Source organism: Loxodonta africana, chromosome 2, assembly GCF_030014295.1.
Source record: "Loxodonta africana isolate mLoxAfr1 chromosome 2, mLoxAfr1.hap2, whole genome shotgun sequence".
In the NCBI taxonomy this organism is placed as follows: Eukaryota; Metazoa; Chordata; class Mammalia; order Proboscidea; family Elephantidae; genus Loxodonta; species Loxodonta africana.
Window position 1 is genome coordinate 176573637 of NC_087343.1, and position 59894 is coordinate 176633530.

The following is a 59894-nucleotide window of genomic DNA, read 5'->3' on the forward strand; positions in this document are numbered from 1 at the left end:
AAAGAAGATATTGAAAAGGTAATCAAAAAACTACCCCCCCCCCACCCCCCAAAAAAAGCCCTGGTCCAGACAACTTCACTGCAGAGTTCTACCAAACTTTCAGAGAAGAGTTAACACCACTACTTCTAAAATTACTTCAGAGCATGGAAAAGGATGGAACACTTCTAAACTCATTCTATGAAACCAGCATATCCCTGATACCAAAACCAGGTAAAGACACCACAAAAAAAGAAAATTACAGACCTATATCCCTTATGAACTTAGATGCAAAAATTCCACAACAAAATTCTAGCCAATAGAATTCAGCAACATATCAAAAAAACAATTCACCATGACCAAGTGGGATTTATACCAGGTATACAGGGATGGTTCAACATTAGAAAAACAATTAATGTAATTCATCATATAAATGGAAACCCTGGTGGCCTAGTGGTTAAGAGCTACGGCTGCTAACCAAAAGGTCGGCAGTTTGAATCCACCAGGTGCTCCTTGGAAACTCTATGGGACAGTTCTACTCTGCTCTATAGGGTTTCTATGAGTCAGAATTGACTCAACAGCAACAGGTTTGGTTTTGGTTTTGGTATCATATAAATAAAGCAAAAGACAAGAGCCCCATGATCTTATCAATTGATGCAGAAAAGACATTTGACAAAGTCCAACACCCATTCATGATAAAAACTCTCAGCAAAATAGGAATAGAAGGAAAATTCCTCAACATAATAATGGACATTTACACAAAGCCAACAGCCAACATCATCCTAAATGGAGAGAATCTGAAAGCATTCCCCTTGAGATCAGGGACCAGACAAGGATGCCCTTTATCACCACTCTTATTCAACATTGTGCTGGAGGTCCTCGCCAGAGCAATTAGGCTAGATAAAGAAATAAAGGCATCCAGATTGGCAAAGAAGAAGTAAGAGTATCTCTATTTGCAGATGACATGATCTCATACACAGAAAACCTAAAAGAAAACTACTGAAACTATTTTGTATTTTATTTTGTATCAGGATACAAATAAATATACAAAACTCAGTTGGATTCCTCTACAAAGAGAACATTGAAGAGGAAATCGCCAAATCAATATCATTTACAGTAGCCCCCAAGAAGATAAAATACTTAGGAATAAATCTTACCAGAGATGTAAAAGACCTATAGAAAGAAAACTTCAAGACACTATTGCAAGAAACCAAAAGAGACCTACACAAGTGGAAAAACATACCTTGCTCAAGGATAGGAAGACTCAACATTGTAAAATGTCCAATCTACGAAAAGCGACCTATAGATACGATGCAATTCTGATCCAAATTCCAATGACATTTTTAATGAGATAGGGAAACAAATCACCAACTTCATATGGAAGAGAAAGAAGCCCCAGGAAAGTAAAGCATTACTACAAAATAAGAATAAAGTGGGAGGCCTCACACTACCTGATTTTAGAACCTATTATACCATCACAGTAGTCAAAACAGCCTGGTACTGGTACAACAACAGATACACAGACCAATGGAATAGAACTGGGAATCCAGATATAAATCCATCCACATATGAGCAGCTGATATTTGACAAAGGCCAAAAGTCAGTTAAATGGAGAAAAGACAGTCTGTTTAACAAGTGGTGCTGGCATAACTGGGTATCTGTCTGCAAAAAAAATGAAACATCATGTAGAAAAACTAACTCAAAATGGATCGAAGACCTAAATATAAAATCTAAAATGATAAAGATCATGGAAGAGAAAATGGGGACAAAGCTAGGAGCCCTAATACATGGCATGAACAGTATACAAAACATCACTAATAAAGTACAAACCTCAGAAGAGAAACTAGGTAACTGAGAGCTCCTAAAAATCAAACACCTATGCTTACTCAAAGACTTCACCAAAAGAGTAAAAAGATTACCTACAGACTGGGAAAAAATTTTTAGCTTTGACATTTCCAATCAGTGTCTGATCTCTAAAATCTACATGATACTGCAAAAACTCAACAACAATGAGACGAATAACCCAATTAAAAAATGGGCAAAGGATATGAACAGGAAGCTCACTAAAGAAGACATTCAGGTAGCTAACAGATACATGAGGAAATGCTCACGATCATTAGCTGTTAACCAAAACCAAACCCAGTGCCGTTGAGTCGATTCTGACTCATAGTGACCCCTATAGGACAGAGTAGAACTGCCCCATAGAGTTTCCAAGGAGCACCTGGCAGATTCGAACTGCCGACGCTTTGGTTAGCAGCCGTAGCACTTAACCACTACACCACCAGGATTTCCCATTAGCTGTTAGAGAAATGCAAATCAAAACTACAATGAGATTCCATCTCACTCCAACAAGTCTGGCATTAATCCAAAAAACACAAAATAATCAATGTTGGAGAGGTTGTGGAGAGACTGGAACACTTATACACTGCTGGTGGGAATGTAATATGGTACAACCACTTTGGAAATTGACTTGGCGCTTCCTTAAAAAGCTAGAAATAGAACTACCATATGGTCCAGCAATCCACTCCTTGGAATATATCCTAGAGAAATAAGAGCCTTTACACGAACAGATATATGGGTTTATGTTCATTGCAACACTGTTTACAATAGCAAAAAGATGGAAGCAACCAAGGTGCCCATCAACGGATGAATGGATAAGTAAAGTATGGTATATGCACACAATGGAGTACCACGCATCGATAAAGAACAATGTTGAATCCATGAAACATTTCATAACATGGAGGAATCTGGAAGGCATTACGCTGAGTGAAATTAGTCAGCTGCAAAAGGACAAATATTGTATGAGACCACTATTATAAGTACTCAAGAAATAGTTTAAATAGAGAAGAAAATATTCTTTGATGGTTACAAGAGTGGGGAGGGAGGGAGAGAGAGTGGTATTCACTAATTAGATAGTAGATAAGAACTATTTTAGGTGAAGGGTAAGACAACACACAATACAAGAGAGGCCAACACAACTGGACTAAACCAAAAGCAAAGAAGTTTCCTGAATAAACTGAATGCTTTGAAGGCCAGAGTAGTAGGGGCAGGGGTTTGGGGACCATGGTTTCAGGTGACATCTAGGTCAACTGGCATAATAAAACCTATTAAGAAAACGTTCTACATCCCACTTTGGAGAGTGGCATTTGGGGTCTTAAACACTAGCAAGCAGCCATCTAAGATGTATTGATTGGTCTCAACCCACCTGGCGCACAGGAGAATGAAGAACACCAAAAACACAAAGTATTTATGAGACCAAGAGACAGAAAGAGCCACATAAATCACAGACTACATCATTCTGAGACCAGAAGAACTAGATGGCACCTGGCTACAACCAATGACTGCCCTGACAGGCAACACAACAGAGAATCCCTGACGGAGAAGATCAGTGGTATGCAGACCTCAAATTCTCGTAAAAAGACCAGACTTAGTGGTCTGACTGAAACCAGAAGGACCCTGGAGTTCATGGTCCCCAGACCTTCTGTTAGCTGAAGACAGGAACCATTCCCAAAGACAGGGATTGGACTGGGCTATAAGATAGAAAATGATACTTGTGAGAAGTAAGCTTCTTCGATCAAGTAGACACATGAGACTACGTGGGCAGCTCCTGTCTGGAGGGGAGATGAGAAGGCAGAGGGGGACAGAAGCTGGTTGAATGGACATGGAAATACAGGGTGGAGAGAAGGAGTGTGCTGTCTACAGCAAGGTGTATATAAATTTTTGTATGAGAGACTGATTTGATTTGTAAACTTCCACTTAAAGCACATAAAATTAAAAAAAAAAAAAAGATTGATTCAAGACACAAGCTTATCCTGTAGATTGTCCTGCCTCATTAATATAACATAGAGGTTAGGATTTACAACACAAAGGAAAATTACATTAGATCACAAAATGGAGGACAACCATACAATACTGGGAATCATGGCCTAACTAAGTGGACGCACATTTTTGGGGGACATAATTCAATCCATAACAGCTGAGAAGGCATGTCTTCAGTCCACATGTGTTGTAAATCCTAACCCCTATACCTGTGGTTATAATCCCGTTTGGGAATGGGTTTTCTTTGTTATGTTAATGAGGCAATATTAGTGTAGGGTGTATAGTAAATCAATCTTTTTTAAGATACAAAAGCAGATGAAGCAAACAGAGGAAGAAGCAGAGGCTGGGAAAGATAGATGCCAAGCCACATGGAGATCATCAAGGAACCTTGAAACAGACAGGGACTTTCCCCAGAGCCCACAGAGAAAGAAAGCCTTACCCTAGAGCCGGCACCTTGAATTCAGACTTCTAGCCTCCTACAAATGGTCACAGCAGTACATTGACAAGGAACTGTCATAAATTCAAGCCGGAGTCAGAAGAGGACTTGAAGATAGGATATTACTGCTTATGTCAGATGGGCCTTGGGGGAAAGCAGAGATCCCAGAAAGATGTTTACCTGTGTTTCATTGACTATGCAAAGGCATTCAACTGTGTGGATCATAACAAATTACGGATAACATTGCAAAGAATGGGAATTCCAGAACACTTAGTTGTGCTCCTGAGGAACCTGTACACAGACCAACCAAGAGGCAGTCATTGGAACAGAACAAGAGTATACCATGTGGTTTTCAATCAGTAAAGGTGTGGGTCAGGGTTGTATCCTTTCTCCACACTTATTCAATCTGTATGGTGTGCAAATAATCCTAGAAGCTGGATTATATGAAGAAGAATGCATCAGGATTGGAGGAAGACTCATTAACAACCTGCCTTACAACAAATGACATAACTTTGCTTGCTGAAAGTGAAGAGGCCTTGAAGCACTTACTGATGAAAATCAAAAACCACACCCTTCAGTATGGATTACACCTGAACATAAAAAAAAAAAAAAAAAAAACCTCACAACTGGACCAATAAGCAACATCATGATAAATGGAGAAAATACTGAAGTTGTCAAGGATCTTCTTTTACTTGGATCCACTATCAACCCCCATGAAAGCAGCACTCAAGAAATCAAATGATGCATTACATTGGGCAAACTGCTGCAAAAGACCTCTTTAAAGTGTTAAAAAGCAGAGAAGTCACTTTGAGGACTAAGGTGAACCGGACCTAAGCCATGGTATTTTCAATTGCCTCATATGCACATGAAAGCTGGACAATGAATAAGGAAGACCAAAGAAGAATTGATGCATTTGAATCATGTTGGCAAAGAATATTGACTATAGCATGGACTGCCAGAAGAACTAACAAATCTGTCTTGGGAGAAGCACAGCCAGAATGCTTCTTAGAAGCGAGGATGTTGAGATTGCCTCATTCACTTTGGACATGTTATCAGGAGGGATCAGTCCCTGGAGAAGGACATCATGCTTGGAAAAGTAAAGGGCCAGAGAAAAAGAGGAAGACCCTCAGCAAGATGGATTGATACAGTAGCTGCAACATTTGGTTCAAACAAAGCAACAATTGTGAGGATAGGCAGCACAGGGCAGTGTTTTGTTCTGTTGTACACAGGGTTGCTATGAGTCGGAACCGACTTGACAGCACCTAACAACAACGAACAGCTTCCTAAACTATGAGAAAATAAATTTCTGTTTGTTAAAGCCACTCGCTTATATTTCTGTTATAGCAGCACTAGATAAGTAGTACAAGGTATATGATTTGTTGTGCGTATTTTCACCAAAAACTAAAAAAAAAAAACCTTATAGAGCATAGTTCTACTCTGACACACATGGGGTCATCAAGAGTTGGAACTGATTCCACAGCAACTTTTTTTTTTCCTGTGTGCGGGGGCGGGGGGGGTGTATGGAAATTGCGTGCTTTCTGCACAATTTTTTTGTGAACATAAAACTGCTCTAAAAAATAGTCATTTAAAAATGTTAAAAAAAAAAAAAAAAGGTTGGCCTTGGATTGAGCATGTCTGGCAAGCTCTAGTTCTGAGGATTTGAGACTCATAGTCCTGAAAGCAACTTTATCATTCAGAATTCATGTCACCTAATATATCCTATTTTTTTTAATATACCCTAGAGAAATAAGAGCCCTCACACAAATAGATATATGCACACCCATGTTCATTGCAGCACTGTTTACGATAGCAAAAAGCTGGAAGCAACCTATGTGCCCATCAATGGATATACGATAAACAAATTACCGTATATTTGCACAATGGAATACAATGATAAAGAACAACGATGAATCCGTGAAACATCTCATAACATGGAGGAATCTGGAAGGCATTATGCTGAGTGAAATTAGTCAGTTGCAAAAGGACAAACATTGTATGAGACCACTGTCAATAAGAACACAAGAAAAGGTATAAACACAGAACAAAACATTCTTTGATGGTTACAAGGGTGGGGAGGGAGTGAGAGGGGTAATCACTAATTAGATAGTGGAAAAGAATTATTTTAGGTGAAGGGAAGGACAACACACAACACAGGGGAAGTCATCACAACTGGACTAAACTAAAAGTTAGTAAGTTTCCTGAATATAACAAAACACTTTAAGGGATAGTGTAGCAGGGGTGGGGGTGTAGGGATCATGGTATCAGGGGACATCTAGGTCAATTGGCATAACAAAGTGTATTAAGAAAACATTCTGCATCTCACTTTGGTGAGTGGCATCTGGGGTCTTAAAAGCTAGCAAGTGATCAGGTGGACACTTGAGACTGTGTTGGCATCTCCTGTCTGGAGGGGAGATGGGAGGGTAGAGACGGTTAGAAACTGGCAAAACGGTCACGAAAGGAGAGACTGGAAGGAGGGAGCGGGCTGACTCATTAGGGGGAGAGTAAATGGAAGTATGGAGTAAGGTGTATATAAGTTTGTATTTGTAAACTTTCATTTAAAGCACAATAAAAATTGTTTAAAAAAAAAAGCTAGCAAGTGGCCATCTAAGATCCATCAGCTGGTCTCAATCCACCTGAGCAAAGGAGATTGAAGAACACCAAAGGCAAAGGAAAATATGTGCCCAAAAGACAGAAAGGGCTACATAAACCAGAGACTCCATCACCTGGAGACCAGGAGAACTAGATGGTGCTCAGCTACCACCAGTGACTCCCCTGACAGGAATACAACAGAAAATCCTTGATGGAGCAGGAGAAAAGAGGGATACAGAAAAAACTGTAGTAGAAAGACCAGACTTAATGGTCTGACTGAGACTGGAGGGCCCCAGAGGTCATGGCCCCTGGACTCTCTGTTAGCCCAAAACTTAAACCATTCCTGAAGCCAACTCTTTAGACAAAGATTAGACTGGACTATAAGACATAAAATGATACTGGCGAGGAGTGTGCTTCTTAGCTCAAGTAGATACATGGGACTATGTGGGCAGCTCCTTTCCGGAGGTGAGATGAGAATGCAGAGGGGAACGGGAGGTGGTAGAATGGACACAGGAAATACAGGGTGGAGAGAAGGAGTGTGCTGTCACATTGTAGGGAGAGCAACTACAGTCACATAACAAAGTGTGCAAAAGTTTTTGTGTGAGAAACTGACTTGAATTGTAAACTTTTACTTAAAGCACAATTAAAAAAAAAAAGGAATTCATGTCACCCAGAGCAGTGTGCTGTGGAGCAATGGTAGGGAGGGTCAAGGGTGCAGGCTTTTGGTCTCTCTTCGCCACTGAGGTTCGGTGTGACCTTGGGCAGAGTGATTCATCTTGCACCTGTTTCCTCATCTGTAAAACGGGCTGACTATACTGCCCTACAGTCTTGAAGAGTTACCCTGAGAATCGAGGGTATACCAACATTGCCTGGGATTGTGGTTCAGGTCTTATCACTCACAAGCTGCATGACTTTGCATGACCCATGAAGTCCCTGACCACGCCAAGTTTCTCATTTATATTGCAAGGTGGCCAGATGTGGTCACCACCAGGCTGTTGGAGTCCATGAGTCTATAATTGGAACAACAGCAACAAAGGGCCTTGGGAAAAGCAAAAGCATCCCATAGGTGTGAGGTAGGACTTTTCACTCTCTGCTACCCATCTCTTTTCAGCTTCCTAAGGTTATATAGGAGCTGGGTCAGAGAGGGCCAGGTAAACCTTTGTGACTTGGGTCTGGCCTGCAGTAGCGATGGCAGCTCAGGTGGGGCTGGTCACCCTGGGGCAGACAAAACCTTACTCCAGAAGCCAGGGAGGAGGCATCTGGGAGAAGCAGGGGGTTCGGTACAGCCTTGCCCTCCCGGCCTCTCCACCCAGTGTTTGCTCGGAGCTACGCCTGAGCACCACGTGCCAAATGGCCCAGCCTGGGTTCCAGGCCCCAGGTTGCCCGTCAGCCATCAGTTTCCTCCTCTATGAAACAGATGTAGAAACACTCCATTCACAAGGATTGTGTGTGAAGCTCACATGAAGAATAGATCCCAACACAAATTCAGTGCCTATTAATTTTAACCACTGTGATTAGTGATGGCAGAGCTGGGAGTAAGACATTTATTGACGTTCAAAGCAATGCCTCTTCATGGTAATAGTAAAGTTTTCTGTTGTTGCTGTTGCCATCATGTCAGCCCCGACCCACGTCAACCCATGCACAACAGATTGAGGTGCTGCCTGGTCTTGAGACATCTTCATGATCCTTCTAACCTAGGGGGTCATCTTGCAGCACTATATCAGACAGTATTTTGTTGCAATCCAAAGGGTTTTCACTGGTTAATTTTCTGAAATATATCACCAGGTTTTTCTTCCTAGTCTGTCTCAGTCTGGAACTTTTGCTAACATGCGTGCACCATGAGTGACCCTGTTGGTATTTGACATATCAGTGGCATAGCTTCCAGCATCATAGCAACACATAAGCCACCATGGTACAGCAAACTGATGGACAGGTGGTAGAATAGTAAGTTTTACCGAGATCATTTATCATGCGCTACATACTGTGCTGCAAAGAACCTCTTCAAAGTGTTGAAAAGCAAAGATGTCACCCTGAAGACTAAGGTGCGCCTGACCCAAGCCATGGTATTTTCAATCCCATTATATGCATGTGAAAGCTGGACAACGAATAAGGAAGACCGAAGAAGAATTGATGCCTTTGAATTGTGGTGCTGGCGAAGAATATTGAATATACCATGGACTGCCAAAAGAACAAACAAATCTGTCTTGGAAGAAGTACAAGCAGAATGCTCCTTAGAGGCAAGGATGATGAGACTTCATCTCACATCCTTTGAACATGTCGTCAGGAGGGATCAGTCCCTGGAGAAGGACATCATGCTTGGCGAAATACAGGGTCAGTGGAAAAGAGGAAGACCCTCAACTTGGTGGATTGACACAGTGGCTGCAACAGTGAGCTCAAGCATGATTGTAAGGATGGCACAGGACCGGGCAGTGTTCTTTCTGTTGTGTATAGGGTCACTATGAGTTGGAACCGACTCGATAGCACCTAACTACAACAACATACTTTGCATATGTTATCTCATTTAACTCACACAGCAACCTTAACTGATGGCATTTTACTTCCATTTTACAGATTGGAAAACTAAAATTGAGAGATTGGGTCATTCGTCTAATGTCACACAGTTGATATGTGGTGGAGCCTGGATTCAAACCCAGCCCAGCTGACTCCAAAATTCTAGTTCATTCATAACCAAGAGCTTGCCTGTTTTTCCATGGCACCCAAGCTACCCAAGGGGTCAGCAAGTTGGTCAACAAATATTTGGTGTGCCCCTATTCTGTGAAAGGCTTCCTTCGGACTGTGGTAACCATGTCCCTGCCTCAAGGAGCTTACCTTCTAAAAGGAGGAGATAAAATATGCCCTTAAACAAATACACACTTAAGATCTGCAAAGAGCTATGGAGATAAGATTGGTGATGTGCTAAAGAGTAAAGGCAGGTGAGGGAAGGCAGTGGGTCTTCAGAGTGGAGAGAAACAGCTGCCTGAGGAGGTGGCCTCTGGGCTGAGACCTGCAGGAGGAGAAAAGGGCAGCCATGTGAATAGCTGGGGGAGGGTATTCCAAGCCAGGTGACCAGCATGTGCAAAGGAAAGGGAATGTCTGGTAGGTTCCAGGGACAGAGAGCCAGCAGGAATGATACACCCCACGCAGCTGAATCCCAGGAAGCCAAGGAGTCACAAGAAGAGAATTGACGATGTTCATTTTTCTTCTTTTACTACCAAGCCCTAAGGTATGGTCATCCCTGGTCTCCAGGGGGCACTTGGCCTTGAGAGGGTTACCCCCCACCTTCTGAGGCTCCAGATGCTCTCAAGGGAGTGAGTCACTCCCTGATAGCTGGGCCGACAGCCAGTAGCACCAGGCTCTGGGAGTGCCCATATGGGCTCTGCTTACTTCCTTTCTTCTCTTCCCCCATCTTGTCTGCAGGCTGGGTCTGGGCCATCTGCAGGCTCGACGTGGCTATGAGGACTTGTTCTCTCCCTACCCAGCCATCAGAGCCGACACCGTGTTACCAAGGTCCCTCCATCTGTCTGTTCCAGAAAGCCAGTCACCTTGGGGGAAAGGCTTCTGGCAGCAGCACTGGAGAATCCTAAGATCACAGCATATTCAAGCTGGAGGGGAACACCAGTCACCGAGTCCCACCACAGAGGCAGATTTCTCTCCTGCCACAGCCCCCCAAGTGTTTTTATATGCTTGAGGCCAGTGGGTCTTAGCTGCACAAAAGACTTACCTGGAGAGTGAAAAAATTCCCAAACCACAGGCCTCACTCCAGACTAATTGCATCAGGACCTCTGGAGGGAGGGGCCCAGACATAAGAAGTCTTAAAAACTCCCCAGGTGATTCCAATGTGCAACAAAGTTGGAGGACCAGGGCTATGATCACTGCAGCCTTCTGCCGTCAGGATGCTGCAGTCATTACGAGTGAGACCCTAGGGTCAGACAGACTTGGATTGAACTCCAGCTCTGCAACTTCTCCCACTAGGTGACCTTACACCATTTTCTGAGCCTCTCTGAGTCTCTATTTTCCTCATCTGTAAAAAGTACACCATTATAATACATCTATGGAGCCTCTGGGTGGAGCAAATGGTTAAGTGCTCCACTGCTAGCTGAAAGGTTGGCAGTTCAAATCTACCCAGAGGTGCCTCAGAAGAAAGGCCTGGCAATCTACTTCCAAAACGTCATAGCCATTGAAAACCCTATGGCACACAGTTCCACTGTGAAACACATGGGGTTGCCATGAGTTGAAATTGACTCGATGGCAACTGGTTTGATTTTGGTTTATAATACATCTACCTCACAGGGTTGTTCTCAAAGCCAAATGTAATTAATCCATGAAAAGCATGCAGCACAGTGCCTCATTCCTAGTAAATGCCCTATAATGTTAGCTTTTATTGTCATTACTTCCCCAAGGTTAAGCACTCCATTAGAAAGGGCATTTCTATGAGAAATCTCTTCTGTAGGTTAAATTGAATGCCCTCCTAAGTGATTTTAAAACCTAAGTCTGCTCACTTAAAATCAGTCTGTGGTTTTCCATTGTTCTCAGGGTCAAGACAGAAGCTAGTTTGACTTACTGAGTCTTTGAGGACTAGAATCCACCCCCTCATCTTATCTTGCACCCTTTCCCCCCCACCCATGATTTGGAGGAGGGGAACTTCTTTGAATACCTCCTCTTGTGCTTTGTCCCACCACAGGACCTTTGCATTTGCTCCCTCCTCTGGGATGGCTTCCTCACCCAGCTTCCCCTGGCTAACTCCCACTTACCCTTCAGCTCTCAGCTCCATCTTTACTCCATGAGGAAAGTTCTCTTTGACACTTCTGAGGAGGGCAAATCCTCACCTTGGGGACTCCCATGGCACCATGTCACAGCTAACATTTTGTATTTATTTGTGTGGCCATAGGACCAATGTCTGTCACTTGCATTAGACTCTAAATGCCATAAGGACAGAGGCCCTATCTGCGTTTTGCTCATCCTAGTATCCCCAATGCCTAACTCAGAGCTTGGTACAAACTTAGGGTTCAGTAAATATTAGTTAAATGAAGCAAAATTGGCCTCTTGATAAAATCCACTAGTTGTTCAAGTTCTGCCCTCTGGATCTCCCCAAAGCATTTTGCTCCCTCAACCCCAGGATAACACTCAGGGGCTTGCAGGGGTCATCAGAACCTCTACTCTTCCCTCAAGGCTGAGCAGCCACTGTTCCTTATAGAAGGTGGCCCTTTTAGGCCTTCTACATCCTTCTTTGGACATGTCCTGCTTGTACGAGGCCTGAAAAGGGACTAAACACTGGAGGACGGACGGTTTTTCAAAAGCGATTTGTTTAGAGCCATCTTTGGGCCCTTTTTTGGAAATTGTTCCTGGCCTCTGTCTCTGGAAGAGAGAGAGAAGTAGGGAATTTCACAGAAGTCATTGGGAGTGAGCAGGCAGCCACTCTCCTTTCTCCTGCCCTCAGACACTGAGGGCTTCCGGGGTCTGTGAAGTTACCTCCAAACTTCGCCACAGAGCTCCATTTTCCCATCCACCCAGGCCTGAGGACAGCTGTGGCAGTAACAGCTGGAAAGGGGAAGATGAAGAAAAAGGAACACACATTCCCCACCTCCATTAAAGAGCATAATCAGGATGTGACCATTTTAGTTTTCCCCTCAGCCTATCCTAAACCAAACCAAACCCATTGCTGATGGGTCAATTCTGACTCATAGCAATCCTATAGGACAGAGTAAACCTTCCCCGTAGGGTTTCCAAGGAGTGCCTGGTGGATTCGAACTGCCCACCTTTTGGTTAGCAGCCATAGCTCTTAACCACTACGCCACCAGTGTTTCCAGCCTGGCCCAGGGAGTGGCAAAGCTGGCTGTGCCTTAGGATTGCCTGAGGGATTTGTTACAGAGCCAGACTCCCAGGCCCCACCATGGAAAGCTAGGGGCCAGAGGAGGTGCAGTTATCCACCCGGGAGATTCTGATTCAGAATGTCTGGGTAGGGTTGTGGCACAGGACTGAATTCTGACTGCCAGTCTGGCTTGGAGACCACGGATCCATTCTGATCTTGTCACAGTGAGTACACAGGAGATGTCTGCTGAATTGAAATGAAACCTTCAGCCAACTGGGCAGGATCCTGCTTTGTGTAAGGCAACTATGAAATAATTTGGACCCAACCCCCTACCATTCAGAAGTGCTCAAAATCAGGGCACCTCTTGTTTCTCTGGCTTCCCTCCCCCAGGGGATACACAAGTGGCAGGCAGGGCCTACTGCCCACAGATGGGTCTACTCGTGGCCACCGGAGTTAAAAGCATGATCCCTCAGAAAGGGCCACACAAACCAGGCACTACATCAGCCTGAGACCAGAAGAACTAGGTGGTGCCCAGCTACAACCAATGACTGCTCTGACGGGGAACACAACAGAGAATCCCTGATGGAGCAGGAGAGCAGTGGGATGCAGACCTCAAATTCTCCTAAAAAGACCAGATTTAATGGTCTGACTGAGACTAGAAGCACCCCAGTGGTCATGGTCCCCAGACCTTCTGTTAGCCCAAGACAGGAACCATTCCTGAAGCCAACTCTTCAGACAGGGATAGGACTGGACAATAGGATAGAAAATGATACTAGTAAAGAGTGAGCTTCTTGGATCAAGTAGACACATGAGACTATGTTGGCATCTCCTGTCTGGAGGGGAGATGGGAGGGTGGAAGGGGTCAGAAGCTGGCTGAATGGACTAGAAAAGAGAGAATGGAGGGAAGGAGTGACTGTATCATTAAGGGGAGAGCAATTAGGAGTACATAGTAAAAAAAATTTTGTATGAGAGACTGACTTGATTTGTAAACTTTCACTTAAAGCACAATAAAAAAAAAGTATGGTCTCTGATTCAGACAGGCCAGGTTGATATTCCGTTTATCAACAGGGTGACCATGGCAGTGTCCTAATCTTTCTAGGACTCAGATTTCTCCATCGGTAAAGTGGGGATGATAATCATGGAACCTGCTTACAGGTATGCTGAGAAGCGTCAAGGGAGAACACATGTAAGTCCAGCATATGGTTAGTGTTCAATAAAAGTTTTTGTTGTGTGCCATTGAGTCAATTCTGACTCATAGCAACACCATGTGGCAGTGTAGAACTCCCCTATAGGGTTTCCTAGGCTGTAATCCTTACTGGAGTAGATTGTCTTTTCTCCTGTAGAGCGGCTGGTGGGTTCGAACTGCCAGCCTTTTGGTTAGCAGCCGAGTGTTAAGCCATTGCGCCACCAGTGCTCCTTCAATAAAAGTCACCATTATTTATTCTCTGGTCCAGGAAACCTAGTAACAGCAATTTGTTAAAAGTCTTCAGTGGAAGTAAGGAAAACCAACCCACTGCCATCATGTTGATTCCAACTCAGGGACCCTGTAGGACAGAGTAGAGAGCTTCCTCATAGGGTTTCCAAGGCTGTAATCTTTGCAGAAGCAGACTGCTACATCTTTCTCCCCGAGTGGCTGGTGAGTTCCAACTGCTGACCTTTCGGTTAGCAGCCAAGCGCTTAACCACTGCTCCGCCAAGGCTCCTCTTCACTTTACACATGAGGATGTGGAGGGGCTGAGAGGTGCAGCAACTTGCTTAGGGTTCACTGTCAGCTGTGGGCTCTTTCCACTTCCATGACAGTGTCCGAATGCCCTTGCAAGTCTCTCACACATAAAAGTCCAATATTTCAGAAGGCGCTGGCCTGATTCATCCAGCTGTTTTATGTTTCAGGAATTTCAGGCTCTTTTCCTAACCCTGATGGCATAGTGGTTAAGAGCTATGGTTGCTAGCCAAAAGGCTGGCAGTTCGAATCCACCAGGCACTCCTTGGAAACTCTATGGGGGCAGTTCTACTCTGTCCTATAGGGTTGCTATGAGTTGGAATCAATTGGACGGTGGTGGTTTTTTTGGGTTTTTCCTAACTCTGCTTTGGGAGCACAGACACAAATGTTTAGTGCCAAAATGGACTCTGAGATCCTCTGGTCCAACACCTCATTTTACAGATGGGCAAGAAACTGGGGCCACCAGAAGTTAAATGACTTGGTCAAAGCCACACAAGGAATCTGAAGACAGAGCAGGGACTAGAACCCAGATTCCTTGTATCTGGGACAACCACTGTCTCATACACTACACCAGGCTGCCTCTCCAATCTAGGGTGTACTTGCAACCCCTTTAACTGAAAACATTAGGAAGAGGTAAGGCTCTTGTGTTCCTATTCCTTTTCTTTTCCCCAGTCGGGGTCATGGCTGCATAATTCTAAGGGCCATAAATCTCTCTCTCTTCTCTTTTTTGTCTTTGGCTCTAAATCTAGAAAAACAGCCTGGAGGAAAGACCAGCCACTAAGCCTTAGGACAGATTTGTGTGGTAGACGTTCTCCCCCTAGTGGAAGGAGTGAAGATGACAGGGAGAAAGTGAAAAACGGGTTTCTACCTATTAGGCCTGACTGTCCACTGAAGCTGTTGATGGCCGCCCAAGATCCCACCTGCCCTTGCATCACACAGCTCTCCTTGCCTCACCCTAACCCCCGCCCTGTTAGATCCTGTCGTTATTTAAAATTCTGGTATTTTGTTTATTATCATTTCTTTGTATTAATTTTGATTTCTTTTAAATATTGCATTAAAATATTATTTACATGGATTAGTGAGTTTTTTGGCATCCCCTTAAATTTTGTGCCCAAGGAGAGTGCTCCGTATACCTCCTATAGTCCCAGTCTTGATCCAGAAGTCAGCACTGGAAGATGTCTCAGATATATTGAGTTCACCCCCTCATTTCTCAGGTGAGCCCTGGCAAGGGGCCGGGCTGGCCTATTACGCCTATGGGTCTGGTGCTCTCTGTGCTGTAATTATCAGAAACTATCAGAGCAAAAAAAAAAAAATTTTTTTTTTTTTTATCAGAGTGGCAAGTGCTGCAGGCCCTCCCCAGGAGGAGACGGCTGTCTTTCAAAGCGTGTCTTATGTGAGAAAAGACCCTGAGGCTGAGGATGATTTTATTGCACAAAGATATACTAGGTTCTTTGTCTTCGTGAAGGCCCGTAACTGTGAAGACCTAAAGATGGCCCTGGTCGCTGAGGCCCACAGTAAGCAGTCTGAGCTAGGAAGAGGGGCTGGTGCCCAAATGCATCTGTGAAGGCCTGCTTGGGACACCTTCCTGCCTGAGCCTCATTCCAGGCATCATCTGTCCAGGATCTTCACGTGGCTCACCAAGGAGGCTGCCACTTCAGATGTGATGGGGGAGAAAGTAACTCTTATCCTTGTCAACAGCTACTTACCAGAGAGCCCCTTAACCATGTCACCCACTTCTGTCCCACCTGTCACAGTCCCAGCTCTCCCATCTCACCATGTCCAGCAACTCTGGACCATATCCAAAGAAGACAAGACTGCAGCCCTGGCTCCTCTGCAAGGTCTCAGCCTCCGTCTGGCCCACCCCCTCAAAGAGTGCTGAATATGCCAGGATTCCCTGGCAGGGGACCAAAGGAGTATGGGCTTAGGTCAAGCCCAGAAGTGAAAACCAGAGAGCTTTGGGGTCCTGGCCCATCTTGATCAGGCTGGATTTATTACCAAGTCAATGAAGGGTTAAGTCAACTGCCTTCACATGCCTATATCCCGGGGAAGGAAGTAGCTTAAGGTGCTCCTACAGATAATAATAACAAAGGAAAATAAAAGAAAAAAGGAACCATTCACAGACAAAGACGCCCCATGAGCTCAGAAGCTAGCCCTTCCTATAGAGGTGCTGGGCAGGGCCCCAACCCACATACCAATCTACTTGGGCCACAAGACCCTCCCTGGGCTGGTCTGGACCCTCTCTTCAACTCACCCTAGTCCCTATGCCTTTAGTGGCCCAGCAAGAATAGAGTTAGTTTAGATAAACCCTGTTTCTCTGTTTATGGAGGGCTCCGCTCCTTCTAGGACCACTCCACTCAGTGCCCCCGTCCCTGAAGGCAGCGCTGACCCCTCTTTCCAGCTGGAGGTGGGTCAGAGCTGGGCTCCATTGGCAGGTTCCCTCCAGCAGTGGATCTAGAGGCCTCTCAGCACCAGCCACTTTGTCCTGTGGCTCCTATGTCCCTCAGCACTGTGCACCCTGGAAACACCTGGAAACAGATTCATGTGTATGAGACTGCGGCAGGGTTCTCAAGCATGCATGGTGATAACCTGGTGTACTTCACTGATTCAGAAGCAGCTGGCAAGTGATTTGTAACTAATAACACAGTGCTTGTGGCTGTGAATGACTTGACTTTGATGCCTATGAGCTCAGCATGTTTAAGGTTGTCCCACTACTAATGCCACGCTTACTCTAGCATTCTGATAAGCTGTCTTGAATGGAATGAAGTCTTTGCCATGGCCTGTGAGCTTCTGTGTTATCTGGCCATGGCCGATTCTTCCAGCTAACACCTCATGTCTCTCTTCCCCTTTCTCACTTGCCCAGGACCTCTGGCCTTCAGTCAGTTCTTCAAACATGCTAAGCTCTTGTCTACCTCAAGGTCTTTGCACTTGCAGTTCCCTTTGCCAGGATCCCCTGTCCTCCAGACCTCTGTAGGCTCCGTCTCATGCTTCATGTCTTCCTGATACTGACCAGGAGGGGACTTAGGAGACCCTTCTGGGCAGGGGGCTGGAAATATTCTGAATCTTGATCTGTATGGAGGGTACAACGCATGTAGGTATGTAAAAATACACTGACCTGTCTACTGAAGATGTGTAGACTTCACTGTATGTATGTAAGTAAATCTAAAAAAAGTTTCAACCTCTTCCCTGTCCCGTCATTCCTATTACTTTCAACTGTGGTATTATGTTTATTTCCATCCTTACACTTCCTACAATCTGTAACTACATTATTTGTTTCTTTACCTGTTAACTGTCTCCCCCACTAGAATGTAAGCCCCATGAGGGCAGTGAATGGATAGATGGATGGATGAATGTAAAAGCTTGGATTTAATGATGGAGGGATAAAGAGACAGAAGAGGTCAGCCTGAAGCTAGAAGCTCCCGACTCCCAACCCTCAGGAGTCTGTTTGGGGGTCTTGCTCTGCAACCACAAGTCCAGAAGCTTGTTCCCTCCTTGAGGGTGCACAACTCCAGTCCAATCTACACCTCATTGGGGTCGTCCTGGTCGGCGTAGATGAGGAAGCCTGTGAAGAGGCTGTCGGTCCAGTAAGGGTCATAGAAGAGCCCGTTCTGCTCCGAGTAGAAGATCTGCAGCCAGACCTCGTCACCCTGTTTGAGAGCCAGGATGGTGGAGCCTGAGGCCACATCATGGTTGCCTGTGTTGGCGTCGAAGGTCCGGATGCGGTACTGGCCATTGTGCACCAGGCCGATGGCCAGGTGCTTGTTGGCCAGTGTGATGTCGTAGGTGAAGTAGTAGATCCCTGGCACACCACAGACGAACTTGCCGCTGGACGCATTGTAGTGGCCACCTTCATTCATCAGGATCTTGTCAAATTTGATGGGCAGTCGCTCCCGTGGGTAGCTCTTGGTCACTGCCACCGAGAAGGCTGACTTGGCGCGGGCACTGCCACAGCTGCAGGGGCCCGGGAGGCCTGGATCCCCCTTCTTGCCCTTGGGCCCCTTCTTGCCTGGTGTGCCATTCTTTCCTGGGGCACCACTGACCCCCTTGGGGCCGCGAGGGCCAGCCCGCCCAATGGCCCCGGCTTTGCCCTTTGGTCCTGGCTTTCCCCGGTTACCTGCCCGGCCAGGTGCACCTGGAAGACAGAGCAGCTGGTGTTATGGAGGAGCTCTCAGAGGCCTAGGCAGAGGCTGCAGGCCTTGGCTTTCCATCCTTGGAGCAGGAGCCCTTGGATAACAGAAAGAACAGGAAGGCTTTGGAATCACATAGATATGGGTTCAAATTCTGATAGTGTAACCAGGGCACTTCCCCAAGTCTTATCTGGAAAGTGGGAATGGAAATACTTACTTTCCAGAATCACTGTGGACTGAAGCAAAAACAATAACTTATGATAAGTCATGGCCTGTCCTTTTCTTGCCTTCCAAGGGGGAGGCTGGCTTGTCCACCAGATCCATCCTTCACTGGGTTACCTGGTGATGGGCTAAGAAGAGAATTGGAAGGGGCCTCCTGACTTCAAACCATTGATCTTAGTGAAATCTCTGCCTAGTGCACAAGATCCCTGTCTACATGTCAAGGGTTTTATTGCAGCATTGCTTATAATAGCAAAAACCAGGAACAACTAAATGCCCGTCCCGAGAGAAATGACTAAAAAATCATGGTCTATCTATGTAGTGGAATTCTATGCGGTAATTAAAAAAAGATCTACGGGTACTACATGAAACCTTCTCTAAAATATACTGGCAAGAGGAAAAAGCAGGTAGAAAAATTCTTTGTATTAAAAGGAAACCACAAAGCTCCATATTATATTTCTATACCCATTTAAGTGCATAGAAGAGTGCCTGGTCCATAGTAAATACTCGCTAAATGCTAGTTGGCATATCCTGTAGAACATTCCCCCCAATAATGCTTCCTACAGACCACCTCTTGGTTTTTAATACCCACTCTTATGAACTGAATTGTGTCCTCAAAAAGGATATGCTGAAGACCTAACCTTGGTACCTGTGAATGGGACCTTGTTCAGAAAGAGGATCTCTAAAGATGTTATCAGTTAACATTAGGCCACGCTGCAGTAGGCTGAGTCCTAATCCAATATGAGTGATGTCCTTTTAAAAGAGAAGAGACACACAGAGGAAAGACAGCACGTAAAGATGGAGGCAGAGATGAGAGTGTGACTACAAGCCAAGGATTGCTGGCCATCACCAGAGGCTAGCAGAGATGCATGAAACAGATTCTCTCCCTCAGAGCCCTTGGAAGGAATCAACATGGCCGTGCCCTGATTTCAAACTCCTACTCTCCAGAACTGTGATACAATAAATTTCTGTTCTTGTAAGCCACTCATTTGTGGTACTTTGTTACAGCAGCCCTAGAAAATTATAAATTGTACATTTCTTTCAATACAACATTTTGGGCCAATAATTACACAGGAAAATTTCATATTTATGTTCTCCAAACTCAATACATCATTTTAAACACAAGATGTATGGGGAAAGGTATGAGTTATATCCAAATGCAATTGACACACGGCAGAACTGGGAGCAGATGTTTTGAGAAGCCTGCCGAATGCCAGTTGAGGGGTCTGCTTCTTGTAGCCTGCTGATGCTACATAGCATCCCAGCACCACTGTACTTGAGGCAACTGTGTGTTAACAACCACACAGGAAGTAATGTTTTAGGCATTTTACATCCTAATACGGTGAATATGCAGGCATTTATTGTGTTTTAGGGTTCGAGATGAACATGTATTGTGTTTTACTTTTCTCCATTTAAAACAACTGGGAAATAGATTCCCAATTAGCATTTTCTCTCTTAACATCTAATTTTCAGGAACAGATTGCTTGCATTAAGTGCCTGGTGATGCCTGCATTGCTATATACATCTGTAAACACATAGAAAAAGGCCAGGGAGGATACACATTTAACCAATTAATAGTGGTTACCTCTGGAAGGTGAGAGGAGAATGGGAAGGCATAAGTAAATAATTTTGCTTCTTTGTATTGTTTGAATGTATTATAGTGAGGATGTATTTGTGCATTACTTGTATAATTAAATTAAAAGAATGGGAAAAAGAATAAAACTAAGAAAGATGATAAAGCTTTCCCTTGAAAAAATGAAAATAAACAAAAGGCAGGAGAAGAGGAGCAGGAGGAGTAAAGACAGAATCATGGCGGAGTGGAGCTTTTTGGCGGCAGTTAAATAAAGAAAAGTATCAGAAAGTTCTGCCGTGTGTTACATGATGTGCTTCTTTTCTGATTCCTTTTTGGGAAAATTCAGGAAAAGCTCTTTTCAAGGCCTTTCTAGAGATAAATGTATGTGTGCGTGTGTGCGTGTGTGTCTGTGTGTCTGTGTGTGTGTCTGTGTGTGTGTGTTGGTGATGGTTTGCACATTATGATGTACTGTGACTGGCCCCCGAGCGGCCCAGCTTTTTCTGGGTTACACACAGCAGAACTGTCTCCCTCTTTCAGCACTGCCTTCCTTGGTGTGTCGGCTTAATTCTTATTGTTGAGTTTTAAGAGCTTTTTGTATATCCTGGAAACAAGTGCTTTATCAGATACGTGTTTTGCAAATATTTTCACCCAGTCTGTGGCTTGTTTTTTCATTCTCTTAACAGTGCCTTTTGCAGAGCAGACATTTTTAATTTCAATTAAGTACAACTTTTTTTCTTTTATGAATCGTGCTTTTGATGTATCTAAAATGTCATTGCCAGACCCAAGGCCGCCTAGATTTTCTCATGTTATCTTCTAGAAGTTGTATAGGTTCGTGTCTCACTTTTAGGTCTATGATCCATTTTTTTTTTTTTTTTGAAGGATGCAAGCTGTGTGTCTAGATTTATATTTTTGCATATGGATGTCCAGTTATTCTAGTGCCATGTGTTGAAAAGGCTATTCTTTCTCTGTAGAATTGCCTTTGCTCTTTTATCAAAGGCCTGTTGACTATATTTGTATAGAGGTTGGCTTAATTCTCACCAGAGACTCAATGTATGGCAGGAAAAATGGCCAATAGCAGCCCCAAGCCTAAAACCTCATGGCTCTCAATCAAAGGGAAAAAAGTTAACAACAGAGATACTTTCTCTCCCCAAGGATCCATATGGCAAATCACAGGGAAAACTAGTTGGCCCTGCTTGGGAGCACATGCCCTGAATCTAACACTGTGGTCAGGGGAATGGGACAGGTTTGTTTCCAAAGCTCAAGTTTTGTTTTTTTTTTTTTTAATTGTGCTTTAGATGAAGGTTTACAGAGCAAATGAGTTTCTCATTAAACAATACACATATTGTTTTGTGACACTGGCTGTACACCCTGTGATGTGTCAACACTCTCCTCTTCTTGACCTTGGGTTCCCCATTTCCATTAGTCCAGCTTTCCTGTTCCCTCCTGCCTTTTCATCCTTGCCCCTGTGCTGGTGTGCCCATTTAGTCTCGTATACACGGTGGAGCTATATGTATTATTGTTTGTTTTATGGGCCTGTCTAATCTTTGGTTGAAGGGTGAACCTCAGGAGTGACTTCAGTACTGAGTTAAAAGGGTGTCTGGGTGCCATACTCTTGGGGTTTCTTCAGGCTCTGTCAGATCAGTAAGCCTGGTCTTTTTTTGTGAGTTTGGATTTTGTTTTACATTTTTCTCCAGCTCTGTCTGGGACCCTCTACTGTAATCTCTGTCATAGCATTTGGTGGTGGTAGCTGGGCACATCTAGTTGTACTGGAGTCAGTCTGGTGGAGGCTGTGGTAGTCTATTTGTCCTTTGGACTAATCTTTCCCTTGTGTCTTTGATTTTTTTCATTCTCCTTTGCTCCAGACAGGGTGGGATCAGTGGAGCATCTTAGATGGCCACTCATAAGCAAAGCTCAAGTTCTTGAAGCTATGGCACGCCATCTCCAACTTAATCACTGACTCTCAGTTTCTTCATCTGTAATAAGGGGATATTAATAATACCTCCTTCACAGGATGGTATTGGCAGATAAGCAATATGTTTGAAAATACCTTGTCAATATTAAAATGTCATACAAATAAGTTACTATAGCCATAATAACTTATATATATATGTTATTAGAGATTATAATAAGTTATTATAATTTTCCTACTGCTTTCCATCTCCAACTTAATCACTGACTCTCAGTTTCTTCATCTGTAATAAGGAAATATTAATAGTACCTCCTTCACAGGATGGTACTGACAGATAAGCAATGTGCTCGAAAATACCTTGTCAACATTAAAATGTCATACAGATAAGTTATTATAATTTTCCCACTGCTTAAAATGTACAATTAGGGATGCTGCTGGCACTGAAAAGTGCTTGGTAGCTGGGATGAGAGTTCAGAAATATAAGGAATGTCAAAGCTGCACTGGCCTGCAGGAGCACCCAATCTGTCTGCTATCTGCCTGCCTGCATCCCCTCCTTTGATGGACCACCCTTCACTACTTCATGGGGTCCCACTGAGGCTGTCAGTCACAGTGACCTACACCCCTTGCCTACCTACTCACACATCACTAGGAGTGAGCACATGGCCCCTGGCAAATTATGGAACCTCATCTCCATTGTCAAAGGGATTGGTCCAGGAAGGCACACATGACCCCAAAATACCAACAAACGCACTGCTGTCAAGTCGATTCTGACTCATGGCAACCCCACATGTTACAGAGTAGAACTGCTCCATGGGGTTTTCTTGGCCGCAATCTTTAGAGAAGCAGATTGCCAGGCCTTTCTTCTGCAAAGCTGCTGGGTGGGTTAAAACTGCCAACCTTTAGGTTAGTAGTGGAGCACAAACCATTCTCACCACCCAGGGACCTCTAAACATGATCATTCCAAGAAGGATCAATCTTCCTGAGATTTGCTATGTGGATCGAGCTGTGAGGATACAGGCTTGAGCCCACCCTTAGCCATTTCAGAGCTTCCAGCCTTTGTGAGAACAAAACCAACACAGAGAAGCAGGGCCTCAACAATGATATTTGAGCTCTTGGGCCCAGCCATTCCTGAAGTCTGGCCTTTGAACTTCCCAGGTACATGAGACAATAAATTTCATTTGCGGCTATAAACTGGGTTTCTGTCACATGCAACCAAAAGAGCTCTTAATAATATTTCTGGAGTCTTCCCCAAAGTCACCCAGCAAATGGTATAGGTGGGCAGGAACATGGGATTTTATACCCACTGTCCCTTTCGGAGAATGCACTGATCTGTTTATAAAAGGACCTTAATTTGGTTTATAATCAAATGGGATTCCTACTAGTTTTAATAACTTCATAAATCCCATCTGTGCCAGATGCTGTCAACCCCAGGTGGGCAAAAGAGGGGTAGGCACTGAACCTCTTACCTTCCTCTCCATTGTCCCCCCGGTCCCCATCCTGGCCATCTTGGCCATCTTTGCCAGGAAAGCCCATTCTGCCCACCATTCCTGAGGGCCCTGGGGCTCCTGGGGGACCGGGTGGGCCTTGAGGGCCAGGCATGCTGCAGATGAGTTGAGGGGGGCCCTTCTTGATGTCCCTGCGGGCGAAGGCACCAAGCAGTGGGTCAGTAGCACAGGGGAGGGCACAGGCCAAGAGCACCCAGGAGATCATGGTGGCCACCTGTGGGAGGTAAGAGAGCTGTGAGCAGGTGAAGCCAGCTACTGAGCTGAGCTGGTAGTCAGTCAGAGGGGGATCCAGGGGCAGAGGAGGAGGTAGCCAGGATAAACTCAATTATAGTCTTGTCTCTTGCTCTTTCCTGCATCACATACAAATAGCTGGACCGAATGCCATCATATTTTGTGGACACATTTGGATGAGCTAAGTTGCATTATAGGCTTGACTGGTACCCAGTATATACTTTGGAGTGGCCTTGGGGATAGGGGCAATCATCTTCTGGAGCGGCTGAAACAGTGCAGGACCTACAGCCCAGTGACTGCTGAGTGGGAGGAGCTGGCGATGGAGAGAAATGAGCCATGTTTTCACTCAAATATGCAGCACAAATAGAAAGTTACAAGGACAGAAATACTTCACATTGCAGGGGATGATGTGCATGGGGCCGCTTCTCACAGAGGACTCAGAGAGGCACGCTGGAGAGTGAGGAAGGTGCGGATGCAGTGACTTAGTGAGGGTGCATCGTTACCTGAGCAACACCGGCAGCCCTAACAGATCCTCTTCCAAGCGCTTCCTGGCACCAGGCACAGGCTAAGAGCTTCCATACATTACTTAATCCTCACAACAGCCTTATGGCATAGACACAGGTGGGAAACAGAGGCTCAGGGAAGTTGAGCAACTGGCTCATGTCGTGTAACTTGCAGTGGGCAGGGCTGGGATTGGAACGAGGCAGTCCAGACCCAGGGACTGTGCGCTCCTGGCCCAGGCTACACTGTGTTCTTAAGGCTGGGGCAGTTAACAGCACGCTCACACCAGAGATGAGAGTATCATGCTCTCAGAGATGGTCTCCTCTCAGTCCATCACTGTGCAGAACCGACAAGGCGGCCGAGCTTTCCTTTAGGATATTGAGAAACCAGACCATGATGATTGGGAGACCGGGCTGAACATAATGGTGTGTGCGCTACACTTGGAAATAAGTGTGAATTAGTCACTACTGGAACTGCACAAACTGGACACTGACAAGAATGACCTCCATTTGTGTGACTTCATTGAAACTCATTGATTACCTAAATGAGCGGGTGAAATCCATCAAAGAATTCAGTGACTATGTAACCCACTTGCACAAGATAGGAGCCCCGGAATCTGGCGTGGCAGAGTATATCTTTGACAAGCACACCCTGGGAAACAGTGACGGAAAGAGCTAAGCTTTTAGCCTGGCTGCCCCACAGCCACAGGGGTGACTTCTGTGGTCACCAAGACAGCACACGCGTATTGGGTTTACATTTACCTTTTCTACAAATTATCCCAAAACACCCACTTAAGCTCTTTCATTTGTAGCATTCCTTCAAATAAAGTAATTTGGCACCCTCCCGCCTCCCCCCAAAAGTGACTGCTTGCTGTTAAGATGAGCTTATAAGTGATAACTTGCATGTGACCTTAGGAAAGTCCACTTCCCTCTCTGGGCCTCAGTCTCCTCCCTACCTGAACAATGAAGAGTTGGGCTAGATCCAAAACAAACCAAACCAGTTGCCGCAGGGTCAATTCCAACTCACGGTGACTCCACACGTGTCAGAGTAGAACTGTGCTCCACAGGGCTTCCAATGGCTGTGATCTTTCAGAAGCAGATTGCCAGGTCTTTCTTCCAAGGCACCTGTGTGTGGATTCAAACCATCAACCTTTTGGCTAGTAGCCAATCACTTAATCATTTGCACCAGCCAGGGACTTCTTGGAATAGATCAGTGGTTCTCATGCCTGAGTGTGCATCGACTCACCTGGAAGGCTCATTAAACCACAGATTGCTGGGTCCCACTCCTAGGGTTTCTGATTCAGAAGAGCAGGGGTGGGGACTCAACCTGCATTTTTAACAAGTTTCTAGGAGATGGTGTTGATGGTGGTCCAGGGACCCCACTAGAACCACTTGACTAGATTGTCTCCAAGGTTCCTTCCACTCTGATGCTGAGGCTTTCAGATTCCCATCTGCCCTCTCTTTGCAGATATGAAGCCTTCACTGTTCCCACCAGCCTTCGGCGACCAATAAGAGCTTTCCAGCATTGGGGGCTCCCTGGCAGCTGTGGTGCGTCAGCGAGGTGGGAACATGCTTAGGTCTCAGCCCTGGGAGCTCACATTTCCCACCTGTGTCCCCAACTTCCCTACCCTTTAGAACCCGCTTTGCCCACTGGCCATGGGGGCCTGTCCAGCCCTCTGGGCTACCTCTGGCTGCTGCCCTGGAAGCAGGTTGACTTGACCTCTCCTCCAGGACCCTCCAGAATCTTTAACTCTGGAAAAAAATGAAGGGGACAGGATACCAGGCTTCTCTTGCTAAGGAGAGGAGGGAGTCCACAGCACTGTACTACCCAGCTACTCAGGGGTTATGCCAGTTCTAGCTCTGATGCTTACCAGCTCTGTGACTTCGGGCATGTCACTTTCCCTCTCTGGACCCCAGGAGATTTCTCTAGATAAGTATCAAAGAGGTGCCACTGGTGGTAGAGATGATTTGGGAAGTATCAGATCCTGCTTTAAATAACATTACACCCTATTAGAAGGAGCCCTGGTGACACAGTGGTTAAGTTGCTAACCAAAAGGTTGGTGGTTTGAACCCACCAGCAGCATCTCAGGGAGCTCCTCAGGAAGAAGATGTGGCAATCTGCTCTCGTAAAGATTACATCCTAGAAAACCCCATGGGGCAGTTCTTCTTTGTCCTATGAGTCAGAATCCACTGGCTGGCACACAAAAACACCCTAGAGTAACAAAATTATTTTCTTTTCAATTTCCTCAATCCTGATTAAGTCCAGAAAAATGTCTCAGTCTGGTGATAGTTTAACATCTCTATACCCCTTTTTAATATACCTTTTTAACAAAAAGGAAGCCCGTGTGGCGCAGTGGCTACGTGTTTGGCTGCTTACCAAAAGGCTCGCAGTTCGAATCTACCAGGTACTCCTTGGAAGCCCTACAGGGCAGTTCTACTCTGTCCTGTAGGGTTGCTATTAGTTGGAATTGATTTGTTGGCAATGGGTTTTAACAAAGAGCAGCCTCATTTGTAACTGTGTGCATCTGTTCTTTTCTTTTTTTCTGCTCTAATATTAGCTATTCTTCCATATTTTTTTTCACTCCTCATTTCATGCACCTGTTCTTTAAACTTGTTCTTAAAGAATCTTAGGCAGGCTCCCACAAATATACACAGAGTCCTTGAAAACCCCCAGACAAGCACACAGAGTCAGGCGCCTGGAGCAGCACCTGTACTACGGTGCAAGGAAGTCCCGTGACACTATTTAAAGAAAAGACTGACCACAGGTAGAAGTTAGCTTACTTAATGGGTGAATGTCAAACCAGTAAAGCCAGACCAGTTGTCGTCAAGTCGACTTCAGCTCATGGCGACCCCATGTGTGCTCCACAGAGTTTTCGAGGCTGTGACCTTTTGGAAGCAGATCATCAGGCCTTTATTCCCAGGCACCTCTGGGTGGGTTCGACCACCGACCTTTTTGTTGTAGTCAAGAGCTTAAGTGTTTGCAATATCCAGGGACTCCTGGTGGGGTTAAAATAGGAATTTTCACCTGGCACCAAGACACCTGATATGCTGCCCTCATCCTGCCAAACTGATTGTCAGGTCAAAGTGTAGAGTTTTCAAAAGAAAAGCTCGAGAGCCTATTCTCAGATCACAAAGACTTGGCAATCGCATCAGAGTAAGTATTTTAAAATGTGGCCCATGTCTTTGGGAGGGTGATGGGAGAATGGACATGTCTCAGCCTGCTTGGGACAGCTAGAGGGTGGGGGGGTAGCTTGCTGCCTGGACAGAAGGGGAAAGAAAGGCAGCTTACTGGTGCTACTTGGGGAGGGGACTACCTTCTTGCCCTCCATAGTGGATCTAAGGTATGAGACATCCTGCAGTACAAGTCAGCCTGGGCCAGTGGGATCCTGCCAGAAGTGAAGGACCCTAATAGTGATAACTATGCACGGTGGGTGCCAGAAAGGCAGATGCCAAGAGGGAGGCCTGGACTGGCCAGCTAAAGGAATCTATGCATTGCCACAAGTCAGAGGGCCTATGGGGTGAAGAATGACTGTACCCAAAGAATTTTTCCTGGTTCCTGGGAGCCAACCTCATTGACTAAATTGTAAAGGGCAAGGAGGAGGCAAAAATAAAGTTGCACTCCCTGGAATATATCCTAGAGAAATAAGAGTATTCACATGAATAGACATATGCGTACCCATGTTCACTGCAGCATTGTTCACAATAGCAAAAAGTTGGAAACAACTTAGATGCTCATCAACGGATAAATGGATAAACAAACTATAGTACATACACACAATGGAATACTATGCACCCATAAAGAACAATGATGAATCCGCAAAACTTCCCACAATACGGATGAATCTGGAGGGCATTACGCTGAGTGAAATAAGTCAATCACAAAAGGACAAATATTGCATGAGACCACTACTATAAAAATTCATGAAAAGATTTATACACAAAAAGAAACAATCTTTGATAGTTATGAGGGAGGGGAGGAGTGGGAGGGAAAAACACTAAATAGATGAGTGGTAACTTTGGTGAAGGGTAAGACATTACACAATACTGGGGAAGCCAGCATAACTTGCCCAAGGGAAGGTCATGGAAGCTCCAAAGACACATCCAAACTCCCTCAGGGACAAAATTACTGGGCTGAGGGCTGTGGGGATCACGGTCTTGGGGAACATCTAGCTCAACTGTCATAACATAGTTCATAAAGAATATGTTCTACATTTTACTTTGGTGAGTAGCATCTGGGGTCTTAAAAGCTTCTCAGTGGCCATCTTAGACTCCCCACTGGTCTGATCCTGTCTGGAGGAAGGGAGAATGAAGAAACCAAATACACAAAGGAGAGATTATAAAAGACTAATGAACCACAACTACCACAACCTCTACCAGACTGACTCCAGGACAACTAGATGGTGCCCGGCTACCACCACCAACTGCTCTGACAAGGATCACAATAGAGGGTCCCGGGCAGAGCTGGAGAAAAATGTAGAACAAAACTGTAACTCACAAAAAAAGCCCAGACTTACTGGCCTGATAGAGACTAGAGAAACCCTGAGAGTATGGCCCCTGGATACCGTTATAGCTCAGTAATGAAGTCACTCCTGAGGTTCACCCTTCAGCCGAAGATTAGACAGGCCCATAAAACAAAACGAGACTAAATGGGCACACCAGCCCAGGGGCGAGGACAAGAAGACAGGAGGGGACAGGAAAGCTGGTAATGGGGAATCCAAGGTCGAGAACGGGAGAGTGTTGACATGTTGGGGGGTTGGCAACCAATGTCACAAAACAATATGTGTATTAATTGTTTTATGAGAAACTAGTTTGCTCTGTAAACATTCACCTAAAGTCCAATTTAAAAAAATTTTTTTAAAAAGTCGCGTTCGATTATATCTCTGGTGTCACATGTGCTCAATACGGGTTGCATAAATAATAGTAGAGGTGGTAGCCAGGTATGGTAAACATGGTAGAAGTGTTACATAAATAACAAGTGCAGTTGGAAAACTGTGACCTAGACACTCCCTGTTGTGGTGGTGGTGGTGTGCCATCGAGCTGATTCCAACTCATAGTGACCCTACATGACAGAGTACAACTGCCCCACAGGGTTTCCAAGGCTGCAATCTCTACGGCATGAGCCCTGGTGGTATTGTGGTTAAAATCTTGGCTGCTAACTGAAAGGTCAGATGTTAGAATCCACTAGCTGCTCTACGGGAAAAAGATGTGGCAGTCTGCCCGTGTAAAAATTAAAAAACGAAAAAACAACTCACTGCATTTGAATCAATTCCAAACCATAGCAACCCTGTAGGACAGAGTAGAACTGCCCCATAGGGTTTCTTTCACTAAAGATTACAGCCTTGCAAACTCTATGGGGCAGTTCTACTCTGTCCTACAGGGTTGCTATGAGTTGGAATTGACTGGACTGGCAGTGAGTTTGTTTTTTTAATTTTTACGGAAGCAGACTGCCACATCTTTCTCCCATGGAGCAGCTGGTGGGTTTGAACCACCGACCTTTCAGTTAGCAGCCGAGCACTTAACCATTGCATCATAAATCTCCATTTCCTTCCCATATCTACTTGATGAGAGTCTCCAAGAATGGGATGGGGTTACCTGTGAGCTGCTGCAACACACCTGGACCCCAGAAAACAGATTCCAAATTCTCCCAGGTTTGGGAGATGGTTTGGAAAGTTTCAATCTGCAAACATTTTGGACTAAGGAGAAAAGGAGGAAGGAAGAGGGTGGGAACAAGTCTCCAGGCTTAAAAGAATCCTGAGAATAGCTAGATGACAGGCAGGGCAGGCGGGGGGAGAGGGGAACCATCTGTTTCCATTTACCTCTCCCCTCTGTCTTCTGACCTCCACGCCCAGCTCCATAGGCCCCCAAAGAGGGAGGAGGGCTTGCTATCTGGTCCATGTCTGCCCTGCACCAGCCCCTTTAGACAGAGGGGACCCCTTTCAGTGACAGCTGGCTCAGGGCAGGCCTCAGGGCCTTGAGTGGATGAGGAGGGCTCTGAAACATGCGGGGAGGAAGGGTTTTCTCCAAGCTGGGGCCTGGAGGTTCCCGCAGCCCCAGAGGAGCCCTAGCAGCTCCAGCCAGGAACTATTTTGGAAATAAAGGCGGGGAGACTAGGTTTTGGTTCCAAACCTAGAGGGAGAGTCTCTTTGCCTCTAGGGCACCTCCAAAAAAAAAAAAAAAACAAGGCTCCAAATAGCCCTGCTCCCTGCCTGTGCCCCCACCCTCCTGAGCCTGGCCTCCACCCCACCATCCATGCCATGGTGGGGAGACAAGTGGATCTTGCGGGTGCTTGGAGGTGAGCCAAGACTCAAAGGAATTTAGACAGGTTAACTCTTCCAGGGCCTTTAAAAATAAGTTTAAAATCACAAACCTGGGAGGACTCCAACCTCTTCTGTTCTGAAACTAAGGCAGAAGCAAATAGACTTTATTGAACACCTACAACGTTCCAGCACTGTGTGGAGCTCTTTACTGGAATTATTTTATTTGAGGTTTATAATAAACCCTGTGAAGGAGGTAGGCTTATTGTCTTCCCATTTTTCAGACAAAGAAACAGAGGCTCCAAGAAGATAAAGGACTTACCCAAAGTCAAATAATCCATGAGCAATGCAAACAACATTTGAGCCACGTCTGAGCATCTCTGAAGCCTACGTTAATCCACTACACCATGCCCCCTGCCCCTGCTATCTCTTCTTGTTTGATGAAAGAGGAAACTGAAGCTCAGAGAGGTTAAGTAATTTGTCCATGTTTACACAAGCAGTTAGTGGCAGAAGTTATATTTGAACTTGGGTTTGGCTGACCCTAGTGTCCAAATGCTTTCCATTATGTCAGCATTTCTTAGATTTTTTCCTGCTAAATATCCCAAATTGCAGAGGAGAACTTGAAGCATATGCCAAAGCCACACACAGCAATAGAGAAATTTCTTTGATATCTTGGATTTATTTTACAGTTTATACACACACACTAACATATATATGGCTTTGAAAATGAAAAAGTGATACTTTTTCTCCTTCAGGATACTTGATGTAAATCAATGTTGCCACTTCAGAGGCCCATACCACCCCCGGCTGGCCAAGGCCCTAGGGAGGGCGGACCAGAACCCAAACTCCTGGGCCCTCACTCTCCACCACAAGCCCTTTGGAGAGTTAATGGGGGCATTCCCAGGGGCTGAACCAAATGCTCAGGGAGCTCAAAGCTCTCCCCCACCTCCATCAGTGCATCCCTCACTTGTACCCTGTGACAGCCTTCCTTCCTGGTCCCCTGCTTCACTCTCTTTCCCCCACCCCACATAGTGTCATCTCCACGAACAGCCAGAGGAATTGCTTAAAAATATAAATCAGCCCCATCACTTCCTAATACCCTCCAATGGCTGCTGGCTGCAATTAGAAAACATCGGAACCCCTGATACGGCCCCCCAGCAAAAGAAAAACAGTTGCTGTTGATTCTACACTGACTCATGGCAACCCTAGGGTTTTCAACAGAAGTAGATCACCAGGCCTTTTTTCCGAGGCACCTCTGGGTGGACTTGAAACCTCCAACCAAAAGGGTGGCAGCCCAGGGCATTAGCCGTCTGCACCATCCAGAGTCCCTGCCTCTGCCACGACCTCAGCTTCTCCCACTCTCTCCCTGCTCTTATGGCCCAGCTGCCTGGGCTCCTTCAGGTCAAGGTCCTCTCCGCCTCAAGCGCCACCCCTTACCTGCAATCTTCCTCGCTCCACCCTGGCGGCATGCTGGCTCTTTCCCTGCTGTGTTAAAGCTTAAACATCACTTCCTCTGAGGTCTTCCCTGACATTCCCTCTCAGGCAGCTCTCCCTTTTTGCCCCAGCTATTTGTTTCTTTCCCAGCCCTTACTATACCTTGCAGTTATTCCCTTACCTGCCAGCTTACCTGTCCCCTGTCCCATTGCCTCTCCTATGCCTCTCCTGTTAAAACAGAAGCCCCATGAGGACAGGGACTCCAGCTGGCCATCTGTTATATTCCCAGGGTTTCTACGTCCTTGCACACAGTAGGTGTTCAAGAAATAGTTGCTTAGTTGATGAATGTCTTTTGATAACTGAGGATTCTGGCCTCAAGAAAAATCTACAGCAAAAATAACCCAGTGGCCTAAATCCAAAAAGGCACCGAGACACTTGGGTCCAAATAAGTTCTCTTGCTTCAGTCTTTCTAACCCAAACCAGAACTAATACCTCCTTCCCTTCTGATCTCCTTGAGCAGACGGGCTGGATCTTTCAGCTCTGAGACCTTGCAGAATACCTTGCATATAGTAGGTGCTCAATAAATACCCGTTTAATTGGTCAGAAAGAAAGCAAGCATTGGTTCCCTCTATCCCCACCCCACCCCCCATATCTTTTGATTAACCATTTTAGTTTCTAAATTGTTGTTCTTGGGAGTGAAAAGGGTGTGAGCAGAATAGGCAAGGCTTCATTATAGCCTTCCTGCTGAGGAAAAAAAAGCTAGTTAGGTCCCAGAAATGGAATCATGAGGTGCTAAACGTGGACGAAGTCCTTAAGGCTGGTTTTAATTTGCCCAGTCCCTGCACCTCTCGTCTCTCAGCTAAGAACCTAATGAATCATAAATATACATGTTCTAGGAAAACTCTAGGAGCTAAAGTGACACAGCCTGAATTCTGGTGTCAGGGGAAAGGCATTCTTCCTCCTCTTTGCCCCTATGGTTTATCCTGAGGGCACTCTACCTGGACTATGTTGTGAGAAGAGCCAGATGTGGAGCTATGCGTCTCCCGCTGAATCTCCCTGGACATGGTCTGCCAGCGGAAACTGCACCAACGCTAAGCCTGGGCCCTGGGACAATCCCTCCTTGGAGACTGTTGTTGTTGCTGTTAGCTGCCATCAAGTTAGCCTCTGATTCATGGTAACCCCATGCACAATGGAACAGAATACTGCCTGGTCCTGTGCCATCCCCATTACTGGTTGCGGGTTGTGATCCACAGAGTTTTCATTGACGGATTTTTGGAAGTAGATTGCCAAGCCTTTCTTCCTAGTCTATCTTAATTGGTAGCTGGGCTGAAACCTGTTCAGCATCATAACAACATACAAGCCTCTACTTGCAGAGAAAAGCTGATAGGTGGTGGCTGTGCTTGAGATGCATTGGCTGGGAACAGAAACTGGCCTCTTGCACGGAAGGCAACAATTCTACCAACGAAGCTCTGCTGCCCAGTCCCCCCCTCCCCAGAGATTAGAAGATATAAATTATGCCCAAATAAATGTGACTTGTTGGTTATCAGGTTATGCCACACTGACAGGCAGGGGTAGTGGTCAACTCAGTGGTTGAGAGCCATGGGCAAATCTTCCATTTACAGTTTCCTCAACTATCCAATGGGAGCAATAGTATACTTAACTCATGGAGTTTGAGTGAGTTTAAATGCATTGAGTAATAATGCATTTAAATTTTCTAGCCCAGTGTTTGACACCATAAATGCTCAACAATTGAAGAGAACTTAATTCTAAACCCTTTCCCCTGGAGCCTTCAGGCAGCTGCCTGCCTCATCCTTCAAGTTCCAGGCCTAATATTATCTCCTCAGAGAGGCCTGCCCTGATCATGTGATCCAATGTACCCCACTCTGCTCCTGTTTATTCTCTCAGACCTCCCTGTTTGTTCCTTTCAAAGCACAATTCAATTCGTGATTATAGATTTGTTTCTTAACTGTCTCTTCCCCCTGGAATGGAAGTGCCAGGAAAGCAGGGCCCTGTTATACCCTCTATTGTATCCCTTGAGCCCTCCACAGTGCCTGGAATATAGTAGGTGTTCAACATATAGTTGCTGAACAGCTTTCAAAGAAAACGGTCACTCTTACAATTAGAAAATATCAAGGGGATCAAAATGATTTCAATAAATGTGTAATGACAAAGCCACACTTGGCTACTGAGAGAAACTCAGTGAGGTAGCTGGTTTTGGATTCAGAAGAATCTGAGTCCCAGTCCTAATTTTGTAACTCACTGGTCATGTGACTGTGGACAAGTCATTTCATTTTATCTGGACCTTTGTTTCCTCACCTGGAAAATGGAGACAGTAACACACGTCCTGTCTGCCTCACAGGGTTGTTCTGAGAGTCAAACACGAAATAGAGAGGAAAACAAAACATGATACAAAAGTTAGAGCCATGTTTAAAATTCTAATTGCCCCCAACTGCAGTTGAACAAAGGGGAAACAGTCCAGGCCTCCCACTAGGAGTTCCCCACCACCCTAGAGTTTCAAGCGAAGGCCAGTCCCTGATGGGGGCGGGTAAGGAGCCTGACGCTGACCTAACAGGGCAATTCTTCTGTTTGGAGTTAAATGGGCGGAGATTGGATTGCGGTGGTTCTTGCTTGCCCTCAAGCTCGCTCGAAGCTCGCTGTAAATTCGCTTTGATGGGAGTGAGAATTCTATAATAAAAACACCCCACGCCCTCCCTGAATTCCAGGAAGCAAATTGGAAACAGCCCTCTCCCGCTTCTCTGGAAAGCTGAGAGAGCCGACTGCAGGAGAGAGCGGCTGCTGCAGCTCCTCACACAGTGCTCACGAAATGGTCCCCTTTCTTGGGATCTCCAAGTTGATGCCCACCTGGAAGCTCTCCAGCATCCAGAGTCTTAGCAGAATGAAAAGCCATGAAGCTCACTTGCCAGAAAGCCCAGAAAATACACTATCCGCTGCTTTCTCTCTCTCTCTCTTTTTTTTTTTCTCCCTGATGCTTCTGGCTCAGCCTAGAAAAAAGAGGCCCAAGGACAAACTGACTTCACAAGGTCTCAGAAGCCAGGATCTCGCTGGGTTTGCCTCAGCAGGCACTTCTGAAAGCACATAGGAAGCCAGCCCAGTGGCCACTTTATTAAAACTAACGACCTTTATCTTCTGATATACACACCCAAACCCTTAAAAAAAAACACCCAAACCCTTAGAAACCAAAAAACGTGGTATATGTGTAATGTGGTGGGTGGTGGAACCAGCCACTCTGGGCCCCAGCTGCTTCACATCTGAGCCTGGGGTGCCTCCCAGCACAATGGGGAGAAGAGGCAGGCTCAGCGGGCGGCTGCAGCCAAAGCAATCGCTATTTTCTAACATGAGAACATGGGCTGCAGTGACAGAGAAGAATGCGGCTGCTGTGAGAGATGTGAGGGGGAGGGAAGGAGGCCTGATGGCGTTCACGTCTCTGCGGGATGGCGGGAAGTGGCAGACTAGAGCACTGGGGGAGTGGGCTAGAGCAGCGCTGTCCAATAGGAGACTGATGGGAGCCATATTTGTAATTTTAAATCGTCTAGCTGCCACGTGGAAACCCTGGTGGCGTAGTAGCTAAGTGCCACAGTTGCTAACCAAAGGGTCGGCAGCTGGAACCCGCCAGGCACTCCTTGGGAGCTCTGTGGGGCAGTTCTACTCTGTCCTATAGGGTTGCTATGAGTAGGAATCAACTCGATGGCAATGGGTCTTTTCAGGTACTTGCCACGTTAAAAAAGCTGAAAAAACAGGTGAAATTAATTAATCAATACCTCCAAAGCATTCTTTCAGTGTGGAATCAAAATACAATGACTCAGGAGATAGTTCACATTCCCTTTTTCATCCTGTTGTTGTTAGTTGCTATAGAGTCATTGTGACTCATGGTGGCTCCATGTTCCAGAGTAGAATTATTGCATAGAGTTTTCCTGGCTGTAATCTTAATGGAAGCAGATTGCCAGGTCTTTTCTTCCAAGAAACCACTGGGTGGGTTCAAATCGCCAACCTTTAGGTTAATAGTTGAGTGCAAACCATTTAAGCCACCCAGGGTACTTTTTCAGCCTAAGTCTTTGGAATCCACTGGGCGTTTTACACATACAGCACTGCTCAGCTACATTCAGATGCTCCACAGCCAACTCGCTAAAAACCAAAAAAGCCCATTGCCATCGAGCCAATTCTGACTCATAGTGACCCTGTAGGACAGACTAGAACTGCCCTATAGGGTTTCCAATGAGCGGCTGGTGGATTCAAACTGCCGACCTTTTGGCGAGTAGCAGTGCTCTTAACCACTGAGTGCAGGGCTAGCTACTAAATTAGACAACTCAGTGCTAAGCATAGCTGCTTTAGTTCAAATCCCAGAGTGAGCTGTGGGACCTTTTACAAGTTACTTATCCTTTCTTCCTTACTCGCTCCCCCTAAAATGGGGATAACAATAGTACCCACCTTAGAAGGTTGCTTATGAGGATTTAATGAACTAATATATGTTAAGTTCTCAGAAAAAGGCCTGGCGTATGTAAGAGGTATAAAAGCATTAGCTATTATTTCTTGTCCTTCTGAAAATCAAGATAATGGCTGTTGAAAGCAAAACATGATTCAAAATTTAGGTCCTGTTTAAACTGTCATTATTACTAACTGCCACTGAACTAAGGGAAAACAGCCCTGGCCTACCACCATGAGCACCTGTGGCATTTCAGGTGAAGGCCCCTATATCTATTCCCTAAATTCTCCATTTTTACTTAAGCTAGTTCTAGTTGTGTTTCTGACAGTTGCTACCAAAAGAGGGCCCTGGCTTCTACAACTGGCTGTAACAGGTTTAACAAGAATACAGAATGAAACATATCTTTACCTGTAAATGGCTGAGGGAAGCCTGACCTTGGCTCCTCCCCATAGAGTTCCCCTTCTGAGGGAAGCATGGGGGCAGGGGCTGACCTGACCTGTACCTCTGGCATGTTGGTGCTCCACAATGCACAGATAAATGAAGCCACGGGCTAGCGCTTATCTCATCAAGGGACAGGGTTTTATGAAGGCCCAGTGGGCTTGGCACATGGATACCTAACAAATGGTATTGCCTACTAGTGCTGCCTTTCAGCCAGACCCCGGGGAACTGGAGATGAAAACATGTAGTCCCTGCTCTCCAAGGGCACACGGTCTGGTTATACTGAGGGTACGGCCTGGCACACCTATGTGACCAGGAGGGAAAGCAAGTCTTGCTCCTTCTTTCTTTTTATAACAGGTTTTCCCAAGAAGCATTCAGGACCACGAAGAAGGCAGGAGAGAAAGGTATGGGAATGATCCCTTGGAATGCATAAAAGAGATGACGCCTGAAGACCCAGGAGCTAAGGGCAAGGAACAAATTTTGAACTTTGAAGGGATGAGGGAGAAAAGGCAAGTTTTCCTTGACTTCTCTGGGGTCAATCCAAGGCCTTACTGGTCTCCAAGGAATCACATCTGCTTCCAAAAGGCCACAGCCAAGAAAGCCCTATGGGGTACAGTTCTACTCTGACACACATGGGGTCACTATGAGTAGAAATCAATTTGATGGCAACTGGTTTTGTTGCCTTATTTTAAACAAGGCTGTGAAATTCTAATTCAGTCAACTGATGATCAGCTGCTTACTAAGACTGCAATTGCAAGGACCTCTGACTGAGGGGGACTTAGAAGCTACGGAACACTGCCTGCCACTGAAGAAATTAAAATCTAGCAAGAGGTGATCGGCTGGCTGGTCATTGCCCTTGCGCAGACCACAGACTGCACTGCATTTTTGTTCTTCTTGTTTTTTTGGAAATTGTTGCCAATGTAAAACTTCGGAGATTTTATATTAAAATGAAGATTTCCAGCTTTTCTTGAAATCCTGGAGGATCTGACAGTACTGGGCTCACCTTTCCATTGGGCACCAACAGCTGCCCCGGAGACAGAGCCTGCACACTGCAGCATCCACAGCCCTCACCACTCCCACACGTCTTGCATCCCGTTCACTCATTTATGTATCATGTCCAACCAGTGATGGCATCTGAGTTTGCAACTCCTGATCTAGAGGAAAAAATAATGACTTTCCATGTACATTGTGTGTACTTATTTTCAAGCTCTGATGTCCATTATCTCCTTTAATTCTTCTCACAGGTCTAAGAGGCTGATACTATCATCCCCACTTAACAGATGAGAAAATGGAGCTCAGAAAATTGGAATTGTTTTTCCCAGGTCAAAGCAGGCCTGCTGACTTTGGGCCCTGGCTCAGTCACTCTACCATGGCCCATCTGCACGGACACAGGACACAGACATGCACACACTGCCTTCACCAACAGGGCAGCACTCCGTGTGCGTGTGTGTGTGTGTGTGAGCGTGTGTGTGTGTGTGTTACATAACTACATCACTAATTGGAGCACACACATCCAGGGGGAAGATTATTCGCTTTGAAATAAGATTTGGCATAGAATTCCTTTCAAAAGGAAGCCTAGGATAGAACTTGATTACAGAGATCTCATTTATGTAGGAGTTCATCTCACAGAGGAAAGCAGAGTTTGTAGGCCTTTAATCTGGAGGAAGGAGTCGGGGAAGCTGTGTGTGTGCAGAGGAACTCTGTCACCCCACGATGAACATTCTGGGTAGCATCAGAGGTTGGGGTGTAGAAAAGAAGATTCAATTCAGTCATCTGAGTCCAATCAGCAAGGTCGCGATAAGAGAAGGAGGAGCAGGGAATGAGCCGGTTTGAAGCCCTGATTTGCAGAGAGAAAAGTAACTTCTCAGGGAACTTGGCTGAATATTTGATGGAGACAGAGTAGTTTCAAAGATGAACCCAGGCTTGTGAAAGACATCCTAATTCACCCATACAATTACACACTATGATGCCATTATAAAGAGCAAAGTAGACGTGTACGTGTGATATGGAAAGATGGCCAAGATACAAGGTTAAGTGAAAAAAGCAAGTGGCAGCATGGAATGTAGCGTATGACTCTCTTTGAGTTAAAAAAAGATGGACATAAATAAATAGAAATGTGTACGGATGCGTGGGATGTTTCTGAAAGGACACGAAATCTTGATAAAGGGGTTGGGAACCACAGGCTTTACTTTTCATTTCCGCTTTTTTGTACTGTCTGAATTTCTTAAGGTGAACATATGTTATTTTTTATAACGTTTAAAACAAAAGATAACCCCAAGGTTTAAGGATTGGAAGACAGGCAAGGATAGCTCCATGGCTAGGAGATGGAGAGAGTCAGGCATTCGGGAAGAAACAAACTGGGGTGAGTTGGATGTGTGTGAATGAAGGGCAGCAGAGATGTTCTGAACAGTGTGGACAGCCTGAGGAGTTGGTGGTATAAAGTAGCAGTAAATGGGTATGACTACCAGATAAAAGAATATGTTAGGGAAGGATGGTGTGGATGGGTGGGCAGAAATGGAGGATATGAGAGGACAGATTTTTAACAATGCTGAGCATCAGAGTCCCCGGGGGGTACAAACGGCTGCTAACCAAAAGGCTGGAGGTTTGAGTCCACCCAGAGACACCTTGGAAGAAAGGCTTGGCAATCTACTTCTGAAAAATCAGCCATTGAAAGTCCAAGGAAGCACAGCTCTACCCTGACACACAGGGGGTTGCCCTGAGTTGGAGCTGACTGGACAGCAACCGGTTAGTTAACTAAGCATCACCTTGGGTTGATATATCCAAGACACTGCCATTGCTATTGCTGTTAGTTCAGCGTGGCATGAACACGGTATCTGGGGGAGATGACCAGTGTAAGGAGGAGACCTCACCTTTAAGCAAGGAGAACACCTGAAGCTTCCAAGCAGCAGAATTTTGTGGTTAAAGAGCCAAGGATGATTACACTAAGGTTGTGCGAAGAACTCGCTGATGGTTTTAGAGGAGGGACCAGCGGTAAGAGCTATAGCAATACTTCAGCTGAGAGATAAGGTCCTGGAATGGGGCAGTAGCGGTGGGGCTAAAGAAGTTAGAACAAAGTAAATTAAGGTAAGTTGTGGTGACAAGTAGTTTGAGGGATAATGAAGAGAGTTGTGAAGAGTTGGGTACAAATTTCAACTCCTTATTTACTACCTCTTTGAGCTTGGTTTACTCATCTCTACAATGTATTTTGGAGCCTTGGTGGTGCAGTGGTTAAGCGCTTGGCTGCTAACCGAAAGGTCAGAGGTTCGAACCGACCATTGGGTCCACAGAAGAAAAGACCTGGCTACCCACTTCCATAAAGATTACAACCTAGGAAGCCCTATGGGTCAGTTATACTCTGTCATATAGGGTCCCTATGAGTCAGAATTGACTGGAGGACACACAACAACAATGTATTTAATTCAAGAATGTTGTGAAGAATAAAATAATGTACTCAAATGATCTGGCACAGTGACTAGTACTCAGTAAACATTAGCTGTGATTATTGGCTCAGGTGTTGGATTCAGATCTACCAGGGTTCAAGCCCCTTTACCATCATCAGTCACTAGCTGTGCAATACCGGGGAAGTTTTCAACGTCTCTGAGCCTGGCTCCCCTGAGCCTGGCTCCCCTTTTGTGCGTGGAGATAACCAGTTGTCATGAAGAAGAAACACTGCACATAAAATCCTGGCACAAAGGTGCTCAATAAATGGTAGAGCTGTTTCTATCATAACAGGTAAACCACTGAGCACAGCCGGGCACCCAGTAAGCATTCAATAAATGTTAATGTTACAATTCATAAGGCAGAAGTCGAGGGTCAGGAATTGGGGAGGCGGTTGCCTGCCAGCACCAACCCGACGCTGGCCGTTATCCCCCGCCCCAGCACGGCGCATCCTCCTCCTCCCGCCTCGCTTTCCTGCCGGCGGGCGCTGGAGGTGCGGACCCGGCGGGCAGCACGCAGAACACTCACCCTCGCCGTCACAGGTCAAGTCCGGGGGCGTCCGTAGCGAGGAAGCTCTCAGCCGCGCTCCGCCTCTCCGCCTCCCACGGCCGCCGCAGCAGCCGGGCCAGGCGGGCCCCGGGCATAGTTTTCCCATCCCGTCATTGGCGGGAGCGCCTGCCTCACGGTCACGTGGGCCTCCCGGAGCGCGCAGCAGCGACCAGGGCGCTCTCTCTTTGGCATCAGTTTGGAAAAAGCTTCCAGCGTCTGTGACAATTTGGGTGTGTCGCTGCATCTCTCTGTGTGTAAACGTGTCAGTGTGTGCGAGGGTTTATGTGCACGAGAGTGATTATGTGTTTGCAAGCGTTGAGGTGCGTGTCCATGTTTGAAAAGACATCTCTGTGCGCGTGCACGTGAGCAATTACCTCAGTGTGGATCTGAGTGTGTGAACATGAGTTTCAACAGAGTAGATTTCCCCGTGTACTGAGTGTGCATGTACTGAAGAGTGTTATTAATCGTTGTATATGTGTTTAGGTGTGTGTGTGTATAAGTGCGTGTGTCCAGATGTGCATAACGGTTCCTGTATGTACACATACACCCACATACTCAAGATTATGGGCTGGTGTGTAACTGAAGCCTTACTTAGTTTCTGGGTATACAAGATAGTGGCTGGATATGTGCGGTGGGTGCATAGCCTCATACTAGTGTGTATGTTCATGAAATCGAGATATCAAATGACACATTACATTCGGCGTATCTGCTGCAAAAGACCTCTTTAAAATGCTAATATGCAAAGATAACACTTTGATGACTAAAACGTGCCTGACTTAAGCTGTGGTATTTTCAATCACCTTATGTGCACGTGAAAGCTGGACAATGATGGAAGACAGATGAAGAATTGATGCATTCAAATTGTGGTGTTGGCAAAGAATACTGAATATACCATGGACTGCCAGAAGAATGAAAAATGTTTCTTGGAGGAAGTACAGTCAGAATGCTCCTTAGAAGCGAGGATGGAGAGACTTTGTCTTGCTTACTTTGGACATGTCATCAGGAGGGTTGAACCACTGGAGAAAGACATCATACTTGGTAGAGGGTCATCAAAAAAGAGGGGACCCTCAATGAGATGGATTGACACGGTGGCTGCAACAATGGGCTCAAACATAGCAACGATTGTGAGGATGGCTTAGGACTGGGCAATGTTTCATTCGGTTATACATGGGGTCACTATGAGTCAGAGGTGACTCGATGGTACCTAACAACGACAGTTCATGAAGTCTAGGTGCACTTGTGTTTGTGCATGTTTAAGTGTGCAGTGGCTCATCATCTGTGTGTTTACATGGATGTGTGCCTTGATGGGGATTTTGTCCAGGTGTAAGTGTACAGGTACATAATGGTGTGGATTGAGTTCCCCATTGTTCGAGCCCTCATCTCCTTGCACACCAGAAGGTGAGACTTCACTGGCCTCACAAATTTTCTGCCCAGCCTCAAGTCACTGAGAGAGGTGTGCCCTGCTTGAGGGTTCTATCTCCCAGAAAAGGCAGGTGAGCCTGCTTAGGCAGCAAGCAGACACTGGAAGAAAGAAAAATCATTAGAGTCCTGGATTTTGCTTCTTCCTTCCACTGCTGTTTGCCTCTAGCTATCAGCATTTTACTTGGCTGCCGGAGTATCTGGTTAACAGCTGGTATGTAACACAAGGTTTGCAGTCAGAGTTCTATTGCAGGTTTACATTAGAATTCTAAGGCCGGTTTCACCACTTTAGGCAAGTTAGTAACCTCATAGATGGTGTCTCATTTTCTGGGAAATGGGGAGAATAATAATGGAGTATCTTCACTGTCTTTCCTCCAAAGTTGGAACACTCACCCTTAACAGTGTTTGGTAAACCATCATATATGTACAGAATTATTATTAATAATAATAGTAACATATTATTATAAATAATAATTGTTTATAAATATTATTTGAGAATGAAAGTAAGTGAGATAAATATTCATTCAGCACCTATTCAATAAGAATCTATTATATATGTCAGTCCCTGTGCTAGGTGCTGGGGATATAGAAAGGTAAACAACATAGGCTTGGTGCCTGCCCTCATGAGTCTAGTGGAAATGCCACAAGTGACTACAAGTGCAATGAGTGTTACAGGAGAGGAAAACAGTGAGTGTAAAACTGGGTGATCAGAGGAAGGCCTGGGGAAGTGATATTTGGCTGAGCACTGAGGGATAACTGACACTGGCCTGGATGTAGGGGAGCAGTGAGCACTAAAAATGAATGAAAAATGACATGTGCAATGGAGTTTAGGGTGTTGATTCATAGATGGCTGGAAAAGGGACCACCCTCCACCATCCCACCTGAGGTATCCTGGTCTGTTCCCAGATGTGTCGGGAATGGAAAGATGAAGAAACTCTGCCCATTCAAAATCATAAGGGCCCAGGAAAGCCCCTCTCCTGGGGTAGAGCAGGTGTAAAATTCTGGTAGTAGTAAGGGTAGTGGCAGTAATGTCGTCAGAGCCTAACTTCACAAAGGGGAATGATGACAATTAAGATCAGTCCGAGGCTGATACCTGTGAGGTGGAGGTCAGACATACATTCACTCTCCAACCTTTTTACCAATTCTGACACCAGTTGTTCCTCCTACAGCATTCTCTACTTCTCTTCTGGGTTTGCTAATCCATTGCAATGGCCACACACAATTCACAGACCGCACTTAAAGTTAAGTGGTTTATTAAGGAACAGGGTACCACTCGAGATCAGGATAACAAGCTACAACTCAGGATCTAGATTAGGAAGTATGTAGACAAAGTCCCCCTTCTTCAGTGCTAGATAGCCCTCTCAGCTCCTCACAGCAAGACAGGCCTCCTCTTGGCCCCATCAGGACAGGCTTCTCTCAGTCCTGCTGTCTGTCACCACCAGCTCTGCTTCCGGGCCCCATCTGGGCCTGCTGGCACTGGCTGTGCCACTGGGCCTCTTCCAGGCCTCTTGCTGTCTTTAGTGTTACAGCCCATGACCACTGTTATAACTCTTTTAGGAGATTTCTTGCCTCTTCACTCTCTCTGCTTCTACTTTCAGCTTTCCTTCTTCTTCTCTTCTTCTTTCTGACTCTCAAAAACCTCTGTTGGTGGCTGCTTATATCTATAAACTGCTCATCAATTTCAAGACATGGCCCTCCCACCACGGCCACAAATTGACCAATCCCTTCTTGATAGGCCACAGATACTTCATTTGCATAGTAGGTGTGGCTGGGCTACAACTCACCTCATTTGCATAGTCTAGCGACCAATCCCTGCGAGGTGCATACCAATCACAGGGAAGGCTGCAGTCCAGGTCCAGACAAAAAAGTATCAAACCAAGTTGTTTATAGCTTACCCAGTGTCTTAGTCATCTAGTGCTGCTATAACAAAAGTACCACAAGTGGATGGCTTTAACAAACAGAAATTTATTCTTTCACAGTCTAGGAGGTTACAAGTCCAAATTCAGGGTGTCAGCTCCAGAGGACGGCTTTCTCTCTCTGTCGGCTCTGGAGGAAGAGTCCTTGTCATCGATCTTCCCCTGGTTGAGGAGCTTCTCAGGTGCAGGTCTAGACCCCAGGCCCAAAGGACGTGCTCTGCTTCTGGTGCTTCTTTTTTGGTGGTATGAGGTCCCCAACTCTCTGCTTGCTTCCCTTTCCTTTTATCTCTTGAGAGAGAAAAGGTGGTGCAGGCCACACCCCAAGGAAACTCCCTTTACATTGGATCAGGGATGTGACCTGGTAAGGGTGTTAACAATCCCACCCTAATCCTCTCTAACATAAAATTACAATCACAAAATGGAGGACAACCACACAAAACTGGGAATCATGGCCTAACCAAGTTGATACACACATTTTTGGGGGGACATAATTCAATCCATGACAGTTAGGATATGTTAACTAGGACAAAGGTAATTCCTCAGGGCTTAGAGGAAAAATCTCTCAAGCTCTTTTTCCTAAGAACCAAGGCAAAAGGCCACATAAAGGAACTCATTTCACCACAGTAGGAATCTCTAGGTTAGCCATGTGGCTCCTGTCGACAGATGTTGAAACCACATAATGCCTTGATTCTTGGTGAGGAAATAGCTAATGAAAGGTACAGGAAAAGGCAGTGGTGCCACACGTGGGACCAGTAAGTACTTAACAAATGTCTACTGAATCAGTGAACAGGGACAAATGCTTTTCCATCTTTTGGAGGAGACCTGGAGACCTGGAACCTCTGAGCTTGGTAAGCTTAGCAGAGATAGTCCTCTGGGCCCTGTACTATGGGTTCTGGCAGTGGTGATGACTTCAGGCAGCAGGCAATCCAAAATACTCATTAAGTGACTGTTCCAAGAGCTGCAGGAGCTACTCAAGCTAGAGTGGGGTTCAGAGTCTCCTTCTCTACCTAGCCCATTTATGTCTTTTATTTAGCCTGTAAATATTTATTACCTATCTTGAATGTTAGGAGCCCTGGTGGTGCAGTGGTTAAGCACTTGGCTGCTAACCATATGGTCAGTAGTTCAAACCCATCAGCAGCTTCATGGGCGAAAGATGTGGTAGTCTGCTTCTCTAAAGACTTATGGCCTTGGAAACCCTATGGGGTAATTCTACTCTGTCCTACAGGGTTGCTATGAGTCAGAATCAACTCAGTGGCAGTGGGTTTGGGTTTATCTTGAATGTTGGGACAAGGATATGAACTTCTGGTCCAGTGGCGAGGATGAATAAGAACACAAATTAAAAAACAAAATGTGATAAATGCCATAAGAAAGGTACAAAGTATTTTAAGAAATGAGAAGATTTTCCCCTTTGTTTGATTCAGATCAATTCATTTTACAGTCATGTTTAGAGAATATGTCCAGCATTGAACAAGAGAAGATGAGTGGCATACGACATTGACGGCCACAGAGTTTACAGTCCAGCGGGGGCAGTCATGTGCTGGATGTAGTCCCTTGCTTTGTTCCATGTCTGTTCAAACCTCTCTTGAATGTGCCTGCCTAGTCTACAAAGGCTGGAAGGCTGAAGACTCCTGTCCCAGATTCCTTGCTAATGGGGCTCCCATTGTTAATTCAGCCTTTGCAAATCAGGTAAGGCCTGAATTCAGAATCGAGTTAGGTGGGCAGAAAGCAACAGTCTGGGAGGAATTCATTTTGCTGGTGCTGATCTGGAAAGAGCACTGTGACTGTAGAATTCTGGCAATAACTTTCCAGTCCCCAGATGATACCTCAGATGGTGTGTTCCTGGGGTCAGAAGCTGGACCTCCCAGCTTCCTGATGGTGGCAGAAGTAGTAGTTCCCTTGGAGGCTGAGTACTGTGGGTGGTTCTGGGAATCTTTGCTTTTCAATGATTCTGTATGTACTTAATTCCCTTTATCAAATCCATGTCTGCTTAATATACTAGAAGGGTTTCTTTATCTTCACTGAACCCTAATTGATTTGTTTTATTGTTACAAATGATAAAAAATATTGCCAATGCATCGATTCTGATTCATAGCAACCCTAGAGACCCAAAGATGGTTCGAACCCACCAGCCATTCTGAGGAAGAAAGATGTGACAATCTGCTTCCATAAAGACTTACAGTCTTGGAAACCATATGGGGCAGTTCTACTCTGTCCTATAGGGTCACTATGAGTATGAGCACAAATGATAGGTGTTGTGAAAGCCACAGAAGGGAGATGAGTGTGGTGTAGATTAGAACAGACAGGGGAGAAATCCAGAGGACTGCCTTTTCTAGTGTTGCTTTTCTTTCCTCTTTCTGTTCACTTCCTACCCTCCACTTAAATCCTGCAGTCAACCTTCAAATTAATCAACTGATTAAATTCTGAGCAACTACAATGCATTGAGGCACTCTGCTTGGCACTGGGGTCACAATGATGAACACATAAGCAAGGTCCCTGCCTTCATGGACTTATGAGAAGACAGATGTTAAACTAGCACTCAAATAAACATATAATTCATAACTGTGGTAAGAGTTATGAAGGAAGAGAAGAGGAAACTATGGGACAGAATGATGGTGTGGAGTGCATGAGATAGCTTATTTTGATTGGGAGGTCTGGGAAGACCTCTTGAGTAGATGACATTTAAGCTGAGTCCCAAAGCGGGGGGAAATGACCAGCCATGCAAAGAGCAGGAAAGCAGGCAGAAGAGACAGACTGTGTAAAAGCTAAGTCTTTCTAATACTACCCTGAGTGATAGTTACAGGTTTAAGACTATAACTTAGCCTTTACATAGCCTCTCGAACTTAAAGCCCTCTATGATTTGAAATCTTTCTAGTCATTTCTCCTATTCTTCTGTGTGTCAGGGTTTCTCACAATTGACATTTGGGACTGTTATGGAGGCTGTTTTGTGCATTGCAGGATGTTCACTATCTCTGGCTTCTACCCACTAGGTGCCAGTGATAGCCCTTCTCCTTTTTGTGACAAACAAAATATTTCCAGATGTTGTCAAATGTCCCTGAGGGCCAAAATCTCTCTCAGTTGAAAACCACCATCCTATGGGGAGTGGTCAAGGTGAGGTCTCTTTGCTGGCTCCTAAAGGCACTTCCAACTTTCACGTTTCTGTATCTCCATTTATGCCATTCCCTCTGACTAGTGGCTGCTCTTCTGTCTCTTCACAAAGCCTGACCCATATGTCTACTAGAAATCCATGGCGTTTATCTGCCCAGAATTCCTCTTTCCATTGGAGGAATTCTGTTTGGATGATTCTCATGGGTTTTGGGTGGTGGGGAAAGAGTAGTCCATCCTAGTGGTTCTGTTGGCCCTCTGGCTACAGGACAGGCATGAGCAGACCAAACCAAAAAAACCAAACCTGTTACTATCAAGTCGATTCCGACTCATAGCAGACCAGATACCCAGGTATTAGTAGAAACAGTGGACATGTGACCCAAGCAGAGCCAATCAGAAGAGGCCTTCCACAGGATCTCCATGAGAGGGCACTGCTTTTCTTCTAAACTGTTAACTGTAAGGATACAGACCTGGGCTGTCACTAGCCATATTTCCTGCCAAATGGAGAGTCTGCTTATGGCAGGAGACAATGACACCATTGTACAAATAGAAGTAGATTCAAGCAGAAATGAAAGGTGGAGGGAGAGAGTGCTATGCTTACATTATTATAGTCCTTTATTCACATAGTTGTGCTAAAATATTTCTCTTGGTCTCTTTCTCATTTTTTTTTCTTTAAGCTAGTTTGTTTCTGCCAGTTGCCAAAGAAAGAGTCTTAATGCAGTAACCTCCAATACCTAGTTCAAATCTCTCCTCTTTCATGAAGTCCTTTCAACACAGACCTGTCTGGAGAAAACGCTTTCTTTGAATTCCTAACTAGAAATTGCTGCTCCAGGTTTGCTGGAGCCGGCAGCCGATTCTGTGCGTCTCTTCCCAACTGTGAGTTCAGGGACATCACGTTGGTGGCTTAAAATCATCAGAGTAATTACACTCACTCGTCTATGCCAAGAAATATGGAAGACAGCTTCCTGGCCAACTAACTGGAAGAGATCCATATTTATGCCTATTCCCAAGGAAGGTCATCCAACCAAATGTGGAAATTATAGAACAATATCGTTAATATCACACGCAAGCAAAATTTTGCTGAAGATCATTCAAAAACAGCTGCAGCAGTATATCGACAGGGAACTGCCAGAAATTCAGGCAGGTTTCAGAAGAGGACGTGGAACCAGGGATATCATTGCTGATGTCAGATGGATCCTGGCTGAAAGCAGAGAATACCAGAAGGATGTTTACCTGTGTTTTATTGACTATGCAAAGGCATTCGACTGTGTGGATCATAACAAACTATGGATAACACTGCGAAGAACAGGAATTAATTGTGCTCATGAGGAACCTTTACATGGATCAAGAGGCAGTTGTTCGGACAGAACAAGGGGATACTGATTGGTTTAAAGTCAGGAAAGGTGTGCATCAGGGTTGTATTCTTTCACCATACCTATTTAATCTGTATGCTGAACAAATAATACAAGAAGCTGGACTATATGAAGAAGAACCGTGCATCAGGTTTGGAGGAAGACTCATTAACAACCTGTGTTATGCAGATGACACAACCTTCCTTGCTGAAAGTGAAGAGGACTTGAAGCATCTACTAATGAAGATCAAAGACCACAGCCTTCAGTATGGATTACACCTCAAGATAAAACAAAAATCCTCACAACTGGACCAATGATCAACATCATGATAAACGGAGAAAAGGTTGAAGTTGTCAAGGATTTCATTTTACTTGGATCCACAATCAACAGCCATGGAAGCAGCAGTCAAGAAATCAAAAGATGCATTGCATTGGGCATATCTGCTGCAAAGGACCTCTTCAAAGTGTTGAAGAGCAAAGGTGTCACCCTGAAGACTAAGGCCCGCCTGACCCAAGCCATGGTATTTTCAATCACATCATATGCATGTGAAAGCTGGACAATGAATAAGGAAGACCGAAGAGTTGATGCCTTTGAATTGTGGTGTTGGCGAAGAATGTTGAATGGACTGCCAAAAGAACGAAGAAATCTGTCTTGGAAGAAGTGCGGCCAGAATGCTCCTTAGAGGCAAGGATGGCGAGACTGTGTCTTACATACTTTGGACATGTTGTCAGGAGTGATGAGTCCCTGGAGAAGGACATCATGCTTGGCAGAGTACAGGGTCAGTGGAAAAGAGGAAGACCCTCAACAAGATGGATTGACACAGTGGCTGCAACAATGAGCTCAAGCATAACAACGATTGTAAGGATGGCTCAGGACTGGGCAGTGTTTTGGTCTGTTGTGCATAGGGTCGCTATTAGTTGGAACCGACTCGATGGCACCTAACAACAACAACAACAACAATAATTACACCACAGAAACCAGCAAACACTACAAATCAGGACTCTCTCCTTCGCCCCATTCCCCTGTGCCCAACCTGTTTATCAGCACACTGCTGTCTGAATTCCTTCTTGATTATAACACTCATTTGGATATTGTCTTAAGCAGGCTTCTCTAGAGGAGAAAAACCAGTGAAATGTACGTATATAGAGAGAGATTTATTTCAAGGAAATGGCTCATGCAGTTGTGGAGGCTGGCAAGTTCCAAATTCATGGGTCAGGCGTCAGGCTGGAGGCTTCTCCTGACTCTTGTTGTTGCAGGGGCTAATGAACCCAGAATCAGCAGGTCAGGCAGAAGGCTGCTGGTTCACGGGGTTGCAGGAGCTCGCAAATCCCAATATCTGTAGGTCAGATGTTAAGCTGCTAGCTCACGTCCCAAGAACCGGAGGTCAGAGGATCATGAGTCAGATGCAGGATGGACAGAGAGTGAGCTTTGCCAGAATATCCATATGTATTGGCTGCTGGCCATATCCACAAGGCAACTCCCCTTTCAACTGACTGGTTTCTCATATAAGATCACAAAATGGACGATGATTACATAGTATCTGCCAAATCACTGAAAATGGTGACCTAGCCAAATTGACATATAACCTTAACCATCACAGGTATTAAGCATGTACTGATTTGTGATATCTCTTGCTTTTTGAATATGGTAAAATTAGGAAGACAAGTACCCCCTGACCTATGCTGCATCTAAATTTTCAGAATCTCAAGGAGGGAGAGGTTCCGAGAAATAATTTGGTCCATGGTTCTCATTTTACACTCATGGACAAAGAGGCCCAAAGATATTCAGTGATTTGGTAGTTAATTGTGGAGACAAGACAAAGAAAGCCCACGATCTTTAGACTTATATCCTTTATTAAAATGTAGGCCATTCTGGCTTTCCTCTCGCCTTTTTTCTATCTTTTCCTTTCTCCAATTTTGGTACAAAACAATGTTTAAAAACTATGGCTGAATTATTCCAAACATCTCATGGCCAAGACCCAAGTTGTCAGATGCGTACTTTCAACAAGAGGTTTTGGGGCTGTGAAGTTCTCCAGAATGAGGTCATTCCAGATGTGGTCTCACGGATGTGGCAGCAATGGGGAGACAGCTGTTCATAGGGAGGACTTGCTGCTGTTCCACAGACTTTTAAATGAGCAAAGCTCGGGAACTGTGCTCACTAGTGCAATGTCATTTGAGGAAACAGATCAAAACGGCCTCAGGTTAAAAGACCACAATGATGAAGTGAATGTTGGCTGCTGTGTGTATTATGTCACTTAGGATGAAACAGGATGACAGCTCAATCCCAAGGAAAGTTTAATGAACTTAAAGATTTGGCAATACGTATAAAAATTAAAAATACATAATTTATATTTTGCATAGAAGTTCTATTTTCACAGACTTATCCTGAAAGTATGCATAAGGGTATTTATTGAGGCCTTGTTTGAACTAATAAAGCCTGGATACGATCTAAACACCTATCAATAGGGGAATGATTAAATAAATTATTATACATACATTCTATCTTTGCTGAATTCTCTAGAGAAGCAAAATCCCATAAAGCGTATAAATATATATATATATAGAGAGAGAGAGATTTATATCAAGGAAATGGCTCACACGGTTGCAGAGACTAGAAAGTCCCAAGTCCCTGGGTCAGGCTGGAGGCTTCTCCCAACTCACATAGCTGTAGGGACCAGCGAACTCAACATCGGCAGGTAAGATGGCAGGTAAGCTGCTAGCTGAAGTCCAAAGAACTGGAGGTCAGATGAAAAGGAGCCAGTTGCAGGATCCAGAGACAGCAAAATCCCACAAACCTTGCCAGAAAGTTCACTTATATTGGATGCAGGCCACAGCCCCAAGGAAACTCCCTTTCAACTGACTGGCTACTCACAGCAGATGCCATCATGGAAGTGATCACATTATATCAGATCTCATCACGGAAGTGATTACATCATTATACAACTGCCAAACTATACCATAACTGCCAAACCACTGAGAATCATGGCCCAGCCAAGTTGACACACAACCTTAACAATCACACATACATGCAGCAGAACTCTATGCACTATTATGAAATTATCTCCCAGATACATTGTCAAGTGAGAAAAACAAGGAGCAGAACAGTGTGCATAGTTTGTTACCATTCAAGTTTTAAAAAAGAGAAAAGCGTACGTGAATACGGTCTTAGTTATCTAACGCTGTTGTAACAGAAATGTCACAAATGAATGGCTCTAACAAACAGAAATTTATTTTCTTACAGTGCAGGAGGCTAAAAGTCTGAATTCAGGGTACTGGGACGAGAGAAGTCTTTTTCCCTCTTTTGGCTCTGTAAGGGAGTTCCTTGTCTCTACAGCTCCATGAGGCATGAGGCTTGGCATCTAACTTCCACTCTCTTGGTTTGCTTAATCTGCTCCTTTTATAAGAGTTTGACTCAAGACACACCCTAACACTATCCTGCCTCATTAACATAACAAAGACAACTCATTCCCAGATGGGATTACAACCACCATTTAGGATTTACAACACACATTTTGGGGGGACACAATCCAATTCATAACACACATGCTTGTATTGGCATAATCTATTTCTAGAAGGATAAGCAAGGAATTGTGGAGAGCGTAACTGGAAAACTGATGACAAGGAGACTTAATTTTCACTGTACATCTTTTGGAACTAAGATTTTGCATTTTAAAATCATGGGAATACATTGCTTGTTCAACACCTTCCGCTCTCCTCCCTCCACCCCCCTCGCCCAACAAATAAAATGTAAAGTGCATGCTGTGTTGCAATTCTTGGAAATTCTTTTTTTACTCTATGGATGAGCTGGAATCTGGTGATGCTGCAGAGAGTTTAAAGAGTGAATAATAATAATATCCTCCCTACAATTATGTGCTTTCTTTAACAAAAAAGAAAAAAAAAATTTAAATAGCAGCTTATTCCAATTTACAAACATGGGACAAGTATTTATTATATAGCCAAAGAAGCTGAGGCACAGAGGCGGGCCATTTTCCCAAGGTTACATAGTGGGAGTGAGAGGCAGAATAGGGGTGAGAACTCATATCTTGGCTCCCAGTCATAAATTCCTTCTACTGAACCATATTTAGCTGGGCAGCGGCTTCAAACGTAGTTTTCAGGGAAAGGAAAAGAAGAGCCAGGAAGTTCTGAGGTCCTTCTGGCCTAAGGTTTCAAGAGAGTTAAAGCCCTGAGCCAGCTAGAGTCCCCATACAAATGAAATCAGACCAAAATAGACACCACTTATATTCAATAGGAAATTATACAGAAAAGGTCCAACTGGTTTCCAGATGTAACTTGAAGGGCTTCAGCTAGAGAGACTTCATTTTAGAATCTGATGAAAAAAGCTCCTGATGAGGTTTCTCAACTCAGTGTGCAGATCAAAAATGTACACACATTTGATTTGAGGGAAATGCCCTGCTAAGAAGGGCTAGAGCTTCTGCTTTATAGAATCAAGCTTGTCTGCTTTGAGAAAGCAGCTAATGAATAAATCTAGAAACTGAGGCTTTGCCATGTTTTGCCAGCATAATTTTGGGAGATAATATAATAAAGGGCCCATCTCTATCTTTTGGCTGGTGGGAAAAGAAGAAATCCCAGATCGAGGAAATGAATTATTAAACTGCATACATGGAGGAATTTTTTTTTTATATAATTTTTATTGTGCTTTAAGTGAAAGTTTACAAATCAAGTCAGTCTCTCACACAAAAACCCATATACACCTTGCTATACACTCCCAATTACTCTGCCCCTAAAGAGACAGCCTGCTCTCTCCCTCCGCTCTCTCTTTTGGTGTCCTTTTCACCAACTTCTAACCCCCTCCACCCTCTCATCTCCCCTCCAGGCAGGAGATGCCAACATAGTCTCATGCGTCCACCTGATCCAAGAAGCTCACTCCTCACCAGCCTCCATCACCAGCCCATTGTCCAGTCCAATCCATGTCTGAAGAGTTGGCTTCGGGAATGGTTCCTGTTCTGGGCTAGCAGAAGGCCTGGGGGCCGTGATCACCGGGGTCCTTCTAGTCTCAGTCAGACCATTAAGTCTGGTCTTATGAGAATTTGGGGTCTGCATCCCACTGCTCTCCTGCTCCCTCAGGGGTTCTCTGTTGTGATCCTGTCAGGGCAGTCATCAGTTATAGCCGGGCAGCATCTAGTTCTTCTTGTCTCAGGACGATGTAGTCTCTGGTTCCTGTGGCCTTTTCTGTCTCTTGGCCTCGTAATTGCCTTGTGTCCTTGGTGTCCTTCATTCTCCTTTGATCCAGGTGGGTTGAGATCAATTGATGCATCTTAGATGGCTGCTTGCTAGCGTTTAAGATGCCAGACGTCACTCTTCAAAGTGGGATGCAGACTGTTTTCTTAATAGATTTTATTATGCCAGTTGACTTAGATATCCCCTGAAACCATGGTCCCCAGACCCCCGCCCCTGCCACACTAGCCTTTGAAGCATTCAGTTTATTCAGGAGACTTCTTTGCTTTTGGTTTAGTCCAATTGTGCTGACCTCCCTTGCATTGTGTGCTTTCTTTCCCTGCACCTAAAGTAGTTCTTATCTACTATCTAATTAGTGAATGCCCCTCTCCCATCCCCCTTCCTCCCCGCTCTCATAACCACAAAAGAATGTTTTCTTCTCAGTTTAAACTATTTCTCAAGTTCTTATAATAGTGGTCTTATACAATATGTGTCCTTTTGCAACTCACTAATTTCACTCAGCATAATGCCTTCCAGGTTCCCATGGAGGAATTTTTTGTTAACTGTTGTGAATTAGGAGACTAATTTCTCTTCATTTTATATTTCAAAAGTCTTCTATAGACTTCTTTTTAATAAAACTCCTAAGACATTGCCATGGATTGATTTGTGTCCCCCCAAAATATCTGTCAACTTGGCTAGGTCATGATTCCCAGTGTTGTATGATTGTCTACCATTTTGTCACCTGATGTGATTTCCTTATGTGTTGTAAATCCTATCACTATGATGTTAATGAGATGGGTTAGCGGAAGTTATAGTGATGAGATCTACAAGATTAGATAGTGTCTTAAGCCAATCTCTTTTGAGATATAAAAGAGAAGCAAACAGAGAGAAAGGGAACCTCATACCACGAAAAAAGCAGTGCCAGGAGCAGAGCACCTCTTTTGGACCTGAGGTTCCTGCGCTGAGATGCTCCCAGGCCAAGGGAAGACTGATGACAAGGACCTTCCTCCAGAGCCAACACAGACAGAAAGCCTTCCCCTGGAGCCGACGCCCTAAATTTGGACTTTTAGCCTACTAGACTGTGAGAGAATAAATTTCTATTTGTTAAATACATCCACTTGTGTTATTTAATAGCAGCACTAGATGACTAAGACAGACATTTAGACTGTATCCACTCAATTTATGACAGATGCACTAAAACATTAAAAACCGTAAAGCATACAGACAAAAGAAGTCCTGATACATGCTTCCACATAGATAAACCTTGAAAACATCATGCTGAGTGAAATAAGTCAGTCACAAAAAGACAAATGTCGTATGATCCCATTTGCATGAAATGTCTACAACAGGCAAGTGTATGGAAACCCTGGTGGTGTAATGGTTAAGTGCTATGGCTGCTGATCAGAAGGTTGGCAGTTCAAGTCCACCAGGTGCTCCTTGGAAACTCTATGCGGCAGTTCTACTCTGTCCTATAGGGCCGCTATGAGTCAGAATCGACTCGATAGCAACGGGTTAACAGGAGTGGGTGAGAGGGAAGGGGAAAGGAAGACACAATGCTTAAGGGACACTGATCTTCTGTTAAGGGTGATAGAAAAATTTGGGAATGGTTAACGGTGATGGCTGAACAACATGATGAATGTAATTAATGTCACTGAATTATACATGTAAAGATTGTAGAAACAGCAAGTTTTATTACCTATATATTTACCACAAAAAAAAAAAAACCCAAACCCTTAAAGCATACAAGAGTGTATCTTGTGTGCTACCACTTGTGTATCTAGTGTGCTACAACACGTTATCCACGTATAACCATTTCTTAAAAGATATATAACCTGGTTGACAGTGGTTACCCCTGAGGAGGGGCACTATGGAACTTGGAGATGGGGTGGGAGGCATAGCTTTCACTGTGCTGTTCAATTTACCATATGCATGCATAAAAACAAACTTTTAAAAAAGCTCAAAGGGAAAAACATATCTTTATAATGGAGAGATTTTGTGGCCACCCTATTAATCAAGTGAGCAAAATTAACATTACTAAGTTCACAACAATCTGACGTTATGTGCCTACTACTATGATGCATGAAGAGTTTTTAACCAGAACCAAGTCTTCAGACCTAATCTCTGATTAAAAGAAAATATAAGTAGTAGAGGAACTAGTTAAATGACATATAAAGAAACAATACAGAATGTGGCACATTCTTCAAAATGTTAATGTCATGAAAAATAAAGAGGATCTTCCAAAAAATCTGTAATAAATTTTTGACACAATTAGAGGAACTCTGAATATGGACTGAGCATCAGGAAATTATTGTTAACTTTCTTAGGCACAGGTAGTCCCTGACTTATGATGGGGTTCTGTTCTGAGGACTCTGTTGTTAAGGTGGTTCTGACATAAATTGAATGCCCCCCTTTTTTTTAGTTTTCATTATCAGTGCCTTTTATTATCAATATCTTTATAAATTATAACATTGAATATCTGAGAATGATAACATTAGCAAATTATGCAGTGCAACATTATATATAGTACATATTACTAACAATAAGATGAACAAAACAAACAAAAAAACAGACAGTCGTTAAGTGTGGTTTATCATAACCCAAATACATCCTAAGTTAGGGACTGCCTATATCATAATGGTTCTGTGGTTATATGGGATAATGTCCTTTTTCTTAGGAGATGCATGCTAAAGTATGTAGGGGAGAAGAGACATGGTGCTGGGAACTCATTTTAAAATGGTTCACAGTTCAGGCCCCTCAGCTTCAAACTCACCCTTCTATACTGTGTGATGCTGGGACTGGGACTTTGCAAATCACGTTTTATCTTTGCTAGCTGGACCTGGCACTAGAAAAAAAAAAAAAAAAAGGCACCTGGAAGTCTAAGGAATGGCAAGGGACTTAGTTCTTTCTGACTCCTGTTCCTGTCAGTGTCACCCCAGCAACAGTTCCTGAGCCTGGCAATGACAATTATCTCCAGTAGGAACATATGGTTCAAGTTTTTTCCCTCACAATCCTAAAGCCAGCCTCATTACACTTCTTCAGATACACCAGTAACAGCTGGCAGATGCCACTTCTGTCCTAGTTCCATGGGGTCCCTCACTGAAGCTTCTAAATTTTAATAGTCTCAAGCTCTTCACCTTGTTTTCTAGCCCTAGGGACGGTAGCTGCTTTCTGCATTCACTATCTCTGTGATCCTTCAGTATTCTTGTTACCCTTCCAGTTCTACAATACTTGATTGAACAACTCTGTATATTAAAATATCTGTTAAAGCAACTGGTATAGTTTGTGCCTCCCGACTGGACTTTGACTGATACAGAAATTGTTATTGGGAGTCGCAGGAAACAGACTCTCAAAGTTGGAACTTCCAGGATGTTTGGATTTGCCTTTGAACTTGAATGCAGTGTTGAGTTCCCTGCAAAATGGGATGCTGGTAATCATGGCATAGAGTAAAACCCAGAACCAAACCACTGCCATTAAGTTGATTCCAACTCATAGCAATCCTATAAGGCAGAGTAGAACTTCCCCATAGGGTTCCCAAGGCTGTAAATTCTTAAGGAAGTAGACTGCCACATCTTTCTGACATGGACCAGCTGGTGGGTTTGAACTGCCAGTCTTTGGGTTAGCAGCCGGATGTTCAATCACTGCACCACCACAGCTCCTTTGGCATAGAGTAGCACTGATTAATCAAATTGTCAGCTACAGATTATTGGGATAAAGAACCTAGTAAAGAAGGTGCCTTGGGTGACCAAGTGGCTGCTGGGAGTAATGATGACTACAAGGATCACAGGCTAAGATGCCTTCCTCTGAGTGCACTGGAGTGCTTCGAGAAAGAAAATGACAGGTTCAGGTCTTTAAAATCTAAGCTCAAGACCCTGTCAGAGAAACAGAGAGCTTCTATGGCAGTCCTAAAAGTAACTCAAATCGAGAGGAAATTCAGACACAATATTTAATTGTGAGGCTTACAGAACTAAATGAAAGTTGAATTCACAGTCTGTCTCTCTCATGTAAAAGTTAGGGTAAGGACTGGGAACAAGTTCTGTCTTAAGCCTTGTAATGAGACTATATTTGTGGACTCAGATGAAGCTCAGAGTCTTAATTAACCCCTAAGTCACTCTGAGTCTTTCTTTCCTGAGTAATTCATGTGGGAATAAATTCTAGGAGTGTTACACCAAAGAGGACAGAATATAACAGGCCAAATTTATTGATATGTGTGTACTTGCCAGAGATTCTGGATTTAATGTGTTAGATGTACAGCAGGAAGTGAGTATAAGAATTTATTTACTTATATGGCAGAAATTTGGACTCAACGGTGACCTAAATTTAATGAAGTCAAAATACCAGAACTGGGAGGCGGGGCCAAGATGGCAGAGTAGTCAGATACTTTCTGTGGTCCCTTTTACAACAATGACCCCCAAAAAACAAGTGAATTCATTATATATGACAATATAGGAGCCCTGAACATCAAAGGTAAAGTTGAGGAATTGGACTGAGCAGCAGGGGGAGGGAGAGACAGTTCAGGAAGAATGAGGAGTTGCCAGACTTGAATCAGTGGGAACCAGTGCTCTGTAGGCCAGATCCGCTGGCACCAGTGGTGAGGCAAGCAGTGGTGTCTGGGACGCATTTTCCACATCAGGAGAGACTGAGCAGTGGAGAGTCCACTTACAGCTCCGGAATCAGGGAAAAGTGGCGCTCAATTGGCATAGGTACATGTGTCTAACGTACTATGTGGAACAAAAAAAACCCCTTTGGGAAAAGCCTCTCTCTCATTTACCTGCCCCCTTTCCGATCTGCACTGGGTCTGAGCCGGCTTCAGAGATTGCCATGTCCCCTGGGCTGGAAGTGGGATCTGTCAGATGCCTTGAGCCATTCTCCTGGCTTTGGAGAGGTAACAAATTAGCAAACAGGAAAAATAATCTGTCAGCTCCCCTAAGCCGGGGACTTAGGGCAGAAACAGCTTCTTTGCCTAGACACAGGCATAAGGAGTCCACCGACTTTGAATGCCTTCCACCCCTGCATAGACCTGTGTGGGCCCATTACAACAGCATAGGCCCTCATTAGCACAGTAAAACAGGGTATATATGTGAAGTCTAACCTCAGCTGTATCAGCTATATGGTGGAGACAGAGATTCGTGACATTTGATACCACTCTGCCTATTAAGCAGGGTCCTCACCTACCCACATCAGGGGCCTGAGGACTGGTGGCTCCATCAACACCACCTAGCAACCCGGGACACAGTTCCAAGAATAAGCGGTGCCTCCCAGTCCTTACAGCCAACAGCACTGGGTTCCCACAGTCTGGCTGCAAAACCCACCCACCTATGAGCTCTAGGGGACAGGGACATGCTTTCCTCACAGACACTCAGGGGCAGCTGTCAGCCCCCTGTCTTGCTCAGTGTATGACCCCCTACTGCAGCCAGATACCTGTGCCTACACCAATCATTTGGTGACCTGGACACCTGAGCTGAATCCATACAAGAAAAGTAAATAGACTCCTGGGCTCACATACCTAGTAACAGCTCTAACCACCTGGTGACAAGACATTAGAGCTTCAAAGGGGTCAATAATCAAACTGGCTCACATGAGTAGCCTATTTGGGCATATCAAAACAAGAAGCTAGGACACAGTAAACAACATAAAGCAAATAAATACAATAACTTATTGATAGCTTGGAGACAACAGTCAATATCGTATCACATAAACAGGCAGATCACGATGGCTTCAGCAAGCTCTCAAAACAAAGAAACGAGAAATCTCCCAGATGAAGATAACTTCCTGGAAATACCAGAGGTAGAACACAGACTATTAATATACAGAACTCTTCAAGATACCAGGAAGGAAATCAGGAAAACACAGAATGACTCAAGGAGCACACAGACAAAGCAATAAAAGAATTTAAGAAGCTTAGAGAAGAGCATAATGACAAATTTAACAGGCTGCAAGAATCCACAGAGAGATAGCAAACAGAAATCCA

At 44.8% G+C, this 59894-nt stretch overlaps 1 protein-coding gene across 1 annotated transcript; it reads right to left on the minus strand.

Annotated features, from left to right (window-relative positions):
- Positions 1-17692: 17692 nt before the first annotated feature.
- Positions 17693-40991, minus strand: C1QTNF2 (C1q and TNF related 2). The gene is made up of 4 exons (XM_064278994.1): positions 40943-40991; positions 25437-25534; positions 23640-23892; positions 17693-18477 (listed from the first exon to the last, which is right to left on the minus strand). Exons 3-4 carry the CDS (start codon positions 23881-23883, stop codon positions 17864-17866), a joined length of 858 nt encoding a protein of 285 aa, XP_064135064.1. The 5' UTR covers positions 23884-23892; positions 25437-25534; positions 40943-40991; the 3' UTR covers positions 17693-17863.
- Positions 40992-59894: the final 18903 nt, after the last annotated feature.

Coding starts and splice junctions, on each gene's coding strand:
- C1QTNF2 (XM_064278994.1), bottom strand. CDS start 23,883: ATGATCTCCTGGGTGCTCTTGGCCTGTGCCCTCCCCTGTGCTACTGAC. Junction 18,478..23,639: donor GGGGGACAATGGAGAGGAAG/GTAAGAGGTTCA, acceptor TCTGTCTTCCAG/GTGCACCTGGCCGGGCAGGT.